This window comes from Nematostella vectensis, chromosome 12, assembly GCF_932526225.1.
Source record: "Nematostella vectensis chromosome 12, jaNemVect1.1, whole genome shotgun sequence".
Classification (NCBI taxonomy): domain Eukaryota; kingdom Metazoa; phylum Cnidaria; class Anthozoa; order Actiniaria; family Edwardsiidae; genus Nematostella; species Nematostella vectensis.
Window position 1 is genome coordinate 1 of NC_064045.1, and position 72,089 is coordinate 72,089.

Genomic DNA, 72,089 nt, shown 5'->3' on the forward strand with positions numbered 1-72,089 from the left:
GTAGTATAATCAGCCCTTTTTGTTCCCAAATTTTATTTATGCTTATATAAGTTTACTGATTGAAATTAGTTTTTTTTTCTTCTGGGTTAAATGGTAATGGTAATTAATATATATTTACATTAGTATAAAAGTTGTACAACCGGTTCAAAATGGCGGCCAAATCAATATTCATTATTAAATCAGAAATTAAAGCCGAATTGAGTTTGGCTCTATATCCTATCTTGTAAAAATGGGAACTTTAGCAAAAAATGCGCAATTCAAGGTAAAAACTGCACATATCCGCCGGACTAATAGTTAGGTACATTTTTTCTTTCTATCCAAATTTTCTCACGGGCGGTGTCGCGCCCGTGGAGCACCCTCGCGTAAAAGCCATTACATTACAACTGACAAAAACGCGCATTTTCTAGAATAGCGCGCGCTATGGATAAAAAGAATTTACACATCTCTACGTGGGTTCCTACTACAAAAAAAGTCATCACTATTAATACCCCGCGGGTAGATAGACTTAAGCCGATAAGCCCACTGGCCTTCCCTTTCCCTAAGCTGAGCCTCAGAGTTACACTTATCTATAAGTTGTACCATAACATTATTAAGACCTAAATGATTGTCGCAATGAAAATGTTGATAGATCAGGTCATCCTTAACTCTTTCACTAACCGGTAAACTAGGGTGCTTATTTAACCTACTTTTATGATTATTAAAACGCTTCCTAAAACTATTGATAGTAGACCCTACGTATTGCTTGCTACACATAGAGCAAGTAATTAGATAAACAACAAAATCTGAGTTACAGTCCAAGTCAAAATTAATGACATATTTCTTATTAGTAACTGTACTGTGAAACTCCCGCCCTGTCTTAAGAAAGTTACACACCCTACACCTTTTACCGCCACACTTACCACAACCTCTAACCTGAGTACTATCCTCTTTAAGAGAGGAGTGCACCAACATATCCTTTAAACTCCTAGGTTTCCTATAAGCCACCATAGGTACCCTACCAATAGCACCCCTACATCTACTAGAAGATTCTAGAACTGGCTGTAAATTACGAAGAATACCAGGTAAATTAGGTAAAGCTGGATGAAAAGTGACTACAAAAGGTACACGATCATTCTTACCTTTACGCCTGTCTTTCAATGTGTCGTCCCTAGGAATACGTCTAACCCGGTCAACTTCCCTCCCCACAAACCTGCTGTCATAACAGGGGAGGGAAGTTGACCGGGTTAGACGGATAGCATTGAGGGTGTGGTCAACAACAATTCTTACCCCTAAGGACTTGTAACACCTGCACACGATTCCTTAAACCATCACGATAATCAGTTATGTGGATCCAACTTCTTTATTAGTGGAAATATTTCCCTTACATGTTTCTCCCACCTTGAATTATCATTTCTCCCCAAATGGAAGTATCATACAGATAATACGCTACGGAGAAAAGGAGGAACTAGAAAAATCAAGAACATCACCATTGACAATCCTAAGCCAATTGGGGGTAATTGAGGGATACTTTCTACTTCATTGATAAGGCAGAGAGAGGAGCTGCTCTCCACAAAGACCCAAAAAGCAGGGGCGTACGCAGGATTTTAACAAGTTGCAGTCAAAGCATTCAGAAGCTAAATAAAGGCGTGGCCCCTTATCCCGCATCCCCGTGAAGAATTCATAACTCCCGCTTTTGGGTTTAAAATTGGCGTCAATGCGTCAGACTTTTCAGAATATTACACGATCCTCTGTCAACCTCGATCTGAAATAGGACTTCATTCGTCGCGTGGCACTGAACGACATAACAATATGTTTGGAAATCATCTGTAGATTAACATGATTAAGAAAATTATAGTTTTTATCCTCATCATATATATAAAACTACGTGCATAAAAATGAATGAGTAAGCATTTGATTTTTTGCCCTCTTAATGCAAATAAGATAGCCAAATTCTTTTGCAGTCCAGTAACTGCAGGCCTATAGGCTGCGTACGCCCCATATCTCATAGCCAAAAGCACCATTCAGAATTTCTATGTTTTCAAACAAGTCTCATTTAGTTTTCTGGCGAGGTGTTGCCAGGGTAGCACTTTGAGAACTTTCTTTTGGCGTCTTTCACGAGTACAGAACCGGGGTTCGAGCTCGGGCCGCAGTGTCGAGGGGCCAGTGTGATAGCCACCAGCCCACCTGTGCTTCACGATGGTTTGAGTAGTGTCCGTGCGAAACAAAGCCACATCTATTCCGATGACTGCAATCTGTACTCATTGCTTAAAGGATGTCCATCTGACACTCCTTTGTTTTGTTTTGCGTTAAAAATGCATGGTCTATTTGCAAGATAAATAACCATTCACAATTGAATAATTATACTTTGACGACAATTTTTTATTGAAAGGACTTCAGTTTATACTTGCTTGAATTAGCCGATGGAAATGGATGCTTTGTGTCACTCGGTATTGAGCGGGGGTGTAAACTGACGGCGTGATTGGCCTTCTTAAAGGTCGTTACTTCGATTCGTTTATGTCTTTCCGTTCATTAATACCGCGGAAACAGCAGTTAAACAGGTTTATTCACCGGCGAAATGAGAGATGAAACGCGCGCATCGAGTCCTACCACCAAATACCCCGATCAAATTGCTCTCAAAGACAACTGTGCTCTTTCAAAACAAAACAAATCAGTTTGGTTGCCAATAAGGCCTTTCAGTTACATGTTTCTTTAGAAATTGAGGTGTGAAGTCCATTTGTCCGCACATCCTACCTTAGACTCTGGGCATATATTAAGAAACTTGAAGTCTGGGCTAACGTTTCATAACAACAGCAACAAAAAACACGATATAAAAAAAAATCAACATTCAAAATATATTACAGCTTGCTCAAGTAGTATGTGGACCGCGTAGAGAATTCTACGATTGGCTACTAACTTTAAATTTTCTCCACACCCTCTACTGCGGGATGTGTGGAATTAACATGGAGCTTAAAGAAAGAGCAACACATATCGATGGTTATCAGTGGTAAGTAATGATAATTTGGTAAGTAATGATAATTTTGCATGATATATCTTCTTTAAGGACGTAGTAGGCGAAATCTCATAACTTCTATTTGTTCTCTTAGGAAATGTCCGCGTTGCCTTATTCGTAGGAGCCTAAGAACCAACAGCTTTTTCGAATTGTTTCCCAAGACGCCCCTTTCGAAGCTCGTTGTTCTCATATATTTCTGGTCGGTGGAAGTTTTACAAGTGCAGGCAAGCACAATGTTAGGTATGACACCTCAAATGGTTGGAAAAGTCTGCAGGGCCTTAAGACTATTGTGCTCGCGGGATGTCGTCGATCGCCCAGTCTATCCGTTCGGCGGCCCGAACCATGTTTGCAAGTGCGACGAAACCGTTATTTCGTTCAAGCGAAAGGTGGGTGAAAAAACTATTCTGTAACTGCTACAAAACGGTATGGTTGGAATTATATGTCTTGTTATTTTTACTTGGCCACACAAGGTGGATTTCATTCTAAGGTGATTCTACATGACGGAAAAACATGACGTGAGGCTTCAAATAAGCCCACTTCACATCGAATAAGGCGGAGAATTTCTCTGAGTACTTAGTAACTTATAGCAAACAAAATAGCAAGTGCGACTTTTTTTTAATTGATGCGATCTTTTGTAAAGTGTCATTGGAATTTGAGCTTTTCGTTCCTGAACTGATACACAGGGCAATTATGATCAAGGAAAAATTATCTTAAAAAGCCAAAATCTGGTTATGTGCACCTCTGCCTCATCTTATTTGTGTTTTGAAAATCAGTCCGTAATATAAGGAACCTATAGCCATTGTAAGAAATTGTGTCTTTTCTCTCTATCTGGAATTGCGCGTTTTCCAGGTTTTTCCGTCATGTCAGGTGATTCACATGTGATAGAAAAACTAACTATAGAACAATTTGCTTTATTATGTTTATAGTATGGCAGAGGAAGGATATCCCGACAAAGATGGGTGTTTGGTCTGGTGACTACGGCCTTCCAGCCTTGCCGAGGGTATTACACTGTTGTAAACAAGCGAACGAGAGAAGTCTTGGCGCCGATTATTCAGGAAGTCCTTCAGCCAGGAAGTGTTCTCCATTCGGATGACTGGGGGGCATACAGGAACATTACTGCTCATGCTCCCAACGTTTCCAGTCACCGGGTGGTGGTCCATAAAGACTATTTCGTCGACCCGGTGACTGGAGTCAACACTCAAGAGATAGAGTCTACGTGGGCAAGAGTGAAAAGAATGGTAAAAAGCAAAAAAGGGATCCCTACAGCTGATCTGCAAAGCCACCTAGACGAAGTGATGTGGAGACAATGGCGAGGAGAAAAATGCCTCTTCGACAACATGGTACTTTTGATTAGTCGGTACTACCGGAATACCACAATTTAAAGCCGATCCCAATATTGAAATACTCCGCCTATAATAACACATTGGGTTAGGCATAGGTTTCAGATAACTACGATCTCTTTTGAATCAATGGCCCTTTGTCAGTATTATATAGTATTCTGATCACGGATTTTTCATTTTGTTTGTAAATTACTAAGTTATTTGGTCTAAAATTCACCGGAAGTGTTGATTTCACATGCCTTTGTAATTGCTCTATTGTAAAAGGTGAACCCTTTATGGGTCGACATCTATCATTTTTTTTCTTTTTCGCTTCGTACTGATCTAGTATTGTCATTTTACTTATCCGATATTTTTAGCCTAAACTTAAATTTTCTGAATTAAAAAAGACCTTCCACATTTATTTAGAACAGCCAAGCGATGGGTTTGAGTTTAAAATCACATGCAACAGATTACATGCTTGGCACACCGGTAACGAAGCGTAAGTTTATGAGAAATCAACAGTTCCGGTGAATATGAGCGGCGAAGATATCCACCCTTATAAAAGTCAGGTATATTTTCCCATTGGAGTAAATAAAAAACTAGATTCTAAATCTGTATCCGGAGAAAATGAATCGCGCATTCTTATCGACATCAACCAACATACATTTAAGTGTCTCAGGCATTTTCACCTCCCCACTACGTCGGCTTCTTTACATAACGGCTCTAAAGACTCGCGCACCCAGAAGTAGAACAGAATCATTTTCTCTCTAGCTGCATAGCTTACCTGGGTATAATCGAGAAACTATCCTTTGCATAGATAATAACTATTTCTTTAGCGCGCCCGCTTCTTAATTGCCGTTTGTTCCTTATTCGGCTCGCGCGCGATTCGCCGGCCATTGTTCACTACTCTATTGTAAATACAACCCCTCAACCGGCTTTGTTGTGCATTACTTTCAAGAAGAACTCATATTCCATTGTATTACATTAGAGTTCTAATTTTATTTTGAATGAAATAAACGGTCATTTTACCATTACACCATTGCAGTAAAATAATTAAATCACATGAGCGGCGGATCAATACATATATTCCCCTAGGACGTTAACTCAGACGTTATAAAATACAAATGGAAATAGAGATGGAGTACCATCTAACAACGCCATACATTATAGCAAATCGATATACCCATTGTATTTAATTTGCCAAGTAAAATAAAACAAACGTTTCCCAACCGCATTTCTAGGAAAAAAAAAAAAAAAAACGAGCGGGCAATCCTCGAGAAGCAAGGCGACGCGGGCAGCGTTATGAGACGCGAAAGAGCGAGGCGGCGCGGCGGAACGGCGAGGAGAAAGTGGGGCGGGTAGCTTTTATTTGTATTTCCTGTATTTCCTGTACCATTATTATTGATCTATCCACAATGGACCTCCAAAAGGATTTTTTTGACTGGCTCCATATCATAACGCCAACAAAAGCAAATACGAATGGAGTTTTTCACTGACGAAGGCTAAGGGAACGTCTAAAATCGCGAAAAAAGGTTAATTATAGGAGTTTGAAAATTAGCAAATGTTGAAATTTTGAATCGGCCCTAAAAAAAATGACGCCGGCGAGGACGAATATTTGTATTTGTTAACTTGGCCTAGTCGAGTCCATTTGTTAAAAAAACTCGCTAGTAGTTCTTGCTTTGTAATAATAAAAGAATCCAGGCTTCCCGTGAGGAACTCAAGATCACGTGTGCTAGGCTAGGCATGTTGCTGCTCGTGAGTGGTGATAGACGGCTGCGCAGGAGACTAGAGAGGTGACCACGCCAGCACACTCCTAAATTTCCGCTAGGTTTGTCTTGATCTGAAACTGGAACGGAAGTCGGTGATCCCTCATATATAGTTTGTATAGAGTCTACTTCCCTAGTCAGCGTTGTTACAGCATTGGGTAAAAAAAGATCTCAACAAAGCGTTTGGATAGAATATAGTATAGTATTGCATACGACTTCTATCTGTGATATTCTCTATTCAGCACGTAGCAATTAAAATGCAAGAAAACGTTGGAGCGACTAATGCCAGTGTGTTCGGCTCAAAAAACAGGCTCAGAAACTAGGAAAATCTTTTCTTATCAGAGTGAATCGTTCTAAGATGCAGAATTTATTGTGTCTATAATACTTAATTGGTATTATGCTTCACCCATATATACACATTGTGTTTTTTAAGGCTCTGCCACAACTGAAAATAGATTTAAAGGTGAAGAGTGCACGGCGGTTGTCGGTTGTGCGGGCAACAATGACGCACATAAAAATTATACCTGTATCCTTGTTTTATTTTTAAAGGGGAAGCCCTGCTGAGGAGTCATGTTCTGACTGCATGGAGATTGTGGGAAGCCTAAAAGACCACAAGGCAATATGCTGTGGAAGGATGGTGGAATGCCCTTTTCCACCCCCTGGATCCAAGGCCAGCCACAAAGTGAAATTGTGAGTCACTAAGTACTGTAAAACCTAATAGTAGAACTCCGCATTTTTGAACGCGTGCTCTATCCTTTTTTTCCTTGGGATACTACGTGACCATATTTTACCTGATATATCAATATATCAATAAAATAATTTGAATCATGTTTTCAGAAGTTTCGGCAAATGCTACCTTTATCTTTTTTTCAACTGTTTATGTTGGTAATTATCTACTGCTAAAGGTAGAAACAAAGATTGTGCATTATAAATTAAAGGAATCGTAGATGCTTTTATTTTACAGTTTATCTTTGTGGAAGATTAATATAATTACTTGATGTTATCTTATGTATTTTCAAATTTTACAGAATAGATGTGAGCAGACATATGAAGATTTGCCCGTCAAGAGCAATTGAATGTCCCATTGCCGGGTGTCGGTTTATCGGAAATGAGAGCGAGATGGCGGAGCATAATTTTACAGCGGCTGATAGCCACCTCAAACTTCTGCAAAAAGAATGCAGAACGCTCCGAAAAGCAGCGTTAGTAAAGGTTTGTAAGAATTGTAGTTTCCCAGCTGCTATGGCAGTAGTGTAGTCCTTCGCGTAAGGCTCACGCGTGCCCGACACAAAGGACAGCTGCGCAGGAGACTAATAGCAGTATAAAACCGGTCTCCCGACTAAGAAAATTGAAAAAAAGAAAGAAAGCACAAGAGTCAGCTTTTTGGCTGGTTTTCGAAAGTGATTATTTTCTCAGCTTGCCAATTTGGAAAAGGGGGTTTTAGAAGTAGTAATTGTGGTTTAGGAAATAGTTGCTACCATAATTTACTGTTCTTACTTTACTACTTTAGTTTGAGGAGCTAGACAAAAACTACAAGAAAGTAGAGGAAGAGAGGTGGTCTCTGGAATGGACAATAAAAAAGGAGCGTTTGGCGGCAGATAACCCCATATTTTTCAGCCCCGCCATAGAAAGAGAAAACAGCCAAGTGTGGAGGGCTTTCCTGACTGTGAAGGGTGCTATTGGCCTTCAGCTGGTCAAAGCCCCATCTCCGGTTGTCGCTAAACTTGCGTAAGTAACGATTGATATTATAATAGCATGCGAAATAATTCCCAAGTTATGTCTGAAATTTTAAAATATACGAGTATAACCATTGAATGTACAACAACCACCTCGCATTGTGTGTTACACTTTTACATGCTTGTTGTCTTTACACGATATTCCCACAGTTTGCCGGGGAATGCATTTTTGTAGAGGTGGCTTATAAGTGGAAGCGCATCATTGTGGTCCTGTTTATATCACCGGGGAGGGGGGTCTCCAAATGGCTACATTACTTTATCAAAATGCTGCTATTTCACTAATGCAATCTATCAATCCCGCAGGATACGGAATGGGGACATAAACATGAACATCGAGGAGGAGTTCGTAGCGCCTGGCACCCTACTTGGCGTGAGGGCTGAAGCCTTTGAGAAATTAAATTTCAGTTCTGGAAGAGTTATGTTTACGTTTGGAATTATTACTTATGACTTCATTAGTAACTAACGTTTTTTTTGAAAATTAATAACTTGTCGCATATGTGTTATAGTGTTATAAAAATAAATATCAAAATTTTAAACCTGTTTTGTTTCTTCTGCGTAGGCTCTATTTCCACCCGTCGCTAAGTCTCGTTTTGTCTGCGGGTCCACAGAAATGAAAGCTAGAACCTACTTGCACTACCCCTAGCCTGCGTAGCGGTTCAAGGGAGAGAGACGGGGGGAGGGGGGCTTAGAGAAGAAAAAGCGAGCGCCTCTACCTCTCCCCTTCCCTTGAGCCGCCACTACCTAACTACCCCGGGTTGAAAATCTAAAATTAATTAAAAAAGGTGGTGATCGTCGGCAAAATATATTTTAACACTTAGGAAAAGCACTACTAGCCTGCATGCAGCCGGAAATAGTTCTATTATTACCGTAATAACGGAACTATTTCCGGCTGGACGCAGGCTAAAGCACTACTAGCATCAACATGTTTTGCAGCTTAATTTTAAGTACAAAAGCGCCGATCGAGTCGATGGAATAGGAAGGTGTCTTAGGCTGCTAGCATGGCTCTCGTCTGACCACGGAACGCCTAGTGTGTCCGAAATCAGTATTTAGAACTACAACCGGGCTATGGGATTACAAGACGCCCCCCCTCGGGCTATCGACATTCCTTTCAATCTTCATACAAAGAAGTACCGAATTTCCCCTTCCTACATAACGCCCTTGGTTCCCGAATATGCTTCCTACGCCTAGCCTGCGTGCATCCGGGTTCGAAGTTTTTACTCTGTAACAGAGTAAAAACTATGATACCGGATGCACGCAAGCTACGCCGGCTTATTGGTCCTGTTGACCGAGTCTCATATTACACGTCACATGTTATGTCCGCTTAAGCACGGTTCGGAAGGTTCTTGATCAGTGTGCGAGTTTTTACGTGGAAGACGAAGCTATGAGAAAAGCAAAGTGTACCTCACTGAGAACGATCTTTTTGTCCGAAAAAGACCTAAATTTTAATTGCGTGCCCAGAGGGAGCAGGCTGAAACAGGCGGAGCGAGAGGGGAGAGTCCAAACCTTAGACCTGGCCACCAATCACTCCAGCGAGGATGTCCTAAGCATCCTAAAATCAAAATTTCCGACGCTACGTAATGAACTGGAGTTGCCAAAGAGGTAAGTGTCTTTGCAAGTACACGTATTGCCTTTCTTATCCCAGTATTGATGTCATATAATTCGCCCCTGGCCTAAGTTACAATCCGTTACAATGCGGTGAAGCCATTTCAAGGGACAAGTTATTTGTTGCGTAACGAATTCCTCTTTGTCGTTTTCACCGGGTAAACTCCAAGTGTAAGAAACAAAACTTTATTTCTGTGAATTAGAAGTTTCGTGTACCAAATAGTTAACGACGGAAAATTTAAACCATATTAAAATGGTTATATTTCAAATGCGCTTCTTGTGGTAAAATGATAGCCAGAACATGTATTACACATGTCACCGGATTTCCGGTGCTATTAAGCCCACTCTATTACAGTAAAAACCCATTTATATAAGACCAGGGAACTATTCCCTGATAAGGCCAAGCTCACTCCCGCGTAATTTTTGCGACAGCAGCTTTAAAAACATATATATTTTTAACTAAAAGCCCTTTTCACATTCTATAGACATCTGCTTTCTATAAGTGAAGAAACACTCGCTTTCTATTCGACGAAAAAAGATGGTCAAAGGGCGCCTATTGGGTGGGGTCGCTTATTTGAACGCGTGCGCGTATACGAATCATCGAAAGTGGCGATTAATTTGGGACCACTGATTGGAAAGCTGGTTTATAGATGTATATTGCTTTTGAACGCTTTTGTCATTCATTCCAGACTTCAGTTCCTTCAGCCAGGGGCACAAGGCAACAACGGCTGGAATGTTGCCTTTTACGGGGTCCCTACTGGCCAGGAAATTTACAATGCGTTCAATCGAACGAAAAGGATGTATTTCTGTCTAAGGACAAAAGGTAAGAGAAGAGCTTAAAAAACTAAGTGCTAAAAAACTTTATTGCATAAGTAAGTCTACATGATTCATTGCAGCATTTAGAAAACAAATCAAATTTCATGTATCAATTTGTATCATTTTGCGAGCAGATTTAAGCAGCAGCACCACCCCAACACCAGGTAAGGCCCCCTTTGTCAGTTATCTAAACTTATTTTCTCTAAACTCAATAAGTGCTATCATTAATAAAGAATATAATTGAATAACAGGGGCGACCAAGAAGTCATCCCCAAGGTCATGTGAGTACAGTTGAACCTCTATTATGCAATTAAGCAAACGTGTGTGGTCACCAAATGATTGCATTGTATTTTACCTCTATTAAACCCAGGGGGGGGACTCAACTTATTTTGGGGCAGGGCTGTGCACCCGAGGTCTCCAAAATCTGACCCTATCAGAGACCAAAAATCCTCAAATTTGTATTCCCTACCAGAGACCTGAAATTACATACCCTACCACAGATCTACTGTATAGATGCTAGGATTGACATGCAAAGGACACCGACAAGCCTGATACTGATAACAAAGTGTGACTGGTATAAACACTTGTTAAACCACTGTAGGTTATGTTTACACCATATGATAATTGACTCTCCAGTGCTATTGTTTACAAAGGTGGTCCAATAAGTCTAATAAAAAATCACTGTCAATCAAATGGTGTTTAAATAAATTGTCTTTTTTGCTTAATGTGGCAATGTGTGTATTGGGCAGCCATACTGACAACTTTGCCCACTCTACCAGAGACCGACAAGCGAAAAAAAGATACCCTATCATAGAGCCCAAAAACCCTACCCTAAACTTGTAAAATACAACATCTTAAACTGTATTTTTTTTAAATGAACAGCAAAAAAAGGGAAGATGATATTCAAAGATATTGCAAATGGCAAAGCTGCATTTCCGGGTAAGATTATTTGAGATGAATTTATTAAAATTGTATCCAAGATGCTTTTTTGAAAAAATTAATAGATCCTGGGGATTTGATCTTGCTAAGAAATCGGAGAGGCAGATTTTCTCTCTTATTTTCTACCCAACTCTACTGCCCCTTGCATAGGCTTTCTGCTTAGTCCCCCCTCCCCCCCTCACACACATATGGCGCCGCACCGAAACATACAGTACTGTACCTGAATATTTTTTTTCACTCTCTTTCATGAAATAGTGTGACAACGACCGTAAATTTTCATAAACAAATTTGATGGACTGAGCTTTTTTTGTTCTGGGGGAGGGCCATAATTTTTAGACCCCATTTTTGGGGAGGGTAGAGATTTTTGAACCCCAAAAAATTCAACTTAGAAGCCCTCCACACCTCCCACCCCCCAAATAAATATTGACCCTTCCCTAAGAAACAAAGAATAGAAGGGGGGTGCTGCTGGAGTCTATAATTCTATTATTATTCACTTTTCAAACTGTTTTATGTAGCCACCAGTGATGAAGGTGACGACAGCGATGAATATAATCAACGTGAGTTTGCATTATTTAATCGGGCAACCACATTTTGAACATGAAAATAAAAAAAATGAATTTCTTATTCTCTATTTTTTCAATCTTTGACACTTTCACCTATATATATAACAGCTCCTGTAAAGTTGAGCACTATTTCGGCTCCCAGTGAAAGACTTCAACTGGAGTATATATATATATATATATATATATATATATACCATCATTTAGCTTAAAGCACACATACTTCTTCTATAAAAAAAAACACTAGTTATGGTAAATAAAAAAGTTTTTTTTATGTTCTAGCACTAAGCACTCCAATAAAGAAAACAGATTCCTCTAAAGGTGAATATGATCTACAACAATTTATGATGACAACACAATTTGATTCTTAATCATCTATAAAGTACTAGACTATTACATTTTTCTTTTCAAGTAGTTCCTCTTATAATAAAATTAAAAAAGTTTTTTCTATAGTCCTTAGTATAAACCCTCCTGGAAAAGGCAAGAAACCTGAAAAGCCCTCTAAAGGTGAATATAATAAACATCTTGTTATCTACAAAACCCACCATATTATTCCCTTATTATACATATATAAAGATTTAGCTATTCAATGCTTTTTTTAAATATAATTGTTATTCTTGTTTTTATAGTCCACCTCAGAGGTAGTCCATCTTCATCCCCTTCTAGTGGGGACGACCTTGTACCTGGTAGGACCTGTTATAGCCTATATTTTTCCCCTAATGCTGGTTTCCATTCAAAAATGTTGAATAAGAAAACAAAATCATAACCATTTCTAATTTGCATAGTTCTTGAATACAAGGAAGTCAAAGAGAAGAGCGAGTTGAATGGTAAGCAAGGGCACATTTATTGATTTCTTTCTTTAGTTAATTCCTTTTATCCTAGAATTTCTCTGTATTATAGGAATCCACTACAGTGCAGATACAATGGAGATTTTAATGATGATAAAACAATTTTTTTTTTATCTTCTAGCCCTTAGCAACCCTGGAAAGGGAAAATCAACGGATCCCTCTAAAGGTAAATATGAATATATCTTATTATCTACAAAACCCAAGTAAATTCTAAATTATACATAAAGATTAAGCCATATGTAAGTTTTCTTTTTAATTCTTGTTTGATTGTAGTCCATGACAGAGATCCATCACCCTCCTCCAGCGATGAATATAATCAATGTGAGTTTGCATTATTTAATCGGACAACCACATTTTAAACATGAAAATTAAAAAAATGAATTTTTTCCCTATTTTTTCTATCTTTGACACTTTCTTATATATATATTCTAACAACTTTTGGTCATAGTATTGATTTCTATTGGCTTTTTCACTTTCTACATTTCAATCGACGGCACGAGTTATAATAAATAAAAAAGTTTTTTTCTATGTTCTAGCCCTCAGCACTCCCATAAAGAAAACAGCGTCCTCAAAAGGTGAATATGATTCACAACAATTTATGATGACAACACAATTTGAGTCTTAATCATCTATTGAATACTAGTAGTTCCTATTATATAAAAAAAAATGAATATGTCTTATTATCTACAAAACCCAACAAAATTTCAAATTATACATAGAGATTTAGCCATATGCAAGTTTTCTTTTTAATTATTATTTTTGTTTGATTTGTAGTCCATTAGACAGGGTTCCCATGACAGAGGTCCATGGAATCACCATTATTAATTTGCATCATAAATGTATTACAAATCATGAAATAGTATTTTCATTGCACATCTTTCTCTTTTGTCATCTCACTTTTCCTATAATATCTCTGTATCATAAGAAATTATTTAAGTGCAGATATTCAGTGCAGATACTGGTGGGGTGGTGGTCCTCTTATTGTTATAAAATAAGCGTTATACTGTGGAGATCCTAATTATTATAAAATAACTGTTTCCTATGTTCTTCTTAGCAAGTGGATATGGAGAATGCCCCCATTGACAATTAGTTGTATTTTTTTTTTTCAGGAGAATTCTTAAAGGAAATAAATTTGCACTCAAGTTTTGGAGTTGTTGGTAAGAATTCAAATCAAACGCATGCTAATAAAACCAGGGGAAAATCAATACATGGTTTGCTTTAAGTTTTATTTTGTGCAACTCTCTGAAAAGAGAGTAGTTTTTGCATAGTTTAATTAATCAGCTAATATGAGAGAAACAGAGGAACAGAGGAAAGTAAGGAAAAAGAGCTGCCATATTATTATACAATCATTTTACTATAGAGATCCATTATACTGTATTAATTTTAAATTTAATTGCAATAGTTTAATTGCTTTATGAAGGCCACTTGTGTGTTTGAAATAGTATATCATTTATGTTATAGCTTCAATACAAATTTCTCATTATACATATTGTTGGAATTGTAATAGGCAATGGTTCTTTTTATTTAGTTGGAACAGTAAGGGAGGATGAGTATGAGTTTGGTTTTCTGAACCAAAGCATCACAAAGGGCCAGATGTGGTATCACACACAGGCACTTGGGGACCTGTGTGTGGTACTCGAAAATTACCATCAGGTACAGTAAAATAAATCTGTGTGTGAGAACCTAGATTTTCTCCTTTTGGGCAAAAGAGGTTCTTATATTTTGGGGTACTTTAAATTAAGGCATACCGAGTTGCAACACTAGGATCCATAAACTACAGAAGTATGTATAGATACAAAGCCACCTTGCTATTATAGAGATATCCTACTGTATGTATCTGCAATCTCATCGTTATGGAAGAGCAAAATGTTTAACATATTTATATTTTAAAGCCTCATAATTTCTTTCCTTTTCTCGTGGAGTGACTTACCCTGTTTCCGGAGCATGGAACTTCTCTATTTAGAGACGTTCAAGGCTCTGGAACAAGGGTAGGAGCGACCATCATATAAAGAACCTTTAGAATTTTACAATAAAGTCTATTATTTCTGCCCATATGTTCTTAAACAAAGACCCGCACTTTGAAAGAGCTTAGCTCCGCCCCTTTTCAGCTGAATAAAATTCAGACTTCAAGATGACAACACACTGTGTGGATATTTTTTTGTTGTGTTATCATTAATAATTTGAAGCTCATTTTACAAATGGACTCATTCTTCAAGTTTTGATTGGTCCGGTATCCTGACCACACGAGATCCAATAAAAAACCTCTTGACTTGCTAAAACAAAATTCGCGGGTAAGCTCACGGAACGAAATGGCTGTACGGTCGGTTTTCGCCTGAGTCGTCACATTTAGGGTAATAACTTGCCATATTACTGTTTATGTTAGTTTCATCATCATTTTCTTGCACATATTCTTGTATATAAAACATCTACAGTATTATAGTTTTCCCAAAATTGTGTAACAATGGAATGATGCTTTGTTTAGGCATGTATACAAGCCAAGTACTCTGGCAGATCATTGCTTATCTGCTCAGGGGTTGAACCAGATGAGCCAGCCAACTACATGCTGGCAAGTTTCTTCAGGTAAACACTATAGTCATGGATAAAATGTCAGCAATCAATAAAATTGAGTTAAACCCCAACAATGTTGTTTAGCATTACTACAAATCTTTACTCGGTTTGCTTCTCAGCCTCTTGACCCATGTTGTTCAAAATGTTTTTATTCAAATCTAATACTGTTGGCTATGTTTTATTAGGGATGTCGAAGACTTGGAGGTCAAACCTCTGCTATGTGTGTGTTTCGAAGGCACAGATGATGAGAGGGCAGGTATAGTATTTTTAATGATGCAACTGTATCTTAATGAATATTATTGGGGGGGCTGTTAAAATGTTAAAGGACAAAGCATTTTCTTAACAGTAAAAAAGGCTTCCTTCCTATTGAAATCTAAGCTATGTTTTCAACATGTTTTGGTGCTGGATTGAGTATGGATTATTCTGAGTTTTATGTACTCAAAGTTTGGCAATCGAGTCTCCATGCCTTTCCAAACTTGATTTAGTTTTAACATATAAATTTCCCCATACTGTAACATTTCTTTATTAACCACTGACAGATAGCAGCCCTTACTGCCTGTGCCTAAAGGAGGATGCAGTAAATCTGCATCGCATGTAACAGTAAAAGTCCTACTTAACTGGAAAATGTCTTATACTGTATTATCAAGAATTAGTGTAAATAAAATGCAGCTCTGGAAAGCTCTAGCACCTTTTGCTTTTGCCTCCTCTTTTAAACATTCACAAGAGCCACTATGTTCCAAAACACACTAAGGGTTTAGTCATTCCCTCTTGTAAAATTTTTTTAGTATCCAGAAATCATGGCCATGGGAGGGAACCAATACTGTTGGTGTTGCGTGCTATTGGTTCCAACCTAGGAGTTGTTGCCCGTGCAGAAGGTTGGTACTTAAAAGATTATCATTCAGAGTTGCATTATTGCTGTGCACTATTGGCAGCAAAATTGCTCCCACCCAAGCCTCAAATAATGGCCCCCTTAGTAAGGGGAGATGTAGGGACGATGTTGTTTACTCTGTTTACTGTCCCAAGTTGTTTTGACGTCAATTTGATGTTACTCAAAAATTTTAAGACATATTTGCACTGTAAAATGTACTGTATAACTGAATGGCTTTTGAAAACAAGGTGCACATCACATCCAATAATTCAAATATTTAATTTTCTTCTATTTTATTGATGGCCCATTAACATCACAATTTATTCTTTAATAGATGTCAATCTCAGCACTTTTGATGGAAGGGTCATCCTCAAAGCCCTAAGCATAAAGGAAAAAAAGGAAAAAAAGAAAAAGAGAAGGAATAAAGACAACAAGAAAACTGTTGATCACAAGGTGGGTAGGAGATGGAATTTTATTTTCAATGTGTTTGTAAGCCTATGCTGAAGCTCAACCTCACACACTATGCTGATGATATAATCTTTTTGCAGATGTTGTGCCATTAGCCTATAAATAACAACGAAAAATTAAGGTCGTAAAAAAATTCAGGCAAAAAACTTCACACAATATTGTTAATTGTTCCATTTCCATTTTTGTTACACTTTACTGTAATTTTGGTCCAGCTAAAGAACGGAAATAACTTGTTTCTTCGGACTCTTTTTTATAGAGGTTCAAGGTTCCAACTGAATCATCATTTCTAACTTAGCTTATTTTATTAATAATTGTTTTTGGGCTTATTTTTTGCCTCTCTAGACTGGCTATGATCCTGACATGGATTCTAAATCAGATACGGGCGAAGAGCATGAGGTAAAGTGAATATATGACCAAAAACATTGAATGAAAAAGATTTTTAAGAATAAGGACGTATTTACTTTTGTCTCATGATCTACATTTTACAAATATTTTTTTTTCTATATATGTTTGTACTTTGTTTCTAGATGTTGGTTATTATTATTGTTTTGCCTATTTAATCAATTATGAGGCTTTAAATAATTGTCTACCAACCTCAGTTATTTTTTTAACAAATGGTGAATAGGATCTGGGGGAATACCAGTTTATACTTTTCTAAGTACTAACAGTTTGTTTGTATTGAATAGGTTCACTTCAAAAGTGAATTGTTGCAGACTTTCATAGGGGGCAATGACACCACAATAGGTAAGTCGATAGACAGACCACATATGAAACATGGAAGCAGTTTATTCATTGCACTCATTTTTCAAGAATTTGTTTAAGCCTTAAGGATTATTCTTGCAGTTTACAAGTGCCTGCACTATTCATAGTGGAAAACAATTATCCGTACTACAATATTGGTCTGAGCCCAGGCTATCTTTATAAGTTGAAAACAATTACATCAATTGTATCTGTACATGATATTCAGTTTACTATACAGTACAGCAGATTTGCAAACACACAAACTTGATCGATTACAAGTTTTTGGACAATAGTAATTGTATGGGAAAAACAATATGATTGGATAAACATAAGCTAAAGAAACATTTTCTCTTTTAGAAGAAAACAACAAGCAACTCATGAAAAGAAAAGCTAGGGGCAAAGCAAGCAGAAAAGCAAAGAAGTTCAACAAGGGGAAAGATATTTAGTAGTTGACACCAAAATTGGCAGTAGATCAGTAATTATAAATGAGTAGTTTAGTTAGATACTCAAGACCTCATCATCATTTTAGTTGCACTTGTACCAAAGCTATTGAGTTTTTTTCACAATAGAAAATATAGGACAAAAATGAAAACATGAACATCAAATTATTTCAAAGCGATCTGAACAGGACAGTCCTGCTGGCTGTCTCAGATGCTGGGTTCTTTATATAGGATTAGCCTATATCTGGACAGGGCTTTGGTTTTAGTCCAAATTTCCTATTGATGCCGGTTAATTTTTGCCATAGTCCTGCTGGCTGTCTCAGACGCTGGACTCCTTATATAGGATTAGCCTATATCTGGACAGGGCTTTGGTTTTAGTTCAAATTTTCTATTTTTTTAATTTTTGCCATAGTCCTGCTGGCTGTCTCAGACGCTGGACTCCTTATATAGGATTAGCCTATATCTGGACAGGGCTTTGGTTTTAGTCCAAATTTCCTATTTATGCCGGTTAATTTTTGCCATAGTCCTGCTGGCTGTCTCAGACGCTGGACTCCTTATATAGGATTAGCCTATATCTGGACAGGGCTTTGGTTTTAGTCCAAATTTTCTATTGATGCCGGTTAATTTTTGCCATAGTCCTGCTGGCTGTCTCAGACGCTGGACTCCTTATATAGGATTAGCCTATATCTGGACAGGGCTTTGGTTTTAGTCCAAATTTCCTATTGGGGCCGGTTAATTTTTGCCATAGTCCTGCTGGCTGTCTCAGACGCTGGACTCCTTATATAGGATTAGCCTATATCTGGACAGGGCTTTGGTTTTAGTCCAAATTTCCTATTGATGCCGGTTAATTTTTGCCATAGTCCTGCTGGCTGTCTCAGACGCTGGACTCCTTATATAGGATTAGCCTATATCTGGACAGGGCTTTGGTTTTAGTCCAAATTTCCTATTGGGGCCGGTTAATTTTTGCCATAGTCCTGCTGGCTGTCTCAGACGCTGGACTCCTTATATAGGATTAGCCTATATCTGGACAGGGCTTTGGTTTTAGTCCAAATTTCCTATTTATGCCGGTTAATTTTTGCCATAGTCCTGCTGGCTGTCTCAGACGCTGGACTCCTTATATAGGATTAGCCTATATCTGGACAGGGCTTTGGTTTTAGTTCAAATTTTCTATTTTTTTAATTTTTGCCATAGTCCTGCTGGCTGTCTCAGACGCTGGACTCCTTATATAGGATTAGCCTATATCTGGACAGGGCTTTGGTTTTAGTCCAAATTTCCTATTGATGCCGGTTAATTTTTGCCATAGTCCTGCTGGCTGTCTCAGACGCTGGACTCCTTATATAGGATTAGCCTATATCTGGACAGGGCTTTGGTTTTAGTCCAAATTTCCTATTGGGGCCGGTTAATTTTTGCCATAGTCCTGCTGGCTGTCTCAGACGCTGGACTCCTTATATAGGATTAGCCTATATCTGGACAGGGCTTTGGTTTTAGTCCAAATTTCCTATTTATGCCGGTTAATTTTTGCCATAGTCCTGCTGGCTGTCTCAGACGCTGGACTCCTTATATAGGATTAGCCTATATCTGGACAGGGCTTTGGTTTTAGTTCAAATTTTCTATTTTTTTAATTTTTGCCATAGTCCTGCTGGCTGTCTCAGACGCTGGACTCCTTATATAGGATTAGCCTATATCTGGACAGGGCTTTGGTTTTAGTCCAAATTTCCTATTGGGGCCGGTTAATTTTTGCCATAGTCCTGCTGGCTGTCTCAGACGCTGGACTCCTTATATAGGATTAGCCTATATCTGGACAGGGCTTTGGTTTTAGTCCAAATTTCCTATTTATGCCGGTTAATTTTTGCCATAGTCCTGCTGGCTGTCTCAGACGCTGGACTCCTTATATAGGATTAGCCTATATCTGGACAGGGCTTTGGTTTTAGTTCAAATTTTCTATTTTTTTAATTTTTGCCATAGTCCTGCTGGCTGTCTCAGACGCTGGACTCCTTATATAGGATTAGCCTATATCTGGACAGGGCTTTGGTTTTAGTCCAAATTTCCTATTGATGCCGGTTAATTTTTGCCATAGTCCTGCTGGCTGTCTCAGACGCTGGACTCCTTATATAGGATTAGCCTATATCTGGACAGGGCTTTGGTTTTAGTCCAAATTTCCTATTGAGGCCGGTTAATTTTTGCCATAGTCCTGCTGGCTGTCTCAGACGCTGGACTCCTTATATAGGATTAGCCTATATCTGGACAGGGCTTTGGTTTTAGTCCAAATTTCCTATTTATGCCGGTTAATTTTTGCCATAGTCCTGCTGGCTGTCTCAGACGCTGGACTCCTTATATAGGATTAGCCTATATCTGGACAGGGCTTTGGTTTTAGTTCAAATTTTCTATTTTTTTAATTTTTGCCATAGTACTGCTGGCTGTCTCAGACGCTGGACTCCTTATATAGGATTAGCCTATATCTGGACAGGGCTTTGGTTTTAGTCCAAATTTCCTATTGGGGCCGGTTAATTTTTGCCATAGTCCTGCTGGCTGTCTCAGACGCTGGACTCCTTATATAGGATTAGCCTATATCTGGACAGGGCTTTGGTTTTAGTCCAAATTTCCTATTTATGCCGGTTAATTTTTGCCATAGTCCTGCTGGCTGTCTCAGACGCTGGACTCCTTATATAGGATTAGCCTATATCTGGACAGGGCTTTGGTTTTAGTTCAAATTTTCTATTTTTTTAATTTTTGCCATAGTCCTGCTGGCTGTCTCAGACGCTGGACTCCTTATATAGGATTAGCCTATATCTGGACAGGGCTTTGGTTTTAGTCCAAATTTTCTATTGATGCCGGTTAATTTTTGCCATAGTCCTGCTGGCTGTCTCAGACGCTGGACTCCTTATATAGGATTAGCCTATATCTGGACAGGGCTTTGGTTTTAGTCCAAATTTCCTATTGGGGCCGGTTAATTTTTGCCATAGTCCTGCTGGCTGTCTCAGACGCTGGACTCCTTATATAGGATTAGCCTATATCTGGACAGGGCTTTGGTTTTAGTCCAAATTTCCTATTTATGCCGGTTAATTTTTGCCATAGTCCTGCTGGCTGTCTCAGACGCTGGACTCCTTATATAGGATTAGCCTATATCTGGACAGGGCTTTGGTTTTAGTCCAAATTTCCTATTGGGGCCGGTTAATTTTTGCCATAGTCCTGCTGGCTGTCTCAGACGCTGGACTCCTTATATAGGATTAGCCTATATCTGGACAGGGCTTTGGTTTTAGTCCAAATTTTCTATTGATGCCGGTTAATTTTTGCCATAGTCCTGCTGGCTGTCTCAGACGCTGGACTCCTTATATAGGATTAGCCTATATCTGGACAGGGCTTTGGTTTTAGTCCAAATTTCCTATTGGGGCCGGTTAATTTTTGCCATAGTCCTGCTGGCTGTCTCAGACGCTGGACTCCTTATATAGGATTAGCCTATATCTGGACAGGGCTTTGGTTTTAGTCCAAATTTCCTATTGATGCCGGTTAATTTTTGCCATAGTCCTGCTGGCTGTCTCAGACGCTGGACTCCTTATATAGGATTAGCCTATATCTGGACAGGGCTTTGGTTTTAGTCCAAATTTCCTATTGGGGCCGGTTAATTTTTGCCATAGTCCTGCTGGCTGTCTCAGACGCTGGACTCCTTATATAGGATTAGCCTATATCTGGACAGGGCTTTGGTTTTAGTCCAAATTTCCTATTTATGCCGGTTAATTTTTGCCATAGTCCTGCTGGCTGTCTCAGACGCTGGACTCCTTATATAGGATTAGCCTATATCTGGACAGGGCTTTGGTTTTAGTTCAAATTTTCTATTTTTTTAATTTTTGCCATAGTCCTGCTGGCTGTCTCAGACGCTGGACTCCTTATATAGGATTAGCCTATATCTGGACAGGGCTTTGGTTTTAGTCCAAATTTCCTATTGATGCCGGTTAATTTTTGCCATAGTCCTGCTGGCTGTCTCAGACGCTGGACTCCTTATATAGGATTAGCCTATATCTGGACAGGGCTTTGGTTTTAGTCCAAATTTTCTATTGATGCCGGTTAATTTTTGCCATAGTCCTGCTGGCTGTCTCAGACGCTGGACTCCTTATATAGGATTAGCCTATATCTGGACAGGGCTTTGGTTTTAGTCCAAATTTCCTATTGGGGCCGGTTAATTTTTGCCATAGTCCTGCTGGCTGTCTCAGACGCTGGACTCCTTATATAGGATTAGCCTATATCTGGACAGGGCTTTGGTTTTAGTCCAAATTTCCTATTGATGCCGGTTAATTTTTGCCATAGTCCTGCTGGCTGTCTCAGACGCTGGACTCCTTATATAGGATTAGCCTATATCTGGACAGGGCTTTGGTTTTAGTCCAAATTTCCTATTGGGGCCGGTTAATTTTTGCCATAGTCCTGCTGGCTGTCTCAGACGCTGGACTCCTTATATAGGATTAGCCTATATCTGGACAGGGCTTTGGTTTTAGTCCAAATTTCCTATTGATGCCGGTTAATTTTTGCCATAGTCCTGCTGGCTGTCTCAGACGCTGGACTCCTTATATAGGATTAGCCTATATCTGGACAGGGCTTTGGTTTTAGTTCAAATTTTCTATTTTTTTAATTTTTGCCATAGTCCTGCTGGCTGTCTCAGACGCTGGACTCCTTATATAGGATTAGCCTATATCTGGACAGGGCTTTGGATTTAGTCCAAATTTCCTATTGGGGCCGGTTAATTTTTGCCATAGTCCTGCTGGCTGTCTCAGACGCTGGACTCCTTATATAGGATTAGCCTATATCTGGACAGGGCTTTGGTTTTAGTCCAAATTTCCTATTGGGGCCGGTTAATTTTTGCCATAGTCCTGCTGGCTGTCTCAGACGCTGGACTCCTTATATAGGATTAGCCTATATCTGGACAGGGCTTTGGTTTTAGTCCAAATTTTCTATTGATGCCGGTTAATTTTTGCCATAGTCCTGCTGGCTGTCTCAGACGCTGGACTCCTTATATAGGATTAGCCTATATCTGGACAGGGCTTTGGTTTTAGTCCAAATTTCCTATTGGGGCCGGTTAATTTTTGCCATAGTCCTGCTGGCTGTCTCAGACGCTGGACTCCTTATATAGGATTAGCCTATATCTGGACAGGGCTTTGGTTTTAGTCCAAATTTCCTATTGATGCCGGTTAATTTTTGCCATAGTCCTGCTGGCTGTCTCAGACGCTGGACTCCTTATATAGGATTAGCCTATATCTGGACAGGGCTTTGGTTTTAGTCCAAATTTCCTATTGGGGCCGGTTAATTTTTGCCATAGTCCTGCTGGCTGTCTCAGACGCTGGACTCCTTATATAGGATTAGCCTATATCTGGACAGGGCTTTGGTTTTAGTCCAAATTTCCTATTTATGCCGGTTAATTTTTGCCATAGTCCTGCTGGCTGTCTCAGACGCTGGACTCCTTATATAGGATTAGCCTATATCTGGACAGGGCTTTGGTTTTAGTTCAAATTTTCTATTTTTTTAATTTTTGCCATAGTCCTGCTGGCTGTCTCAGACGCTGGACTCCTTATATAGGATTAGCCTATATCTGGACAGGGCTTTGGTTTTAGTCCAAATTTCCTATTGATGCCGGTTAATTTTTGCCATAGTCCTGCTGGCTGTCTCAGACGCTGGACTCCTTATATAGGATTAGCCTATATCTGGACAGGGCTTTGGTTTTAGTTCAAATTTTCTATTTTTTTAATTTTTGCCATAGTCCTGCTGGCTGTCTCAGACGCTGGACTCCTTATATAGGATTAGCCTATATCTGGACAGGGCTTTGGATTTAGTCCAAATTTCCTATTGGGGCCGGTTAATTTTTGCCATAGTCCTGCTGGCTGTCTCAGACGCTGGACTCCTTATATAGGATTAGCCTATATCTGGACAGGGCTTTGGTTTTAGTCCAAATTTCCTATTGATGCCGGTTAATTTTTGCCATAGTCCTGCTGGCTGTCTCAGACGCTGGACTCCTTATATAGGATTAGCCTATATCTGGACAGGGCTTTGGTTTTAGTCCAAATTTCCTATTGGGGCCGGTTAATTTTTGCCATAGTCCTGCTGGCTGTCTCAGACGCTGGACTCCTTATATAGGATTAGCCTATATCTGGACAGGGCTTTGGTTTTAGTCCAAATTTCCTATTTATGCCGGTTAATTTTTGCCATAGTCCTGCTGGCTGTCTCAGACGCTGGACTCCTTATATAGGATTAGCCTATATCTGGACAGGGCTTTGGTTTTAGTTCAAATTTTCTATTTTTTTAATTTTTGCCATAGTCCTGCTGGCTGTCTCAGACGCTGGACTCCTTATATAGGATTAGCCTATATCTGGACAGGGCTTTGGATTTAGTCCAAATTTCCTATTGGGGCCGGTTAATTTTTGCCATAGTCCTGCTGGCTGTCTCAGACGCTGGACTCCTTATATAGGATTAGCCTATATCTGGACAGGGCTTTGGTTTTAGTCCAAATTTCCTATTTATGCCGGTTAATTTTTGCCATAGTCCTGCTGGCTGTCTCAGACGCTGGACTCCTTATATAGGATTAGCCTATATCTGGACAGGGCTTTGGTTTTAGTTCAAATTTTCTATTTTTTTAATTTTTGCCATAGTCCTGCTGGCTGTCTCAGACGCTGGACTCCTTATATAGGATTAGCCTATATCTGGACAGGGCTTTGGTTTTAGTCCAAATTTCCTATTGATGCCGGTTAATTTTTGCCATAGTCCTGCTGGCTGTCTCAGACGCTGGACTCCTTATATAGGATTAGCCTATATCTGGACAGGGCTTTGGTTTTAGTCCAAATTTCCTATTGGGGCCGGTTAATTTTTGCCATAGTCCTGCTGGCTGTCTCAGACGCTGGACTCCTTATATAGGATTAGCCTATATCTGGACAGGGCTTTGGTTTTAGTCCAAATTTCCTATTTATGCCGGTTAATTTTTGCCATAGTCCTGCTGGCTGTCTCAGACGCTGGACTCCTTATATAGGATTAGCCTATATCTGGACAGGGCTTTGGTTTTAGTTCAAATTTTCTATTTTTTTAATTTTTGCCATAGTCCTGCTGGCTGTCTCAGACGCTGGACTCCTTATATAGGATTAGCCTATATCTGGACAGGGCTTTGGTTTTAGTCCAAATTTCCTATTGGGGCCGGTTAATTTTTGCCATAGTCCTGCTGGCTGTCTCAGACGCTGGACTCCTTATATAGGATTAGCCTATATCTGGACAGGGCTTTGGTTTTAGTCCAAATTTCCTATTTATGCCGGTTAATTTTTGCCATAGTCCTGCTGGCTGTCTCAGACGCTGGACTCCTTATATAGGATTAGCCTATATCTGGACAGGGCTTTGGTTTTAGTTCAAATTTTCTATTTTTTTAATTTTTGCCATAGTACTGCTGGCTGTCTCAGACGCTGGACTCCTTATATAGGATTAGCCTATATCTGGACAGGGCTTTGGTTTTAGTCCAAATTTCCTATTGGGGCCGGTTAATTTTTGCCATAGTCCTGCTGGCTGTCTCAGACGCTGGACTCCTTATATAGGATTAGCCTATATCTGGACAGGGCTTTGGTTTTAGTCCAAATTTCCTATTTATGCCGGTTAATTTTTGCCATAGTCCTGCTGGCTGTCTCAGACGCTGGACTCCTTATATAGGATTAGCCTATATCTGGACAGGGCTTTGGTTTTAGTTCAAATTTTCTATTTTTTTAATTTTTGCCATAGTCCTGCTGGCTGTCTCAGACGCTGGACTCCTTATATAGGATTAGCCTATATCTGGACAGGGCTTTGGTTTTAGTCCAAATTTTCTATTGATGCCGGTTAATTTTTGCCATAGTCCTGCTGGCTGTCTCAGACGCTGGACTCCTTATATAGGATTAGCCTATATCTGGACAGGGCTTTGGTTTTAGTCCAAATTTCCTATTGGGGCCGGTTAATTTTTGCCATAGTCCTGCTGGCTGTCTCAGACGCTGGACTCCTTATATAGGATTAGCCTATATCTGGACAGGGCTTTGGTTTTAGTCCAAATTTCCTATTTATGCCGGTTAATTTTTGCCATAGTCCTGCTGGCTGTCTCAGACGCTGGACTCCTTATATAGGATTAGCCTATATCTGGACAGGGCTTTGGTTTTAGTCCAAATTTCCTATTGGGGCCGGTTAATTTTTGCCATAGTCCTGCTGGCTGTCTCAGACGCTGGACTCCTTATATAGGATTAGCCTATATCTGGACAGGGCTTTGGTTTTAGTCCAAATTTTCTATTGATGCCGGTTAATTTTTGCCATAGTCCTGCTGGCTGTCTCAGACGCTGGACTCCTTATATAGGATTAGCCTATATCTGGACAGGGCTTTGGTTTTAGTCCAAATTTCCTATTGGGGCCGGTTAATTTTTGCCATAGTCCTGCTGGCTGTCTCAGACGCTGGACTCCTTATATAGGATTAGCCTATATCTGGACAGGGCTTTGGTTTTAGTCCAAATTTCCTATTGATGCCGGTTAATTTTTGCCATAGTCCTGCTGGCTGTCTCAGACGCTGGACTCCTTATATAGGATTAGCCTATATCTGGACAGGGCTTTGGTTTTAGTCCAAATTTCCTATTGGGGCCGGTTAATTTTTGCCATAGTCCTGCTGGCTGTCTCAGACGCTGGACTCCTTATATAGGATTAGCCTATATCTGGACAGGGCTTTGGTTTTAGTCCAAATTTCCTATTTATGCCGGTTAATTTTTGCCATAGTCCTGCTGGCTGTCTCAGACGCTGGACTCCTTATATAGGATTAGCCTATATCTGGACAGGGCTTTGGTTTTAGTTCAAATTTTCTATTTTTTTAATTTTTGCCATAGTCCTGCTGGCTGTCTCAGACGCTGGACTCCTTATATAGGATTAGCCTATATCTGGACAGGGCTTTGGTTTTAGTCCAAATTTTCTATTGATGCCGGTTAATTTTTGCCATAGTCCTGCTGGCTGTCTCAGACGCTGGACTCCTTATATAGGATTAGCCTATATCTGGACAGGGCTTTGGTTTTAGTCCAAATTTCCTATTGGGGCCGGTTAATTTTTGCCATAGTCCTGCTGGCTGTCTCAGACGCTGGACTCCTTATATAGGATTAGCCTATATCTGGACAGGGCTTTGGTTTTAGTCCAAATTTCCTATTTATGCCGGTTAATTTTTGCCATAGTCCTGCTGGCTGTCTCAGACGCTGGACTCCTTATATAGGATTAGCCTATATCTGGACAGGGCTTTGGTTTTAGTCCAAATTTCCTATTGGGGCCGGTTAATTTTTGCCATAGTCCTGCTGGCTGTCTCAGACGCTGGACTCCTTATATAGGATTAGCCTATATCTGGACAGGGCTTTGGTTTTAGTCCAAATTTTCTATTGATGCCGGTTAATTTTTGCCATAGTCCTGCTGGCTGTCTCAGACGCTGGACTCCTTATATAGGATTAGCCTATATCTGGACAGGGCTTTGGTTTTAGTCCAAATTTCCTATTGGGGCCGGTTAATTTTTGCCATAGTCCTGCTGGCTGTCTCAGACGCTGGACTCCTTATATAGGATTAGCCTATATCTGGACAGGGCTTTGGTTTTAGTCCAAATTTCCTATTTATGCCGGTTAATTTTTGCCATAGTCCTGCTGGCTGTCTCAGACGCTGGACTCCTTATATAGGATTAGCCTATATCTGGACAGGGCTTTGGTTTTAGTCCAAATTTCCTATTGGGGCCGGTTAATTTTTGCCATAGTCCTGCTGGCTGTCTCAGACGCTGGACTCCTTATATAGGATTAGCCTATATCTGGACAGGGCTTTGGTTTTAGTCCAAATTTCCTATTTATGCCGGTTAATTTTTGCCATAGTCCTGCTGGCTGTCTCAGACGCTGGACTCCTTATATAGGATTAGCCTATATCTGGACAGGGCTTTGGTTTTAGTTCAAATTTTCTATTTTTTTAATTTTTGCCATAGTCCTGCTGGCTGTCTCAGACGCTGGACTCCTTATATAGGATTAGCCTATATCTGGACAGGGCTTTGGTTTTAGTCCAAATTTCCTATTGATGCCGGTTAATTTTTGCCATAGTCCTGCTGGCTGTCTCAGACGCTGGACTCCTTATATAGGATTAGCCTATATCTGGACAGGGCTTTGGTTTTAGTCCAAATTTTCTATTGATGCCGGTTAATTTTTGCCATAGTCCTGCTGGCTGTCTCAGACGCTGGACTCCTTATATAGGATTAGCCTATATCTGGACAGGGCTTTGGTTTTAGTCCAAATTTCCTATTGGGGCCGGTTAATTTTTGCCATAGTCCTGCTGGCTGTCTCAGACGCTGGACTCCTTATATAGGATTAGCCTATATCTGGACAGGGCTTTGGTTTTAGTCCAAATTTCCTATTGATGCCGGTTAATTTTTGCCATAGTCCTGCTGGCTGTCTCAGACGCTGGACTCCTTATATAGGATTAGCCTATATCTGGACAGGGCTTTGGTTTTAGTCCAAATTTCCTATTGGGGCCGGTTAATTTTTGCCATAGTCCTGCTGGCTGTCTCAGACGCTGGACTCCTTATATAGGATTAGCCTATATCTGGACAGGGCTTTGGTTTTAGTCCAAATTTCCTATTTATGCCGGTTAATTTTTGCCATAGTCCTGCTGGCTGTCTCAGACGCTGGACTCCTTATATAGGATTAGCCTATATCTGGACAGGGCTTTGGTTTTAGTTCAAATTTTCTATTTTTTTAATTTTTGCCATAGTCCTGCTGGCTGTCTCAGACGCTGGACTCCTTATATAGGATTAGCCTATATCTGGACAGGGCTTTGGATTTAGTCCAAATTTCCTATTGGGGCCGGTTAATTTTTGCCATAGTCCTGCTGGCTGTCTCAGACGCTGGACTCCTTATATAGGATTAGCCTATATCTGGACAGGGCTTTGGTTTTAGTCCAAATTTCCTATTTATGCCGGTTAATTTTTGCCATAGTCCTGCTGGCTGTCTCAGACGCTGGACTCCTTATATAGGATTAGCCTATATCTGGACAGGGCTTTGGTTTTAGTTCAAATTTTCTATTTTTTTAATTTTTGCCATAGTCCTGCTGGCTGTCTCAGACGCTGGACTCCTTATATAGGATTAGCCTATATCTGGACAGGGCTTTGGTTTTAGTCCAAATTTCCTATTGATGCCGGTTAATTTTTGCCATAGTCCTGCTGGCTGTCTCAGACGCTGGACTCCTTATATAGGATTAGCCTATATCTGGACAGGGCTTTGGTTTTAGTCCAAACTTCCTATTGATGCCGGTTAATTTTTGCCATAGTCCTGCTGGCTGTCTCAGACGCTGGACTCCTTATATAGGATTAGCCTATATCTGGACAGGGCTTTGGTTTTAGTCCAAATTTCCTATTGATGCCGGTTAATTTTTGCCATAGTCCTGCTGGCTGTCTCAGACGCTGGACTCCTTATATAGGATTAGCCTATATCTGGACAGGGCTTTGGTTTTAGTCCAAATTTCCTATTGGGGCCGGTTAATTTCTACCATAGTCCTGCTGGCTGTCTCAGACGCTGGACTCCTTATATAGGATTAGCCTATATCTGGACAGGGCTTTGGTTTTAGTCCAAATTTCCTATTGATGCCGGTTAATTTTTGCCATAGTCCTGCTGGCTGTCTCAGACGCTGGACTCCTTATATAGGATTAGCCTATATCTGGACAGGGCTTTGGTTTTAGTTCAAATTTTCTATAGATGCAAGTTAATTTCTACCATAGTCCTGCTGGCTGTCTCAGACGCTGGACTCCTTATATAGGATTAGCCTATATCTGGACAGGGCTTTGGTTTTAGTCCAAATTTCCTATTGATGCAGGTTAATTTTTGCCATAGTCCTGCTGGCTGTCTCAGACGCTGGACTCCTTATATAGGATTAGCCTATATCTGGACAGGGCTTTGGTTTTAGTCCAAATTTCCTATTGATGCCGGTTAATTTTTGCCATAGTCCTGCTGGCTGTCTCAGACGCTGGACTCCTTATATAGGATTAGCCTATATCTGGACAGGGCTTTGGTTTTAGTTCAAATTTTCTATAGATGCAAGTTAATTTCTACCATAGTCCTGCTGGCTGTCTCAGACGCTGGACTCCTTATATAGGATTAGCCTATATCTGGACAGACAGTTCAAATTTCCTGTTGACACTGCATTGCACTATTTATTCATTCATTATTTGCTTACCTAGCATTCTCACGTGAGACTCAGTTGCCATTGACACATGTGGTCCTAACATGTTAAGTTTTCCCACTGACTTTGCTTGCAATGACTTCGAGCAAGAAATCTTGGGCGCCATTATCACAAAGACAAAAAAGTGAAAACATGTGTTCAAGATATGTAATAAGCTTATCTGGGAACTCTACTAAAAGATTCAAGGCAAAGGCTATCGAGCTCCAGGGAGACTGCTTGATAGTCCAGCTGCGAAACAACGTTTGTTTGTTTGTATGCAAAAAAGGAATTGAATTGTGATTTCAGTTTGCTTTCCTGGTACGAAAAATCATCCAAATGCATGAATGAATGAAACTTGAATTGCTTACCTATCATTTTCACTTCGGACTCAGCTGCTTAGTTGCGATCAGATGCAAACTCTTGTGAAAAGTTGTATTAGTTTGAGCCTGCTGACATGACGGAAAAACCTGGAACACGGGCAATTCCAGATAAAGAGAGAAGACACGATTACTTACAATGGCTATAGGGACAGTGCTGAATAACGCATGCGCGTGCTCTGGCGAAAACAAGCACAATCGTAGTGTTAAAACATTCGAGAAAAGGTACGAAAGGTTGTCGCTGATTTAACTAACTGTACAGCATTAAAACCATACTGTTCAAAAGATGACAGATTTTTTTGATAATGAGGAAGTCATAAAGAAAATTATAGCCTTAGGTTTGGTATAGTTTTCTTAGTATTCGCCAAAATGTGACAGTTCGCAGGTAAAAAGCTGCCATTTCAAAACAAAAAGGATGGTTTAACCGCGCGGTACTGGAACTAGTCTTGCGTTTTTCAGCACTGGCGGCTATAGGTTCCTTGTTCTACGAACTGATTTTCAAAACACAAATGACGTGAGGCCGAAGTGCACATAAGCAGATTTTGGCTTTTTAAGATAATTTTTCCCTGTGCATCAGTTCAGGGACGAAAAGCTCAAATTTCAATGACACTACAAAAAGTCGCATCAATTTAAAAAAAAGTCGCACTTGATATTTTGTTTGCTATAAGTTACTAAGTACTCAGAGAAATTCTCCGCCTTACTCGATGTGAAATGGGCTTATTTGAAGCGTCACGTCATGTTTTTCCGTCATGTCGAGCCTGCTGCATATACCGCTGTGCAGCCAATGGCCACTGCCTGTGGTCAGTTCGGGCACGTAACATAGGGGTGTAGATGTCCGCTAAGCAACTAAGAAGCACCTATCATTCAGTGTTGCTTTTAGGACTGATCGATTTAGGCGGTGTCATTCCAGTTGAACAAGTGTGTTTTTTTTTGACACGTTAGTACAGCCCCCTGTGACTTAGTGTGATCAGTGTTCAAGGTTATAGATGATATTTGAGAAAACGTGTTAATGCTTTATGGAAATATATTCACTGAAACTCTAAATGCAAATATTGGCACTGTTCAGTCCGGTCACTATCCACCATTAATTGTGGATGGTGACCGGCCTTTTCGAAATTTGTCTTTTTCAGATCTCAGAGCCGAAGAGAGGACCTCGTCGACTCACTCGATTGCCTCGGAAGGCAGACCTCAATCACGAGACAATACGTCATAATAAGGATCTGATTTTTAAAGATTATTTTATTATGTATACTTATTTGATAATAAAACAGTGTTAGTGTGACAGCCTTTTTCTTTTGGCCTTCTATTTTATGGGGTGCGTGTAGCTTATTGGATACTGTACGCTAATGTGATTTACGGTGTTTTTAGATTAGTTCTTCTTCTCGCGATGTTATGGAAATAAAAATGGAGCTCGCACGTAATTGTTTCGGATCCCGACCTTATGTTCACAGTCTTAGTAAAATACTACGAAAAGCAACATCTCTCCTTTTTTCAATAAATTGTGAAGTACTTTTGTGTAGAAGTATTGATAAACAAACCCGCGCACAACATTATTAATAATCTATTGTACTGATTACGTTTTTACAAAATTTAAGACTGAGGCATCTGTTAAAGAACTTATAGCGTTCTGTTCTTACACATATTTATGGTCCCTCTTTTTACTCAAACTCCTATTTATTTTTTGATTTCGTGTGTGGGAGGGCGAAAAGAGATCGCCGATGTCTAAACGGGATTAATAGCAGGCACGTTCCCAGGATTGGCAGAGAGGGGTTGCGTAGTCATAGGCATCGTATAGAAAAGCGTATTATTTGAAGTTTCACGCGATCATAAATTCAACATTTTCTTCTTTTTTTCCCCTTTTTCAATCGTGAAGGATTTACAAAATCGTGGAGGACTTTCAAAATAGTGAACGATTTCAAAAATCGTGAAGGATTTTCAAAATCGTGAAGGATTTTAAAAATCGTGAAGGATTTTTAAAATCGTGAACGATTTTGAAATCGTTAAGGATTTCCAAAATCGTGAAGGATTTTGAAAATCGTGAACGATTTCGAAATCGTGAAGGATTTTTGGAATCGTTCACGATGGCCCAGGACGGTGAACTGATCCCGAGCTCCGCACATTGTGCGGAAGCCCGTCTCTACGCTGCGGTCGTTTGATGGCTTTAGCCGTCGTGGCGTTACACGTAGCACGTCATGTGAACACCAACGGCACTGACACGCGGTGTCAACACGAGGTAGCAGTCGCGGACTCACCAGATTGCCAGTCTGCAATCCCAGTCCCCAATCCCACTTCTTCAGCAACCAAATAGTCGCATCTGTTTATCGTCACACCTGAGGTGGGTCAGATCGACATACTGCTGAGGTTTGTCTTCGCTGTCTTCGAAAGACGTTAAGAGGCGCTCTAACCAGCTCGTTAACTTGGCGTTCAGCGCGCGCCATGGGTATAAGTCTCCTACACCCCTAGCAAGGCGGACATGAAAGCAATCCTGCATAACTACGGCGCGGAGCTCTCAGAAGAGAGGATGAAAGAGTACATGAAGGCCCTCAAGACGAAAAAGTTCTCGAAGTTAGAATTTTGCTTGCGTCACCCTTATACTCGCTCTAGTTGAACGGTAAGCGCAATAAACCACCGCCCACGAAAACGCATTGATCACACTTGACGACGCACGTGTACCATGATGAGCGACGAATCCTTTGAGTCTTCTTGAGGGGGGCGCCGCAGATATCGAGTCATTGGAATGCTTGACGCAGTCAGCTACCGGAGGTAAGCAAACTGAGATAGCAGACGCGAGGGAGAAACTCGCGATTCTCGTAGCCTCGGGGAAGTCGAGAGAATGGTAGGCAAGGCCGTGACTCACGACGACGTCAAACAACGCATGAGCGCCGAGGAGGTGAGAAAGTACGAGAAGCGATACGAGACCGCTCTAGCCAGCCTGACAACATAAGCCCTGGCAGATAGACGCTGCCGATAGACAGTGTGATCGATCTTCACAATTACCTCGTGTCTGACTACATCATCACCAACGAGCTCCGCACATTGTGCGGAAGCCTGTCTCTACGCTGCGGTCGTTTGATGGCTAGCCGTCGTGGCGTTACACGTAGCACGTCATGTGAACACCAACGGCACTGACACGCGGTGTCAACACGAGGTAGCAGTCGCGGACTCTCCAGTTTGCAATCCCAGTCCCCAATCCCATTTCTTAAGTAACCAAATAGTCGCATCTGTTTATCGTCACACCTGAGATGGGTCAGATCGACATACTGCTGAGGTTTGTCTTCGCTGTCTTCGAAAAACGTTAAGAGGCGCTCTAACCAGCTCGTTAACTTGGCGTTCAGCGCGCGCCATGGGTATAAGTCTCCTACACCCCTAGCAAGGCGGACATGAAAGCAATCCTGCATAACTACGGCGCGGAGCTCTCAGAAGAGAGGATGAAAGAGTACATGAAGGCCCTCAAGACGAAAAAGTTCTCGAAGTTAGAATTTTGCTTGCGTCACCCTTATACTCGCTCTAGTTGAACGGTAAGCGCAATAAACCACCGCCCACGAAAACGCATTGATCACACTTGACGACGCACGTGTACCATGATGAGCGACGAATCCTTTGAGTCTTCTTGAGGGGGGCGCCGCAGATATCGAGTCATTGGAATTCTTGACGCAGTCAGCTACCGGAGGTAAGCAAACTGAGATAGCAGACGCGAGGGAGAAACTCGCGATTCTCATAGCCTCGGGGAAGTCGAGAGAATGGTAGGCAAGGCCGTGACTCACGACGACGTCAAACAACGCATGAGCGCCGAGGAGGTGAGAAAGTACGAGAAGCGATACGAGACCGCTCTAGCCAGGCTGACTACATAAGCCCTGGAAGATAGACGCTGCCGATAGACAGTGTGATCGATCTTCACAATTACCTCGTGTCTGACTACATCATCACCAACGAGCTCCGCACATTGTGCGGAAGCCTGTCTCTACGCTGCGGTCGTTTGATGGCTAGCCGTCGTGGCGTTACACGTAGCACGTCATGTGAACACCAACGGCACTGACACGCGGTGTCAACACGAGGTAGCAGTCGCGGACTCTCCAGTCTGCAATCCCAGTCCCCAATCCCATTTCTTAAGTAACCAAATAGTCGCATCTGTTTATCGTCACACCTGAGGTGGGTCAGATCGACATACTGCTGAGGTTTGTCTTCGCTGTCTTCAAAAGACGTTAACAGGCGCTCTAACCAGCTCGTTAACTTGGCGTTCAGCGCGCGCCATGGGTATAAGTCTCCTACACCCCTTAGCAAGGCGGACATGAAAGCAATCCTGCATAACTACGGCGCGGAGCTCTCAGAAGAGAGGATGAAAGAGTACATGAAGGCCCTCAAGACGAAAAAGTTCTCGAAGTTAGAATTTTGCTTGCGTCACCCTTATACTCGCTCTAGTTGAACGGTAAGCGCAATAAACCACCGCCCACGAAAACGCATTGATAACACTTGACGACGCACGTGTACCATGATGAGCGACGAATCCTTTGAGTCTTCTTGAGGGGGGCGCCGCAGATATCGAGTCATTGGAATGTTTGACGCAGTCAGCTACCGGAGGTAAGCAAACTGAGATAGCAGACGCGAGGGAGAAACTCGCGATTCTCGTAGCCTCGGGGAAGTCGAGAGAATGGTAGGCAAGGCCGTGACTCACGACGACGTCAAACAACGCATGAGCGCCGAAGAGGTGAGAAAGTACGAGATGCGATACGAGACCGCTCTAGCCAGTCTGACTACATAAGCCCTGGCAGATAGACGCTGCCGATAGACAGTGTGATTGATTTTCACAATTACCTCGTGTCTGACTACATCATCACCAACGAGCTCCGCAAATTGTGCGGAAGCCTGTCTCTACGCTGCGGTCGTTTGATGGCTAGCCGTCGTGGCGTTACACGTAGCACGTCATGTGAACACCAACGGCACTGACACGCGGTGTTAACACGAGGTAGCAGTCGTGGACTCACCAGATTGCAAGTCTGCAATCCCAGTCCCCAATCCCACTTCATCAGCAACCCAATAGTCGCATCACAAATGGGAACCTCATGGAATTATAAGTGCACAGCATCTCGCGCAACCTGACTAACAAACTGCTTATTAACCTGCACGTACGCTTTCGGGGTTAGTTGAGAGAATCACGAGCACCGAACCACCCGCGACCCGACATATACACAAGTCGATGCTGGAAGGCGCTTGGCAAAGTGGAACCGAACGAAGGACGGAGGTGGAAGGTTTTAGGGGATGGTTCAAACAGGTACAGGGATTCAAGAGCTAGGTACTATACATTATAATAATTAATAATTTTAAAGAAAAATAATTAATAATCATTCAAATATATATGTATATGTATATATGTATACTGGGAAGCAAGTGGTATATGGCACCAGCGCTAACGTCGCTATTTGCCATGTTTGTTATGTCGGAACTAGGTCAGCTCTAATACGAGGCGAACAGGCTTGCCCTTAAACTCTATCCGTCTACCGCAGTCATCCCTGATCCATCTTTGGATACTGGAGACATACTCAGAGGAAGATGCTGCGACACAAACGGGGATGTCGGGTCCATAGACGACTTTCTCGTGCGGTCTCTCGCGGGTTTCTAGGCGAGCGACAACGTTTGAAGGCTTGCCTAAGGAGAGGCATTGCGTGCGATCTACGATATCGCAGCAATAGTCACGTGACTCCGTACTACTAGGAATGTCAGTCATCGATAAACTTGACCCCCAACGAATATTGAGAACTCCTCTCAACCCGTCGACGGCTTCTTCCGGCGAGACGCTATATGTGGCGATCCTAAAGCTATCGGAAGGCGTCACGCTCGTGCCTGGCTCCTTGATGGTCGGTTTCGATCTCTCCATCTCAGGCCAAGCAAATAATACAGTCGTGAACAACGTCGGCCGAAATCTCGTGAGCCACCTGAAAATCACGTTTGCAGGAGAAACGCTCCAGGACACCAACCGCTACGATGTCTTCAAGACTTATGAGGAGCTTTACCTGTCCAAGATCGATTGGAGCAGGGCATAAAGTCAGAAAACATGCGCAAGCGTCGCTCCAGGGCTGGCGATAAAGCGACTAGAAACGCCAAGGAGAAAGCTCTAAACGCCGCCCACGGGAGTAGTACACCATTTCGCTAGACCATTCTCCGCTGACGACGGCGTTGTACCCAAGGGCGCTCTGCGAGGACGACAACCTCGTCTGCAGCTGCCGCCTACCAAAACGGCACAACGTTCTTCAAATAGCAAGTGAACCTCCACAAGAACTTCGTGATTAACAAAGGGACAGACAGCATAATCAACGAGAGTGACAACCTGCCGCGAAGGTCTATGAGTGGTCTGCTGCTCCTCTTTGTGAAGCCATACACGGCAGGGGCTCGCGACTCTTAGAAGTTCTTGTACCCCGCCATCAAGAACGTTTGCGTCACAAACGACTACGCCCAACGGATTTTTTGAGGGAGGCGAAGAGGAGGTCCGTCAGTGGCAGCGGAGCGCCTAGTTTCAGGCACGGGTACCGTAAACTGTCACGTGTTTGTGGTGGCCGACGCCCAAATGAAGCTTATGAACGTACAGCTAGAGTCCATACAATACTGAGCATCCCATTTAACGCTCTCATCGTGTGCCCAACGTCATACAGGAAGACTAGATTCATTGTGGACCGGCTACGCGGCACTTTCGGAGGCAAGTTTGACTACATCGTACGCCCTACCTTTGTCTACAACAAAACTCTCTACGCTGCGGTCGTTTGATGGCTTTAGCCGTCGTGGCGTTTTACGTAGCACGTCATGTGACGCGGTGTCAACACGAGGTAGCAGTCGCGGACTCACCAGATTGCGAGTCTGCAATCCAAGTCCCCAATCCCACTTCTTCAGCAACCAAATAGTTGCATCATAAATGGTGGAACCTCATGGAATTATTAGTGCACAGCATCTCGTGCAACCTGACTAACAAACTGCTTATTAACCTGCACGTACGCTTCCGGCGTTAGTTGAGAGAATCACTAGCCACGGACCACCCGCGACCCGACCTATACACCCTGGACAAGTCGAAGTTGGAAGGCGCTTGTAAAAGTGGAACCGAACACAGAAAAAAGCTGTGCAACACGTTGAGTCGACGGTCGCTAGCGAGTCGCAGGGACGCGAGAGCTATCATGCTCCCTGCGACTCGCTAGCGACCGGCGACTCAACGCACACCAGTCCCGGAAAGCAACTCTGCTTTGTCGGCCAGCTCGGTTATCGGGGTCGCTGGTCTTCTAGTGTCCTTGATCGGCCTAGACACACACGTAGGCGGGAGCTAGCTGCCGCTACCGAATGTACCGACGACGTGACTCACGTGACTCGCCCACGAATGCACAGCAACCAACCCGGACAATAAAACCACGATTGTTAGCCATGGGATAAGCAGACATTTAAACACGAGAGCCCACTCCATATCCGTACGTTGGTGCATCGCAATGACGCAGCAAAGCAAGATTACACAGACCATCACCAATCACCGGTATTGGCTGGGTTGGGCGCAAAATTTGGCGCGAAGACTTCACCAAAGACACCTCCGCGAACGCCATGAACTACGCAAAAATGTTGTCAGCCATTGCGGATGCTTTGCATCCGCCTTTGCGTCGCTTTGAAGTTCCTGCCGAACGATGAGAGCCACGAAAAGGCACTCGAAAAATACCAACAAGACTATATGGACGCTACCAACAGCGGCGACAAAAATCCTCGATTGGCAAGCGCAAAGTACGGCAAGATGGCATACAGCCGCGCGCTGTGATTTAGATCTGGCGGCCCTTTTCCATACTGCGCGTATTGCAGACCGGTTGTGGACTGCTATGCACGAGGTAGCAGTCGCTGCCATCTCTTGCCGTACTTTGCGCTTGCCAATCGAGGATTTTTGTCGCCGCTGTTGGTAGCGTCCATAATGGGTGAATGACACCGAAGGTGTCGTTGGCTTTGGTGACATTGCTAACCGAAGCCTCGAGTTGTGGCACGCAGACAGCGAGTGCGTTAAGAGATTCGTAATGTCGTTTTCCGAGGGCCTACCGACGTCAGAAAGAGCGCCTCGGCACTACCTGAGCAAACGGCAACCGCCTGTTGGAGACTGGATCTGGCTCAGCCCGTTAGACCACCCCGTGGTCTGTTAGGAGCTTTGTCATCAACCATGCTCTTGTCATCAACCAGCACGTCATCAACAATGAGGACTTTAGGCCATGTGAGTTCTTCGTCGGACATTATGTGTCGGCAATGTATTGCAACAGGACGTGAGTCTGACATTCCACTTGTACATTCCTGACTGTCGTCCAGCCGGTCGATACTGAAGCATTGGCTCTTGGTGTATCCCCCTGAAACAGAAGCTGAGTGCCACAGGCCGTGCACTTCTTTATCGCGTCAGCAATCATGCCGACTACGTGGTCTACCGTTAGAATAGTGCGAACCCGTATACTTTGTGCGACCCTTCTCTTGTATTCTATAGCGGAACGATTGATTCGCGCTATGATGAGCTCTTCACTGGGAGTAGGGTTAGGTGTATACAGCATTCGTATGCAGCACTCTAAGCTGTGGTCTATGATAAGACGTCTCGCAGTTTGGGTAGTTGAGCCTGGAGGGCAGGCTGTCGCATGTACTGTACGGCTTTCCGCAGTGTCTTCACATAGGCAGCGGTAGTCGGACTCGAACCAGCGGATGTTCCCACTCCTCGAGCATACCGTGAGGCCCCTCTATATCTCCCCAGGGCAGGACCTGCCACGGCAGCGTGGCCAGATACTCTAGGATTGCACGTAGCACTTTATTCTGTACCTTACAGCACTCGTCAATGATGATTACTTTTGCGAGACAGTCGAGTTTGTGTTCCAGGTCTGAGGGTCTGCATTCCTCTATCCGCTTCTCCGCGGGTATGCAGAGGAATTAGTGGTAGGTGTTTGAGCCTTCACCGCGAGGCATTAAGAGCAGTGCTTGTTCCCGGACTTCTTCGAATTTCAAGCCGCTCGGATTTCGCTCCACTGGGCACCGCCTATAAGTTTGTGGCATCTGTGCACACACCCGGAGGACGTCTTCGCGAGCAATCCGCCCCAGGCGGATTGGCCTTGATATGGTACCATTGTGAGCGTCGGACACCGTCTTTAGGTCAGATGAGCCTCGTCGGCATGCTCAAAGTTAATAAGTGGTACGTGCCCACAAGGAGGTTTGTCAGATACGCAGCTTCTTCACGGTCGCGAACTACGATAGAGGACTCGTCGCCATGGCGAGCGCACTTTCCTACGAAACGGACAGCAAGATCTCGACCCTCAGGATGCTCAGTGGTACACAGGCTTCCCTTCTCAAACAAGAGAGCCGGGGTTCGAATCCAGGTCAGATCAACTTGGGATTTTTTCAGGGGTGTAAAGGGACGTAAGGGGACGTTAAGTTAAGTGGTTTGTAAGTGAGTTGACAAGTGAACAGGGTAACAAGAGTTGGTCAAAGGGGTTTCAAGAAATGGTAATAAGGGTCAATGATATCAAGAACTAGGTCATAGGGGTGCAAGTTATGAATGAGTGGGTACAACCAAGCGCTTACCAACTTGCACCCCTGTGATTCTGCCGTTCATATCTTGTACACCTGTGCACCCACCCCCTAATACCATCGTCCTTACCTTTAACACCCCTGAAAAAGTCTCTAGTTTATCTTACCTGGATTCGAACCCTGGCCCGTTTGCTTGAGAAGCGAGACCCGTACCACTGAGCCATAGCGCCACCCTCGAGATATCAAGGAAAAACTACTCTATACCTTATAAGGCTGGGTAAACAAGGCTATACGGTAGTCACTTCTAGTTTTCAAGAGAGTGGCGCGATAGCTCAGTGGTACGGCTTTGCTTCTCAAACAAGAGGCCCGTGGTTCGAATCCAGGTAAGATCAACTTGAGATTTTTTCAGGGGTGTAAAGACAAGGACGTTAAGGGGACGTTGAGATAAGTGAGTTTGTGGGTGATTTGACATGTGTACAGGGTAACAAGAGTTGGTCAAAGGGGTACTAGGTTTCAATAAATGGTTATAAGGGTCAATAATATCAAGAACTAGGTCATAGGGGTGCAAGTTATGAATGAGTGGGTACACAGGGGTACAGGGTATCAATGGCTTGGTCTAGGAGGTGCAGGGTTTTTAGGGATGGTTGAAACGGTTGCAGGGTTTCAAGAGCTAGGTAATATGGGTACATTATAATAATTAATAATAATAATTAATAATAACAATTAATAATAATAATTAATAATAAAGATTAATAATTGGTAATTTATATATAAAAATAATTGATAATTAATAATTAATTATAATTAAACATTAATTAATAGTAATAATTGATAATAATTGATAATAATAATAAAAATAATAATAATAATAATAATAATAATAATTAATAATAATTAATAATAATAATAAACATAAATAAGAATTTATAATAATAATAATAAATAATAATTAAAAATTAGTTATAATAATAATAATAATAATAACAATAATAATAGTAATTAATAATAATACTAATAATATAATAATAATTAATAATAATACTAATTAAAAATGAACTAATAATAATTAATTAATAAAAATCATTTATAATAATTATAATAATCAATAATAATTAATCAATAGTAATAATTAATTAATAATAATCATTAATCAATACTAATAATCAATAATAATAATTAATAATAATAATGAATAGTAATAATAAATAATAGTAATAAAAAATAATAACAATAATAATAATTTATATAAATAATAAATAATATTAATAATAAATAATAACAATAAATAATAATAAGACTTAATTATAATAATATTAAATAAGAATAATAAAAAATAGTAATAATAATCAATAATAATAATAAACAATAATAATAATTAATAGTAATAACAATTAATAAAACTAATAATAAACAATAATATTTAATAATAATAATCAATAATAATTAATAATCATAATTAATCATAATAATGAATAATCATAATAAATAATAATAATTAATAATCAAGATTAATAATTAGTAATTAATAATTAATAATAATAAATAATTAATAATGATTAATAGTTATTAAAAAATAATAATTTAAAATGATTGATAATAATTAATAATTAAACATTAATAAATAATAAGAATAATAATAATTAAACATTAAGTACTGGTAATAATTAATTAATAATTATTAAACATTTGTTATTAATAAATAGTAATTTAAAAAAAATTGATAATAATTAATAATTAATAAAAACAATAATAATAATAATTAATAATTAAACATGAATAAATAATAATAATAATAATTAAACATTAATTACTGGTAATAATTAATTAATAATTAAACATTTGCTATTAGTAATAATTAATAATAATTGATAATACTAACAATAATTAATAATAATAATAATAATTAATAATAATAAACAATAGGAAGAATTCAAAATAATAATAATAATAAATAATAATAAAAAATTAATTATAAGTAATAATTAATTAATAATGATGATTAATTAATAATTGTAATAATTAAAAATAATTAATAATAAAAAATAATGATAAAAATTATTAACAATATCAATAATTAATAAAAATAATAATAATTAATAATTAATAATAATAATTTACAATAATAAAATAATAACAATTAAAAATAATAATAACAATTTCTAATAATAATCATTAATAATAATTAAAAATTAATTAATAATTATAATAATTAAAAATAATAAATAATAAAAAAAATGGTAATAATTATTAGTAATAACAATAATTAATAATAATAATAATTTCTAATAATAATAATTTCTAATAATAATAATTTAAAATAATAATTAATAATTAATAGTTATAATAATAATAATAATAATAACAAAAATTAATAATAATAATAATTAACAATAAAGATTAAAAATTAGTAATTAATAATAATTAATAATAAATTAATATTAAGTAAGGATAATTAATAAAAATTAATATATAATAATTGATAATTAATAATAAAGAATAATTAATAATGATTAATAGTTATCAATAATTAATAGTTTAAAATAATTAATGATAATTAATAATTAATAATAAAAAATTTACAATAATTAATCATTAATAATTAAAAATAATTAATAATTATTCATCAATAACAATTAAAAATAATTAAAAAGTAATAATTAAACATTAATAATAATAATTAATAATATTAATTAATAATTAAACATTAATAATAATAATAATAATAATAATAATAATAATAATAATAATAATAATGAAACATTTTTTATTAGTAATAGTTAATTAATAATACTAACAATAATTAATAATACTAACTATAATTCATAACAATAACTATAATTCATAACAATAACTATAATTCATAACAATAACTATAATTCATAACAATAACTATAATTCATAACAATAACTATAATTCATAACAATAACTATAATTAACAACAATAACTATAATTAATAACAATAACTATAATTAATAACAATAACTATAATTAATAACAATATCTATAATTAATAACAATAGCAATAGCAATAGCAATAGCAATAGCAATAGCAATAGCAATAGCAATAGCAATAGCAATAGCAATAGCAATAACAATAACAATAACAATAACAATAACAATAACAATAACAATAACAATAACAATAATAAAAATAATAATATAAATAATAATAATAATAATAATAATAATAATAATAATAATAATAATAATAATAATAATAATTGATAATAATAATTAATAATAATATTAATTAATAACAATAATAATAATTTATAATAATAATAAATAATAATTAATAATAATCATTAATTAATAATTATAATAATTAATAATAAAAAATAATGATAATAATTATTAATAATAACAATAAATAATAATAATAAGAATAAGGATAATAAGATACAAAATTAATTAATAATAATAATAAATAATAACTAATAATCATAATTAATAATAATAATAATAATAATAATAATAATAATAATAATAATAATAATAATAATAATAATAATAATGATAATAACCCTGATTGCCCACCAGGTCAGATCAACTTTTTTCAGAGGGGTAAAGACAAGGACGTTAAGGGGACGTTAAGATAAGTGAGTTTGTGGATGAGTTGACAGGTGAACAGGGTAACAAGAGTTGGTCAAAGGGGTACTAGGTTTCAAGAAATGGTAATAAGGGTCAATGATATCAAGAACTAGGTCATAGGGGTGCAAGTTATGAATGAGTGGGTACACAGGGGTAGAGGGTATCAATGGCTTGGTCTTGGAGGTGCAGGGTTTTAGGGGATGGTTCAACCAGTCACAGGGTTTCAAGAGCTAGGAAATTTGACTTAATAACAACAACACTTAATAACAACCACACTTAATAAAAACCACACTTAATAAAAACCACACTTAATAACAACCACACTTCATAACAACCACACTTCATAACAACCACACTTCATAACAACCACACTTCATAACAACCACACTTCATAACAACCACACTTCATAACAACCACACTTCATAACAACCACACTTCATAACAACCACACTTCATAACAACAGCTACCCTATATCCCTGAGTATCCACGCCTAACTAAGCTACACCCCTACGACCTAGCACTAACTACGCTATACTCCTGAATACCTACCCCTAACTGAGCCTCACCCCTATGACCTAGCACTAGTTTGTGGGTGATTTGACATGTGTACAGGCTAACAAGAGTTTGTCAAAGGGGTACTAGGTTTCAAGAAATGGTAATAAGGGTCAATGATATCAAGAACTAGGTCATAGGGGTACAAGTTATGAATGAGTTGTTACACAGGGGTAGAGGGTATCAATGGCTTGGTATTTGAAGGTGCAGGGTTTTAGGGGATGGTTTAACCAGTCGAAGGGTTTCAAGAGCTAGGTAATATGGGTAGATTATTATAATTAAAAATAATAATTAATAATAATAATTAATAATAATTTATAATAATAGCTACCCTATATCCCTGAGTATCCACGCCTAACTAAGCTACACCCCTACGACCTAGCACTAACTACGCTATACTCTTGAATACCTACCCCTAACTGAGTATCACCCCTATGACCTATCAATAACTACACTTTACCCCTGAGTACCCAACCCTTGCTAAGCTACACCCCTGTGACGTAGCAATAACTACCCTACACCCCTTAAAACCATACCCTAACTAAACTACACCCCTATACCCCTGTGTACCTACTCCTAACTAAACTACACCCCTATTACCTAGCACAAACTAACCTATACCCCTAATTACCCACACCTAGCTAAGCTATACCCCTACGACCTAGCACTAACTGGCATTTACCCCTGAATAGCCACCCCTAACTACGCTACACCCTTTATGACTTGGCTGTAACTACCCTATTCCCCTGAGTACCCACCCCTAACTAAGCTAAACCCCTACGACCTAGAACTAGCTACCCTATACCCATGAGTATCCACCGCTAACTAAGTTACACCCTATAACTTAGCACTTACTACCCTATACCCCTGAGTACCAACCCCTAACAAAGCTACACCCCTATGATCCAGCACTTACTACCCTATACCCTGCCTACCCATCCCTAACTGACCTACACCCCTATGACACCTAATCAAATAACTACCCTTTACCCATGTATGACCAAGCGTTTACCAACTTGCACCCCTGTGACCCTGCCGTTCATATAATGTACCCCTGTGCACTCACCCCCTAATGCCATCGTCCTTACCTTAACACCCCTGAAAAAGTCTCTAGTTTATCTTACCTGGATTCGAACCCTGGCCCGTTTGCTTGAGAAGTGAAGCCCGTACCACTGAGCCATAGCGCCACTCTCGGGATATCAAGGAAAAACTACTCTATACCTTTTAAGGCTGGGTAAACAAGGCTATACGGTAGTTACTTGTAGTTTTCAAGAGAGTAGCGCGATAGCTCAGTGGTACGGGCTTCGCTTCTCAAGCAAGAGGACCGGGGTTCGAATCCATGTAAGATCAACTTGAGAGTTTTTTAGGGGTGTAAAGACAAGGACGTTAAGGGGACGTTAAGATAAGTGAGTTTGTCGGTGATTTGACATGTGTACAGGGTAACAAGAGTTGGTCAAAGGGGTACTAGGTTTCAAGAAATGGTAATAAGGGTCAATAATATCAAAGAACTAGGTCATAAGGGTACAAGTTATGAATGAGTGGGTACACAGGGGTAGAGGGTATCAACGGCTTGGTCTTGGAGGTGCAGGGTTTTAGGGGATGGTTCAAACAAGCACAGCGTTTTAAGAGCTATGTAATATGGGTACATAATAATATTTAATAATAATAATAATTAATAAACATAGCTACCCTATATCCCTGAGTATCAACGCCTAACTAAGCTACACCCCTACGACCTAGCACTAACTACCCTATACCCCTGAATACCCACCCCTAACTAAGCTACACCCTTATGACTTGGCTGTAACTACCCTTTACCCCTTAGTACCCACCCCTAACTAAGCTACACCCCTACGACCTAGCACTAGCTACCCTATACCCATGAGTACCCACCGCTAACTAAGTTACACCCTATGACTTAGCACTCACTACCCTATACCCCTGAGTACCAACCCCTAAAAAAGCTACACCCCTATGAACTAGCACTTACTACCCTATACCCCTGCCTACCCATCCCTAACTGACCTACACCCCTATGACACCTAATCACATAACTACCCTTTACCCATATATGACCAAGCGCTTACCAACTTGCACCCCTGTGACCCTGCCGTTCATATCCTGTACCCTGTGCACTCACCCCCTAATGCCATCGTTCTTACCTTAACACCCCTGAAAAAGTCTCTAGTTTATCTTACCTGGATTCGAACCCTGGCCCGTTTGCTTGAGAAGCGAAGCCCGTACCACTGAGCCATAGCGCCACTCTCGAGATATCAAGAAAAAACTACTCTCTACCTTATAAGGCTGGGTAAACAAGGCTATAAGGTAGTTACTTCTAGTTTTCAAGAGAGTGGCGCGATAGCTCAGTGGTACGGGCTTCGCTTCTCAAACAAGAGGCCCGTGGTTCGAATCCAGGTAAGATCAACTTAAGATTTTTTTAGGGGTGTAAAGACAAGGACGTTAAGGGGACGTTAAGATAAGTGAGTTTGTGGGTGATTTGACCTGTGTACAGGCTAACAAGAGTTAGTCAAAGGGGTACTAGGTTTCAAGAAATGGTAATAAGGGTCAATGATATCAAAGAACTAGGTCATAAGGGTACAAGTTATGAATGAGTGGGTACACAGGGGTAGAGGGTATCAACGGCTTGGTCTTGGAGGTGCAGGGTTTTAGTGGATGGTTCAAACAAGCACAGCGTTTTAAGAGCTAGGTAATATGGGTACATAATAATAATTAATAATAATAATAATTAATAAACATAGCTACCCTATATCCCTGAGTATCAACGCCTAACTAAGCTACACCCCTACGACCTAGCACTAACTACCCTATACCCCTGAATACCCACCCCTAACTAAGCTACACCCTTATGACTTGGCTGTAACTACCCTTTACCCCTTAGTACCCACCCCTAACTAAGCTACACCCCTACGACCTAGCACTAGCTACCCTATACCCATGAGTACCCACCGCTAACTAAGTTACACCCTATGACTTAGCACTCACTACCCTATACCCCTGAGTACCAACCCCTAAAAAAGCTACACCCCTATGAACTAGCACTTACTACCCTATACCCCTGCCTACCCATCCCTAACTGACCTACACCCCTATGACACCTAATCACATAACTACCCTTTACCCATATATGACCAAGCGCTTACCAACTTGCACCCCTGTTACCCTGCCGTTCATATCCTGTACCCCTAATGCCATCGTTCTTACCTTAACACCCCTGAAAAAGTCTCTAGTTTATCTTACCTGGATTCGAACCCTGGCCCGTTTGCTTGAGAAGCGAAGCCCGTACCACTGAGCCATAGCGCCACTCTCGAGATATCAAGGAAAAACTACTCTCTACCTTATAAGGCTGGGTAAACAAGGCTATAAGGTAGTTACTTCTAGTTTTCAAGAGAGTGGCGCGATAGCTCAGTGGTACGGGCTTCGCTTCTCAAACAAGAGGCCCGTGGTTCGAATCCAGGTAAGATCAACTTAAGATTTTTTTAGGGGTGTAAAGACAAGGACGTTAAGGGGACGTTAAGATAAGTGAGTTTGTGGGTGATTTGACCTGTGTACAGGCTAACAAGAGTTAGTCAAAGGGGTACTAGGTTTCAAGAAATGGTAATAAGGGTCAATGATATCAAAGAACTAGGTCATAAGGGTACAAGTTATGAATGAGTGGGTACACAGGGGTAGAGGGTATCAACGGCTTGGTCTTGGAGGTGCAGGGTTTTAGGGGATGGTTCAAACAAGCACAGCGTTTTAAGAGCTAGGTAATATGGGTACATAATAATAATTAATAATAATAATAATTAATAAACATAGCTACCCTATATCCCTGAGTATCAACGCCTAACTAAGCTACACCCCTACGACCTAGCACTAACTACCCTATACCCCTGAATACCCACCCCTAACTAAGCTACACCCTTATGACTTGGCTGTAACTACCCTATACCCCTTAGTACCCACCCCTAACTAAGCTACACCCCTACGACCTAGCACTAGCTACCCTATACCCATGAGTACCCCACCGCTAACTAAGTTACACCCTATGACTTAGCACTTACTACCCTATACCCCTGAGTACCAACCCCTAAAAAAGCTACACCCCTATGAACTAGCACTTACTACCCTATACCCCTGCCTACCCATCCCTAACTGACCTACACCCCTATGACACCTAATCACATAACTACCCTTTACCCATATATGACCAAGCGCTCACCAACTTGCACCCCTGTTACCCTGCCGTTCATATCCTGTACCCCTGTGCACTCACCCCCTAATGCCATCGTTCTTACCTTAACACCCCTGAAAAAGTCTCTAGTTTATCTTACCTGGATTCGAACCCTGGCCCGTTTGCTTGAGAAGCGAAGCCCGTACCACTGAGCCATAGCGCCACTCTCGAGATATCAAGGAAAAACTACTCTCTACCTTATAAGGCTGGGTAAACAAGGCTATAAGGTAGTTACTTCTAGTTTTCAAGAGAGTGGCGCGATAGCTCAGTGGTACGGGCTTCGCTTCTCAAACAAGAGGCCCGTGGTTCGAATCCAGGTAAGATCAACTTAAGATTTTTTTAGGGGTGTAAAGACAAGGACGTTAAGGGGACGTTAAGATAAGTGAGTTTGTGGGTGATTTGACCTGTGTACAGGCTAACAAGAGTTAGTCAAAGGGGTACTAGGTTTCAAGAAATGGTAATAAGGGTCAATGATATCAAAGAACTAGGTCATAAGGGTACAAGTTATGAATGAGTGGGTACACAGGGGTAGAGGGTATCAACGGCTTGGTCTTGGAGGTGCAGGGTTTTAGGGGATGGTTCAAACAAGCACAGCGTTTTAAGAGCTAGGTAATATGGGTACATAATAATAATTAATAATAATAATAATTAATAAACATAGCTACCCTATATCCCTGAGTATCAACGCCTAACTAAGCTACACCCCTACGACCTAGCACTAACTACCCTATACCCCTGAATACCCACCCCTAACTAAGCTACACCCTTATGACTTGGCTGTAACTACCCTATACCCCTTAGTACCCACCCCTAACTAAGCTACACCCCTACGACCTAGCACTAGCTACCCTATACCCATGAGTACCCACCGCTAACTAAGTTACACCCTATGACTTAGCACTTACTACCCTATACCCCTGAGTACCAACCCCTAAAAAAGCTACACCCCTATGAACTAGCACTTACTACCCTATACCCCTGCCTACCCATCCCTAACTGACCTACACCCCTATGACACCTAATCACATAACTACCCTTTACCCATATATGACCAAGCGCTTACCAACTTGCACCCCTGTTACCCTGCCGTTCATATCCTGTACCCCTGTGCACTCACCCCCTAATGCCATCGTTCTTACCTTAACACCCCTGAAAAAGTCTCTAGTTTATCTTACCTGGATTCGAACCCTGGCCCGTTTGCTTGAGAAGCGAAGCCCGTACCACTGAGCCATAGCGCCACTCTCGAGATATCAAGGAAAAACTACTCTCTACCTTATAAGGCTGGGTAAACAAGGCTATAAGGTAGTTACTTCTAGTTTTAAAGAGAGTGGCGCGATAGCTCAGTGGTACGGGCTTCGCTTCTCTAACAAGAGGCCCGTGGTTCGAATCCAGGTAAGATCAACTTAAGATTTTTTTAGGGGTGTAAAGACAAGGACGTTAAGGGGACGTTAAGATAAGTGAGTTTGTGGGTGATTTGACCTGTGTACAGGCTAACAAGAGTTGGTCAAACGGGTACTAGGTCTCAAGAAATGGTAATAAGGGTCAATGATATCAAGAACAAGGTCATAGGGGTTCAAGTTAGGAATGAGTGGGTACACAGGGGTAGAGGGTATCAATGGCTTGGTCTTGGAGGTGCAGGGTTTTAGGGGATGGTTCAAACAGGCATAGGGTTTCAAGAGCTAGGTAATATGGGTACATTATAATAATAATTCATAATAATAGCTACCCTACATCCCTGAGTATCCACGCCTAACTAAGCTACACCCCTACGACCTTGCACTAACTACGCTATACTCCTGAATACCTACCCCTAACTGAGCCTCACCCCTATGGCCTAGCAATATCTACATTTTACCCCCTGAGTACCCAACACTTGCTAAGCTACACCCCTGTGACGTAGCACTAACTACCCTATACCCCTCAAAACCATACCCTAACTAAACTACACCCCTATAACCCTGTGTACCCACTCCTAACTAAACTACACCCCTATGTCCTAGCACAAACTAGCCTATACCCCTGAGTACCCACACCTAGCTAAGCTACACCCCTACGACCTAGCACTAACTGGCCTATACCCCTGAATAGCCACCCCTAACTAAGCTACACCCTTATGACTTGGCTGTAACTACCCTATACCCCTGAGTACCCACCACTAACTAAGCTAAACCCCTACGACCCAGCACTAGCTACCCTATACCCATGAGTACCCACCGCTAACTAAGTTACACCCTATGACTTAGCACTTACTACCCTATACCCCTGAGTACCAACCCCTAAAAAAGCTACACCCCTATGAACTAGCACTTACTACCCTATACCCCTGCCTACCCATCCCTAACTGACCTACACCCCTATGACACCTAATCACATAACTACCCTTTACCCATATATGACCAAGCGCTCACCAACTTGCACCCCTGTTACCCTGCCGTTCATATCCTGTACCCCTGTGCACTCACCCCCTAATGCCATCGTTCTTACCTTAACACCCCTGAAAAAGTCTCTAGTTTATCTTACCTGGATTCGAACCCTGGCCCGTTTGCAAGAGAAGCGAAGCCCGTACCACTGAGCCATAGCGCCACTCTCGAGATATCAAGGAAAAACTACTCTCTACCTTATAAGGCTGGGTAAACAAGGCTATAAGGTAGTTACTTCTAGTTTTCAAGAGAGTGGCGCGATAGCTCAGTGGTACGGGCTTCGCTTCTCAAACAAGAGGCCCGTGGTTCGAATCCAGGTAAGATCAACTTAAGATTTTTTTAGGGGTGTAAAGACAAGGACGTTAAGGGGACGTTAAGATAAGTGAGTTTGTGGGTGATTTGACCTGTGTACAGGCTAACAAGAGTTAGTCAAAGGGGTACTAGGTTTCAAGAAATGGTAATAAGGGTCAATGATATCAAAGAACTAGGTCATAAGGGTACAAGTTATGAATGAGTGGGTACACAGGGGTAGAGGGTATCAACGGCTTGGTCTTGGAGGTGCAGGGTTTTAGTGGATGGTTCAAACAAGCACAGCGTTTTAAGAGCTAGGTAATATGGGTACATAATAATAATTAATAATAATAATAATTAATAAACATAGCTACCCTATATCCCTGAGTATCAACGCCTAACTAAGCTACACCCCTACGACCTAGCACTAACTACCCTATACCCCTGAATACCCACCCCTAACTAAGCTACACCCTTATGACTTGGCTGTAACTACCCTTTACCCCTTAGTACCCACCCCTAACTAAGCTACACCCCTACGACCTAGCACTAGCTACCCTATACCCATGAGTACCCACCGCTAACTAAGTTACACCCTATGACTTAGCACTCACTACCCTATACCCCTGAGTACCAACCCCTAAAAAAGCTACACCCCTATGAACTAGCACTTACTACCCTATACCCCTGCCTACCCATCCCTAACTGACCTACACCCCTATGACACCTAATCACATAACTACCCTTTACCCATATATGACCAAGCGCTTACCAACTTGCACCCCTGTTACCCTGCCGTTCATATCCTGTACCCCTAATGCCATCGTTCTTACCTTAACACCCCTGAAAAAGTCTCTAGTTTATCTTACCTGGATTCGAACCCTGGCCCGTTTGCTTGAGAAGCGAAGCCCGTACCACTGAGCCATAGCGCCACTCTCGAGATATCAAGGAAAAACTACTCTCTACCTTATAAGGCTGGGTAAACAAGGCTATAAGGTAGTTACTTCTAGTTTTCAAGAGAGTGGCGCGATAGCTCAGTGGTACGGGCTTCGCTTCTCAAACAAGAGGCCCGTGGTTCGAATCCAGGTAAGATCAACTTAAGATTTTTTTAGGGGTGTAAAGACAAGGACGTTAAGGGGACGTTAAGATAAGTGAGTTTGTGGGTGATTTGACCTGTGTACAGGCTAACAAGAGTTAGTCAAAGGGGTACTAGGTTTCAAGAAATGGTAATAAGGGTCAATGATATCAAAGAACTAGGTCATAAGGGTACAAGTTATGAATGAGTGGGTACACAGGGGTAGAGGGTATCAACGGCTTGGTCTTGGAGGTGCAGGGTTTTAGGGGATGGTTCAAACAAGCACAGCGTTTTAAGAGCTAGGTAATATGGGTACATAATAATAATTAATAATAATAATAATTAATAAACATAGCTACCCTATATCCCTGAGTATCAACGCCTAACTAAGCTACACCCCTACGACCTAGCACTAACTACCCTATACCCCTGAATACCCACCCCTAACTAAGCTACACCCTTATGACTTGGCTGTAACTACCCTATACCCCTTAGTACCCACCCCTAACTAAGCTACACCCCTACGACCTAGCACTAGCTACCCTATACCCATGAGTACCCCACCGCTAACTAAGTTACACCCTATGACTTAGCACTTACTACCCTATACCCCTGAGTACCAACCCCTAAAAAAGCTACACCCCTATGAACTAGCACTTACTACCCTATACCCCTGCCTACCCATCCCTAACTGACCTACACCCCTATGACACCTAATCACATAACTACCCTTTACCCATATATGACCAAGCGCTCACCAACTTGCACCCCTGTTACCCTGCCGTTCATATCCTGTACCCCTGTGCACTCACCCCCTAATGCCATCGTTCTTACCTTAACACCCCTGAAAAAGTCTCTAGTTTATCTTACCTGGATTCGAACCCTGGCCCGTTTGCTTGAGAAGCGAAGCCCGTACCACTGAGCCATAGCGCCACTCTCGAGATATCAAGGAAAAACTACTCTCTACCTTATAAGGCTGGGTAAACAAGGCTATAAGGTAGTTACTTCTAGTTTTCAAGAGAGTGGCGCGATAGCTCAGTGGTACGGGCTTCGCTTCTCAAACAAGAGGCCCGTGGTTTGAATCCAGGTAAGATCAACTTAAGATTTTTTTAGGGGTGTAAAGACAAGGACGTTAAGGGGACGTTAAGATAAGTGAGTTTGTGGGTGATTTGACCTGTGTACAGGCTAACAAGAGTTAGTCAAAGGGGTACTAGGTTTCAAGAAATGGTAATAAGGGTCAATGATATCAAAGAACTAGGTCATAAGGGTACAAGTTATGAATGAGTGGGTACACAGGGGTAGAGGGTATCAACGGCTTGGTCTTGGAGGTGCAGGGTTTTAGGGGATGGTTCAAACAAGCACAGCGTTTTAAGAGCTAGGTAATATGGGTACATAATAATAATTAATAATAATAATAATTAATAAACATAGCTACCCTATATCCCTGAGTATCAACGCCTAACTAAGCTACACCCCTACGACCTAGCACTAACTACCCTATACCCCTGAATACCCACCCCTAACTAAGCTACACCCTTATGACTTGGCTGTAACTACCCTATACCCCTTAGTACCCACCCCTAACTAAGCTACACCCCTACGACCTAGCACTAGCTACCCTATACCCATGAGTACCCACCGCTAACTAAGTTACACCCTATGACTTAGCACTTACTACCCTATACCCCTGAGTACCAACCCCTAAAAAAGCTACACCCCTATGAACTAGCACTTACTACCCTATACCCCTGCCTACCCATCCCTAACTGACCTACACCCCTATGACACCTAATCACATAACTACCCTTTACCCATATATGACCAAGCGCTTACCAACTTGCACCCCTGTTACCCTGCCGTTCATATCCTGTACCCCTGTGCACTCACCCCCTAATGCCATCGTTCTTACCTTAACACCCCTGAAAAAGTCTCTAGTTTATCTTACCTGGATTCGAACCCTGGCCCGTTTGCTTGAGAAGCGAAGCCCGTACCACTGAGCCATAGCGCCACTCTCGAGATATCAAGGAAAAACTACTCTCTACCTTATAAGGCTGGGTAAACAAGGCTATAAGGTAGTTACTTCTAGTTTTAAAGAGAGTGGCGCGATAGCTCAGTGGTACGGGCTTCGCTTCTCTAACAAGAGGCCCGTGGTTCGAATCCAGGTAAGATCAACTTAAGATTTTTTTAGGGGTGTAAAGACAAGGACGTTAAGGGGACGTTAAGATAAGTGAGTTTGTGGGTGATTTGACCTGTGTACAGGCTAACAAGAGTTGGTCAAACGGGTACTAGGTCTCAAGAAATGGTAATAAGGGTCAATGATATCAAGAACAAGGTCATAGGGGTTCAAGTTAGGAATGAGTGGGTACACAGGGGTAGAGGGTATCAATGGCTTGGTCTTGGAGGTGCAGGGTTTTAGGGGATGGTTCAAACAGGCATAGGGTTTCAAGAGCTAGGTAATATGGGTACATTATAATAATAATTCATAATAATAGCTACCCTACATCCCTGAGTATCCACGCCTAACTAAGCTACACCCCTACGACCTTGCACTAACTACGCTATACTCCTGAATACCTACCCCTAACTGAGCCTCACCCCTATGGCCTAGCAATATCTACATTTTACCCCCTGAGTACCCAACACTTGCTAAGCTACACCCCTGTGACGTAGCACTAACTACCCTATACCCCTCAAAACCATACCCTAACTAAACTACACCCCTATAACCCTGTGTACCCACTCCTAACTAAACTACACCCCTATGTCCTAGCACAAACTAGCCTATACCCCTGAGTACCCACACCTAGCTAAGCTACACCCCTACGACCTAGCACTAACTGGCCTATACCCCTGAATAGCCACCCCTAACTAAGCTACACCCTTATGACTTGGCTGTAACTACCCTATACCCCTGAGTACCCACCACTAACTAAGCTAAACCCCTACGACCCAGCACTAGCTACCCTATACCCATGAGTACCCACCGCTAACTAAGTTACACCCTATGACTTAGCACTTACTACCCTATACCCCTGAGTACCAACCCCTAAAAAAGCTACACCCCTATGAACTAGCACTTACTACCCTATACCCCTGCCTACCCATCCCTAACTGACCTACACCCCTATGACACCTAATCACATAACTACCCTTTACCCATATATGACCAAGCGCTCACCAACTTGCACCCCTGTTACCCTGCCGTTCATATCCTGTACCCCTGTGCACTCACCCCCTAATGCCATCGTTCTTACCTTAACACCCCTGAAAAAGTCTCTAGTTTATCTTACCTGGATTCGAACCCTGGCCCGTTTGCAAGAGAAGCGAAGCCCGTACCACTGAGCCATAGCGCCACTCTCGAGATATCAAGGAAAAACTACTCTCTACCTTATAAGGCTGGGTAAACAAGGCTATAAGGTAGTTACTTCTAGTTTTCAAGAGAGTGGCGCGATAGCTCAGTGGTACGGGCTTCGCTTCTCAAACAAGAGGCCCGTGGTTCGAATCCAGGTAAGATCAACTTAAGATTTTTTTAGGGGTGTAAAGACAAGGACGTTAAGGGGACGTTAAGATAAGTGAGTTTGTGGGTGATTTGACCTGTGTACAGGCTAACAAGAGTTAGTCAAAGGGGTACTAGGTTTTAAGAAATGGTAATAAGGGTCAATAATATCAAGAACTAGGTCATAAGGGTGCAAGTTATGAATGAGTGGGTACACAGGGGTAGAGGGTATCAATGGCTTGGTCTTGGAGGTGCAGGGTTTTAGGGGATGGTTCAAACAGGCATAGGGTTTCAAGAGCTAGGTAATATGGGTACATTATAATAATAATTCATAATAATAGCTACCCTATATCCCTGAGTATCCACGCCTAACTAAGCTACACCCCTACGACCTTGCACTAACTACGCTATACTCCTGAATACCTACCCCTAACTGAGCCTCACCCCTATGGCCTAGCAATATCTACATTTTACCCCCTGAGTACCCAACCCTTGCTAAGCTACACCCCTGTGACGTAGCACTAACTACCCTATACCCCTCAAAACCATACCCTAACTAAACTACACCCCTATAACCCTGTGTACCCACTCCTAACTAAACTACACCCCTATGTCCTAGCAAAAACTAGCCTATACCCCTGAGTACCCACACCTAGCTAAGCTACACCCCTACGACCTAGCACTAACTGGCCTATACCCCTGAATAGCCACCCCTAACTACGCTACACCCTTTATGACTTGTCTGTAACTACCCTATTCTCCTGAGTACCCACCCCTAACTAAGCTAAACCCCTACGACCTAGAACTAGCTACCCTATACCCATGAGTACCCACCGCTAACTAAGTTACACCCTATGACTTAGCACTTACTACCCTATACCCCTGAGTACCAACCCCTAACAAAGCTACACCCCTATGATCCAGCACTTACTACCCTATACCCTGCCTACCCATCCCTAACTGACCTACACCCCTATGACACCTAATCAAATAACTACCCTTTACCCATGTATGACCAAGCCTTTACCAACTTGCACCCCTGTGACCCTGCCGTTCATATAATGTACCCCTGTGAACTCACCCCCTAATGCCATCGTCCTTACCTTAACACCCCTGAAAAAGTCTCTAGTTTATCTTACCTGGATTCGAACCCTGGCCCGTTTGCTTGAAAGCGAAGCCCGTACCACTGAGCCATAGCACCACTCTCGAGATAACAAGGAAAAACTACTCTATACCTTTTAAGGCTGGGTAAACAAGGCTATACGGTAGTTACTTGTAGTTTTCAAGAGAGTAGCGCGATAGCTCAGTGGTACGGGCTTCGCTTCTCAAGCAAGAGGACCGGGGTTCGAATCCATGTAAGATCAACTTGAGATTTTTTTAGGGGTGTAAAGGCAAGGACGTTAAGGAGACGTTAAGATAAGTGAGTTTGTCGGTGATTTGACATGTGTACAGGCTAACAAGAGTTGCTCAAAGGGGTACTAGGTTTCAAGAAATGGTAATAAGGGTCAATGATATCAAGAACTAGGTCATAGGGGTGCAAGTTATGAATGAGTGGGTACCCAGGGGTAGAGGGTATCAATGTCTTGGTCTTGGAGGTGCAGGGTTTTAGGGGATGGTTTAACCAGTCACAGGGTTTCAAGAGCTAGGTAATATGGGTAGATTATTATAATTAAAAATAATAATTAATAATAATAATTAATAATAATAATAATTAATAATAATAGCTACCCTATATCACTGAGTATCCATGCCTAACTAAGCTACACCCCTACGACCTAGCACTAACTACGCTATACTCTTGAATACCTACTCCTAACTGAGTATCACCCCTATGACCTATCAATAACTACACTTTACCCCTGAGTACCCAACCCTTGCTAAGCTACACCCCTGTGACGTAGCAATAACTACCCTACACCCCTTAAAACCATACCCTAACTAAACTACACCCCTATACCCCTGTGTACCTACTCCTAACTAAACTACACCCCTATTACCTAGCACAAACTAACCTATACCCCTAATTACCCACACCTAGCTAAGCTACACCCCTACGACCTAGCACTAAATTGCCTATACCCCTGAATACCCAACCCTAACTAAACTACACCTCTACTACCTAGCACTAACTACCCTATACCCCTGAATACCCACCCCTAACTAAGCTACACCCTTATGACTTGGCTGTAACTACCCTATACCCCTGAGTACCCACCACTAACTAAGCTAAACCCCTACGACCCAGCACTTACTACCCTATACCCATGAGTACCCACCGCTAACTAAGTTACACCCCTATGACTTAGCACTTGCTACCCTATACCCCTGCCTACCCATCCCTAACAAAGCTACACCCCTATGAACTAGCACTTACTACCCTATACCCCTGCCTACCCATCCCTAACTGACCTACACCCCTATGACACCTAATCACATAACTACCCTTTACCCATGTATGACCAAGCGCTTACCAACTTGCACCCCTGTGACCCTGCCGTTCATATCCTGTACCCCTGTGCACTCACCCCCTAATGCCATCGTCGTTACCTTAACATTCCTGAAAAAGTCTCTAGTTTATCTTACCTGGATTCGAACCCTGGCCCGTTTGCTTGAGAAGTGAATCCCGTACCACTGAGCCATAGCGCCACTCTCGAGATATCAAGGAAAAACTACTCTATACCTTATAAGGCTGGGTAAACAAGGCTATACGGTAGTTACTTCTAGTTTTTAAGAGAGTGGCGCGATAGCTCAGTGGTACGGGCTTCGCTTCTCAAGCAAGAGGACCGGGGTTCGAATCCAGGTAAGATCAACTTGAGATTTTTTTAGGGGTGTAAAGACAAGGACGTTAAGTAGACGTTAAGATAAGTGAGTTTGTGGGTGATTTGACATGTGTACAGTCTAACAAAAGTTTGTCAAAGGGGTACTAGGTTTCAAGAAATGGTAATAAGGGTCAATGATATCAATAACTAGGTCATAGGGTGCAAGTTATGAATGAGTTGTTACACAGGGGTAGAGGGTATCAATGGCTTGGTATTGGAGGTGCAGGGTTTTAGGGGATGGTTTAACCAGTCGAAGGGTTTCAAGAGCTAGGTAATATGGGTAGATTATTATAATTAAAAATAATAATTAATAATAATAATAATTAATAATAATAGCTACCCTATATCCCTGAGTATCCACGCCTAACTAAGCTACACCCCTACGACCTAGCACTAACTACGCTATACTCTTGAATACCTACCCCTAACTGAGTATCACCCCTATGACCTAGCAATAACTACACTTTACCCCTGAGTACCCAACCCTTGCTAAGCTACACCCCTGTGACGTAGCACTAACTACCCTACACCCCTTAAAACCATACCCTAACTAAACTACACCCCTATACCCCTTTGTACCTACTCCTAACTAAACTACACCCCTATTACCTAGTACAAACTAACCTATACCCCTAATTACCCACACCTAGCTAATCTACACCCCTACGACCTAGCACTAACTTGCCTATACCCCTGAATACCCAACCCTAACTAAACTACACCTCTACTACCTAGCACTAACTACCCTATACCCCTGAATACCCACCCCTAACTAAGCTACACCCTTATAACTTGGCTGTAACTACCCTATACCCCTGAGTACCTACCTCTATTTAAGCTGAACCCCTACGACCTAGCACTAACTACCCTTTACCCATTAGTACCCACCGCTAACTAAGTTACAACCCTATGACTCAGCACTTACTACCCTATACCCCTGCCTACCCATCCCTAACTGACCTACACCCCTATGACACCTAATCACATAACTACCCTTTACCCATGTATGACCAAGAGCTTACCAACTTGCACCCCTGTGACCCTGCCGTTCATATCCTGTACCCTGTGCACTCACCCCCTAATGCCATCGTTCTTACCTTAACACCCCTGAAAAAGTCTCTAGTTTATCTTACCTGGATTCGAACCCTGACCCGTTTGCTTGAGAAGCGAAGCCCGTACCACTGAGCCATAGCGCCACTCTCGAGATATCAAGGAAAAACTACTCTCTACCTTATAAGGCTGGGTAAACAAGGCTATAAGGTAGTTACTTCTAGTTTTCAAGAGAGTGGCGCGATAGCTCAGTGGTACGGGCTTCGCTTCTCAAGCAAGAGGACCGGGGTTCGAATCCAGGTAAGATCAACTTGAGATTTTTTTAGTGTTGTAAAGACAATAACTTAAGGGGACGTTAAGATAAGTGAGTTTGTGGGTGATTTGACATGTGTACAGGCTAACAAGAGTTGCTCAAAGGGGTACTAGGTTTCAAGAAATGGTAATAAGGGTCAATGATATCAAGAACTAGGTCATAGGGGTGCAAGTTATGAATGAGTGGGTACCCAGGGGTAGAGGGTATCAATGTCTTGGTCTTGGAGGTGCAGGGTTTTAGGGGATGGTTTAACCAGTCACAGGGTTTCAAGAGCTAGGTAATATGGGTACATTATAATAATTAAAAATAATAATAATTAATAATAATAATTAATAATAGTAATAATTAATAATAATAGCTACCCTATATCACTGAGTATCCATGCCTAACTAAGCTACACCCCTACGACCTACTACTAACTACGCTATACTCCTGAATACCTACCCCTAACTAAGCCTCACCCCTATGACCTATCAATAACAACACTTTAAACCTGAGTACCCAACCCTTGCTAAGCTACACCCCTGTGACGTAGCACTAACTACCTTATACCCCTGAATACCCAACCGAAACTAAACTACACCCCTATGTCCTAGCACTAACTAGCCTATACCCCTAAGTACATACACCTAGCTAAGCTACACCCCTGTGACGTAGCACTAACTAGCCTATACCCCTTAAAATCATACCCTAACTAAACTACACCCCTATAACCCTGTGTACCCACTCCTAACTAAACTAGACCCCTATGTCCTAGCACAAACTTACCTATACCCCTGAGTACCCACACCTAGCTAAGCTACACCCCTACGACCTAGCACTAAATTGCCTATACCCCTGAATACCCAACCCTAACTAAACTACACCTCTACTACCTAGCACTAACTACCCTATACCCCTGAAAACCCACCCCTAACTAAGCTACACCCTTATGACTTGGCTGTAACTACCCTATACCCCTGAGTACCCACCACTAACTAAGCTAAACCCCTACGACCCAGCACTTACTACCCTATACCCATGAGTACCCACCGCTAACTAAGTTACACCCCTATGACTTAGCACGTGCTACCCTATACCCCTGCCTACCCATCCCTAACAAAGCTACACCCCTATGAACTAGCACTTACTACCCTATACCCCTGCCTACCCATCCCTAACTGACCTACACCCCTATGACACCTAATCACATAACTACCCTTTACCCATGTATGACCAAGCGCTTACCAACTTGCACCCCTGTGACCCTACCGTTCATATCCTGTACCCCTGTGCACTCACCCCCTAATGCCATCGTCGTTACCTTAACATTCCTGAAAAAGTCTCTAGTTTATCTTACCTGGATTCGAACCCTGGCCTGTTTGCTTGAGAAGTGAAGCCCGTACCACTGAGCCATAGCGCCACTCTCGAGATATCAAGGAAAAACTACTCTATACCTTATAAGGCTGGGTAAACAAGGCTATACGGTAGTTACTTCTAGTTTTCAAGAGAGTGGCGCGATAGCTCAGTGGTACGGGCTTCGCTTCTCAAGCAAGAGGACCGGGGTTCGAATCCAGGTAAGATCAACTTGAGATTTTTTTAGTGTTGTAAAGACAATAACTTAAGGGGACGTTAAGATAAGTGAGTTTGTGGGTGATTTGACATGTGTACAGGCTAACAAGAGTTGCTCAAAGGGGTACTAGGTTTCAAGAAATGGTAATAAGGGTCAATGATATCAAGAACTAGGTCATAGGGGTGCAAGTTATGAATGAGTGGGTACCCAGGGGTAGAGGGTATCAATGTCTTGGTCTTGGAGGTGCAGGGTTTTAGGGGATGGTTTAACCAGTCACAGGGTTTCAAGAGCTAGGTAATATGGGTACATTATAATAATTAAAAATAATAATAATTAATAATAATAATTAATAATAGTAATAATTAATAATAATAGCTACCCTATATCACTGAGTATCCATGCCTAACTAAGCTACACACCTACGACCTACTACTAACTACGCTATACTCCTGAATACCTACCCCTAACTAAGCCTCACCCCTATGACCTATCAATAACAACACTTTAAACCTGAGTACCCAACCCTTGCTAAGCTACACCCCTGTGACGTAGCACTAACTACCTTATACCCCTGAATACCCAACCGAAACTAAACTACACCCCTATGTCCTAGCACTAACTAGCCTATACCCCTTAAAATCATACCCTAACTAAACTACACCCCTATAACCCTGTGTACCCACTCCTAACTAAACTAGACCCCTATGTCCTAGCACAAACTTACCTATACCCCTGAGTAAACCACACCTAGCTAAGCTACACCCCTACGACCTAGCACTAAATTGCCTATACCCCTGAATACCCAACCCTAACTAAACTACACCTCTACTACCTAGCACTAACTACCCTATACCCCTGAAAACCCACCCCTAACTAAGCTACACCCTTATGACTTGGCTGTAACTACCCTATACCCCTGAGTACCCACCACTAACTAAGCTAAACCCCTACGACCCAGCACTTACTACCCTATACCCATGAGTACCCACCGCTAACTAAGTTACACCCCTATGACTTAGCACTTGCTACCCTATACCCCTGCCTACCCATCCCTAACAAAGCTACACCCCTATGAACTAGCACTTACTACCCTATACCCCTGCCTACCCATCCCTTACTGACCTACACCCCTATGACACCTAATCACATAACTACCCTTTACCCATGTATGACCAAGCGCTTACCAACTTGCACCCCTGTGACCCTACCGTTCATATCCTGTACCCCTGTGCACTCACCCCCTAATGCCATCGTCGTTACCTTAACATTCCTGAAAAAGTCTCTAGTTTATCTTACCTGGATTCGAACCCTGGCCCGTTTGCTTGAGAAGTGAAGCCCGTACCACTGAGCCATAGCGCCACTCTCGAGATATCAAGGAAAAACTACTCTATACCTTATAAGGCTGGGTAAACAAGGCTATACGGTAGTTACTTCTAGTTTTCAAGAGAGTGGCGCGATAGCTCAGTGGTACGGGCTTCGCTTCTCAAGCAAGAAGACCGGGGTTCGAATCCAGGTAAGATCAACTTGAGATTTTTTTAGTGTTGTAAAGACAATAACTTAAGGGGACGTTAAGATAAGTGAGTTTGTGGGTGATTTGACATGTGTACAGGCTAACAAGAGTTGCTCAAAGGGGTACTAGGTTTCAAGAAATGGTAATAAGGGTCAATGATATCAAGAACTAGGTCATAGGGGTGCAAGTTATGAATGAGTGGGTACCCAGGGGTAGAGGGTATCAATGTCTTGGTCTTGGAGGTGCAGGGTTTTAGGGGATGGTTTAACCAGTCACAGGGTTTCAAGAGCTAAGTAATATGGGTACATTATAATAATTAAAAATAATAATAATTAATAATAATAATCAATAATAGTAATAATTAATAATAATAGCTACCCTATATCACTGAGTATCCATGCCTAACTAAGCTACACACCTACGACCTACTACTAACTACGCTATACTCCTGAATACCTACCCCTAACTAAGCCTCACCCCTATGACCTATCAATAACAACACTTTAAACCTGAGTACCCAACCCTTGCTGAGCTACACCCCTGTGACATAGCACTAACTACCTTATACCCCTGAATACCCAACCGAAACTAAACTACACCCCTATGTCCTAGCACTAACTAGCCTATACCCCTAAGTACATACACCTAGCTAAGCTACACCCCTGTGACGTAGCACTAACTAGCCTATACCCCTTAAAACCATACCCTAACTAAACTACACCCCTATAACCCTGTGTACCCACTCCTAACTAAACTAGACCCCTATGTCCTAGCACAAACTTACCTATACCCCTGAGTACCCACACCTAGCTAAGCTACACCCCTACGACCTAGCACTAAATTGCCTATACCCCTGAATACACAACCCTAACTAAACTACACCTCTACTACCTAGCACTAACTACCCTATACCCCTGAAAACCCACCCCTAACTAAGCTACACCCTTATGACTTGGCTGTAACTACCCTATACCCCTGAGTACCCACCACTAACTAAGCTAAACCCCTACGACCCAGCACTTCAACCCTATACCCATGAGTACCCACCGCTAACTAAGTTACACCCCTATGACTTAGCACTTGCTACCCTATACCCCTGCCTACCCATCCCTAACAAAGCTACACCCCTATGAACTAGCACTTACTACCCTATACCCCTGCCTACCCATCCCTAACTGACCTACACCCCTATGACACCTAATCACATAACTACCCTTTACCCATGTATGACCAAGCGCTTACCAACTTGCACCCCTGTGACCCTACCGTTCATATCCTGTACCCCTGTGCACTCACCCCCTAATGCCATCGTCGTTACCTTAACATTCCTGAAAAAGTCTCTAGTTTATCTTACCTGGATTCGAATCCTGGCCCGTTTGCTTGAGAAGTGAAGCCCGTACCACTGAGCCATAGCGCCACTCTCGAGATATCAAGGAAAAACTACTCTATACCTTATAAGGCTGGGTAAACAAGGCTATACGGTAGTTACTTCTAGTTTTCAAGAGAGTGGCGCGATAGCTCAGTGGTACGGGCTTCGCTTCTCAAGCAAGAGGACCGGGGTTCGAATCCAGGTAAGATCAACTTGAGATTTTTTTAGGGGTGTAAAGACAAGGACGTTAAGTAGACGTTAAGATAAGTGAGTTTGTGGGTGATTTCACATGTGTACAGGCAAACAAGAATTTGTCAAAGGGGTACTAAGTTTCAAGAAATGGTAATAAGGGTCAATGATATCAAGAACTAGGTCATAGGGGTACAAGTTATGAATGAGGTGTTACACAGGGGTAGAGAGGGTATCAATGGCTTGGTATTGGAGGTGCAGGGTTTTAGGGGATGGTTTAACCAGTCGAAGGGTTTCAAGAGCTAGGTAATATGGGTAGATTATTATAATTAAAAATAATAATTAATAATAATAATTAATAATAATAATAATTAATAATAATAGCTACCCTATATCCCTGAGTATCCACGCCTAACTAAGCTACACCCCTACGACCTAGCACTAACTACGCTATACTCTTGAATACCTACTCCTAACTGAGTATCACCCCTATGACCTATCAATAACTACACTTTACCCCTGAGTACCCAACCCTTGCTAAGCTACACCCCTGTGACGTAGCAATAACTACCCTACACCCCTTAAAACCATACCCTAACTAAACTACACCCCTATACCCCTGTGTACCTACTCCTAACTAAACTACACCCCTATTACCTAGCACAAACTAACCTATACCCCTAATTACCCACACCTAGCTAAGCTACACCCCTACGACCTAGCACTAAATTGCCTATACCCCTGAATACCCAACCCTAACTAAACTACACCTCTACTACCTAGCACTAACTACCCTATACCCCTGAAAACCCACCCCTAACTAAGCTACACCCTTATGACTTGGCTGTAACTACCCTATACCCCTGAGTACCCACCACTAACTACGCTAAACCCCTACGACCCAGCACTTACTGCCCTATACCCATGAGTACCCACCGCTAACTAAGTTACACCCCTATGACTTAGCACTTGCTACCCTATACCCCTGCCTACCCATCCCTAACAAAGCTACACCCCTATGAACTAGCACTTACTACCCTATACCCCTGCCTACCCATCCCTAACTGACCTACACCCCTATGACACCTAATCACATAACTACCCTTTACCCATGTATGACCAAGCGCTTACCAACTTGCACCCCTGTGACCCTGCCGTTCATATCCTGTACCCCTGTGCACTCACCCCCTAATGCCATCGTCGTTACCTTAACATTCCTGAAAAAGTCTCTAGTTTATCTTACCTGGATTCGAACCCTGGCCCGTTTGCTTGAGAAGTGAATCCCGTACCACTGAGCCATAGCGCCACTCTCGAGATATCAAGGAAAAACTACTCTATACCTTATAAGGCTGGGTAAACAAGGCTATACGGTAGTTACTTCTAGTTTTCAAGAGAGTGGCGCGATAGCTCAGTGGTACGGGCTTCGCTTCTCAAGCAAGAGGACCGGGGTTCGAATCCAGGTAAGATCAACTTGAGATTTTTTTAGGGGTGTAAAGACAAGGACGTTAAGTAGACGTTAAGATAAGTGAGTTTGTGGGTGATTTGACATGTGTACAGGCTAACAAGAGTTTGTCAAAGGGGTACTAGGTTTCAAGAAATGGTAATAAGGGTCAATGATATCAATAACTAGGTCATAGGGGTGCAAGTTATGAATGAGTTGTTACACAGGGGTAGAGGGTATCAATGGCTTGGTATTGGAGGTGCAGGGTTTTAGGGGATGGTTTAACCAGTCGAAGGGTTTCAAGAGCTAGGTAATATGGGTAGATTATTATAATTAAAAATAATAATTAATAATAATAATAATTAATAATAATAGCTACCCTATATCCCTGAGTATCCACGCCTAACTAAGCTACACCCCTACGACCTAGCACTAACTACGCTATACTCTTGAATACCTACCCCTAACTGAGTATCACCCCTATGACCTAGCAATAACTACACTTTACCCCTGAGTACCCAACCCTTGCTAAGCTACACCCCTGTGACGTAGCACTAACTACCCTACACCCCTTAAAACCATACCCTAACTAAACTACACCCCTATACCCCTTTGTACCTACTCCTAACTAAACTACACCCCTATTACCTAGCACAAACTAACCTATACCCCTAATTACCCACACCTAGCTAATCTACACCCCTACGACCTAGCACTAACTTGCCTATACCCCTGAATACCCAACCCTAACTAAACTACACCTCTACTACCTAGCACTAACTACCCTATACCCCTGAATACCCACCCCTAACTAAGCTACACCCTTATAACTTGGCTGTAACTACCCTATACCCCTGAGTACCTACCTCTATTTAAGCTGAACCCCTACGACCTAGCACTAACTACCCTTTACCCATGAGTACCCACCGCTAACTAAGTTACACCCCTATGACTCAGCACTTACTACCCTATACCCCTGCCTACCCATTCCTTTACTGACCTACACCCCTATGACACCTAATCACATAACTACCCTTTACCCATGTATGACCAAGCGCTTACCAACTTGCACCCCTGTGACCCTGCCGTTCATATCCTGTACCCTGTGCACTCACCCCCTAATGCCATCGTTCTTACCTTAACACCCCTGAAAAAGTCTCTAGTTTATCTTACCTGGATTCGAACCCTGGCCCGTTTGCTTGAGAAGCGAAGCCCGTACCACTGAGCCATAGCGCCACTCTCGAGATATCAAGGAAAAACTACTCTCTACCTTATAAGGCTGGGTAAACAAGGCTATAAGGTAGTTACTTCTAGTTTTCAAGAGAGTGGCGCGATAGCTCAGTGGTACGGGCTTCGCTTCTCAAGCAAGAGGACCGGGGTTCGAATCCAGGTAAGATCAACTTGAGATTTTTTTAGTGTTGTAAAGACAATAACTTAAGGGGACGTTAAGATAAGTGAGTTTGTGGGTGATTTGACATGTGTACAGGCTAACAAGAGTTGCTCAAAGGGGTACTAGGTTTCAAGAAATGGTAATAAGGGTCAATGATATCAAGAACTAGGTCATAGGGGTGCAAGTTATGAATGAGTGGGTACCCAGGGGTAGAGGGTATCAATGTCTTGGTCTTGGAGGTGCAGGGTTTTAGGGGATGGTATAACCAGTCACAGGGTTTCAAGAGCTAAGTAATATGGGTACATTATAATAATTAAAAATAATAATAATTAATAATAATAATCAATAATAGTAATAATTAATAATAATAGCTACCCTATATCACTGAGTATCCATGCCTAACTAAGCTACACCTCTACGACCTACTACTAACTACGCTATACTCCTGAATACCTACCCCTAACTAAGCCTCACCCCTATGACCTATCAATAACAACACTTTAAACCTGAGTACCCAACCCTTGCTAAGCTACACCCCTGTGACGTAGCACTGACTACCTTATACCCCTGAATACCCAACCGAAACTAAACTACACCCCTATGTCCTAGCACTAACTAGCCTATACCCCTAAGTACATACACCTAGCTAAGCTACACCCCTGTGACGTAGCACTAACTAGCCTATACCCCTTAAAACCATACCCTAACTAAACTACACCCCTATAACCCTGTGTACCCACTCCTAACTAAACTAGACCCCTATGTCCTAGCACAAACTTACCTATACCCCTGAGTACCCACACCTAGCTAAGCTACACCCCTACGACCTAGCACTAAATTGCCTATACCCCTGAATACCCAACCCTAACTAAACTACACCTCTACTACCTAGCACTAACTACCCTATACCCCTGAAAACCAACCCCTAACTAAGCTACACCCTTATGACTTGGCTGTAACTACCCTATACCCCTGAGTACCCACCACTAACTAAGCTAAACCCCTACGACCCAGCACTTACTACCCTATACCCATGAGTACCCACCGCTAACTAAGTTACACCCCTATGACTTAGCACTTGCTACCCTATACCCCTGCCTACCCATCCCTAACAAAGCTACACCCCTATGAACTAGCACTTACTACCCTATACCCCTGCCTACCCATCCCTAACTGACCTACACCCCTATGACACCTAATCACATAACTACCCTTTACCCATGTATGACCAAGCGCTTACCAACTTGCACCCCTGTGACCCTACCGTTCATATCCTGTACCCCTGTGCACTCACCCCCTAATGCCATCGTCGTTACCTTAACATTCCTGAAAAAGTCTCTAGTTTATCTTACCTGGATTCGAACCCTGGCCCGTTTGCTTGAGAAGTGAAGCCCGTACCACTGAGCCATAGCGCCACTCTCGAGATATCAAGGAAAAACTACTCTATACCTTATAAGGCTGGGTAAACAAGGCTATACGGTAGTTACTTCTAGTTTTCAAGAGAGTGGCGCGATAGCTCAGTGGTACGGGCTTCGCTTCTCAAGCAAGAGGACCGGGGTTCGAATCCAGGTAAGATCAACTTGAGATTTTTTTAAGGGTGTAAAGACAAGGACGTTAAGTAGACGTTAAGATAAGTGAGTTTGTGGGTGATTTCACATGTGTACAGGCTAACAAGAATTTGTCAAAGGGGTACTAAGTTTCAAGAAATGGTAATAAGGGTCAATGATATCAAGAACTAGGTCATAGGGGTACAAGTTATGAATGAGTTGTTACACAGGGGTAGAGGGTATCAATGGCTTGGTATTGGAGGTGCAGGGTTTTAGGGGATGGTTTAACCAGTCGAAGGGTTTCAAGAGCTAGGTAATATGGGTAGATTATTTTAATTAAAAATAATAATTAATAATAATAATTAATAATAATAATAATTAATAATAATAGCTACCCTATATCCCTGAGTATCCACGCCTAACTAAGCTACACCCCTACGACCTAGCACTAACTACGCTATACTCTTGAATACCTACTCCTAACTGAGTATCACCCCTATGACCTATCAATAACTACACTTTACCCCTGAGTACCCAACCCTTGCTAAGCTACACCCCTGTGACGTAGCAATAACTACCCTACACCCCTTAAAACCATACCCTAACTAAACTACACCCCTATACCCCTTTGTACCTACTCCTAACTAAACTACACCCCTATTACCTAGCACAAACTAACCTATACCCCTAATTACCCACACCTAGCTAATCTACACCCCTACGACCTAGCACTAACTTGCCTATACCCCTGAATACCCAACCCTAACTAAACTACACCTCTACTACCTTGCACTAACTACCCTATACCCCTGAATACCCACCCCTAACTAAGCTACACCCTTATAACTTGGCTGTAACTACCCTATACCCCTGAGTACCTACCTCTATTTAAGCTGAACCCCTACGACCTAGCACTAACTACCCTTTACCCATGAGTACCCACCGCTAACTAAGTTACACCCGTATGACTCAGCACTTACTACCCTATACCCCTGCCTACCCATCCCTAACTGACCTACACCCCTATGACACCTAATCACATAACTACCCTTTACCCATGTATGACCAAGCGCTTACCAACTTGCACCCCTGTGACCCTGCCGTTCATATCCTGTACCCTGTGCACTCACCCCCTAATGCCATCGTTCTTACCTTAACACCCCTGAAAAAGTCTCTAGTTTATCTTACCTGGATTCGAACCCTGGCCCGTTTGCTTGAGAAGCGAAGCCCGTACCACTGAGCCATAGCGCCACTCTCGAGATATCAAGGAAAAACTACTCTCTACCTTATAAGGCTGGGTAAACAAGGCTATAAGGTAGTTATTTCTAGTTCTAGTTTTCAAGAGAGTGGCGCGATAGCTCAGTGGTACGGGCTTCGCTTCTCAAACAAGAGGCCCGTGGTTCGAATCCAGGTAAGATCAACTTAAGATTTTTTTAGGGGTGTAAAGACAAGGACGTTAAGGGGACGTTAAGATAAGTGAGTTTGTGGGTGATTTGACCTGTGTACAGGCTAACAAGAGTTAGTCAAAGGGGTACTAGGTTTTAAGAAATGGTAATAAGGGTCAATAATATCAAGAACTAGGTCATAAGGGTGCAACTTATGAATGAGTGGGTACACAGGGGTAGAGGGTATCAATGGCTTGGTCTTGGAGGTGCAGGGTTTTAGGGGATGCTTCAAACAGGCATAGGGTTTCTTGAGCTAGGTAATATGGGTACATTATAATAATAATTCATAATAATAGCTACCCTATATCCCTGAGTATCCACGCCTAACTAAGCTACACCCCTACGACCTTGCACTAACTACGCTATACTCCTGAATACCTACCCCTAACTGAGCCTCACCCCTATGGCCTAGCAATATCTACATTTTACCCCCTGAGTACCCAACACTTGCTAAGCTACACCCCTGTGACGTAGCACTAACTACCCTATACCCCTCAAAACCATACCCTAACTAAACTACACCCCTATAACCCTGTGTACCCACTCCTAACTAAACTACACCCCTATGTCCTAGCACAAACTAGCCTATACCCCTGAGTACCCACACCTAGCTAAGCTACACCCCTGCGACCTAGCACTAACTGGCCTATACCCCTGAATAGCCACCCCTAACTACGCTACACCCTTTATGACTTGGCTGTAACTACCCTATTCCCCTGAGTACCCACCCCTAACTAAGCTAAACCCCTACGACCTAGAACTAGCTACCCTATACCCATGAGTACCCACCGCTAACTAAAATACACCCTATGACTTAGCACGTACTACCCTATACCCCTGAGTACCAACCCCTAACAAAGCTACACCCCTATGATCCAGCACTTACTACCCTATACCCTGCCTACCCATCCCTAACTGACCTACACCCCTATGACACCTAATCAAATAACTACCCTTTACCCATGTATGACCAAGCGTTTACCAACTTGCACCCCTGTGACCCTGCCGTTCATATAATGTACCCCTGTGCACTCACCCCGTAATGCCATCGTCCTTACCTTAACACCCCTGAAAAAGTCTCTAGTTTATCTTACCTGGATTCGAACCCTGGCCCGTTTGCTTGAAAAGCGCAGCCCGTACCACTGAGCCATAGCGCCACTCTCGAGATATCAAGGAAAAACTACTCTATACCTTTTAAGGCTGGGTAAACAAGGCTATACGGTAGTTACTTGTAGTTTTCAAGAGAGTAGCGCGATAGCTCAGTGGTACGGGCTTCGCTTCTCAAGCAAGAGGACCGGGGTTCGAATCCATGTAAGATCAACTTGAGAGTTTTTTAGGGGTGTAAAGACAAGGACGTTAAGGGGACGTTAAGATAAGTGAGTTTGTCGGTGATTTGACATGTGTACAGGGTAACAAGAGTTGGTCAAAGGGGTACTAGGTTTCAAGAAATGGTAATAAGGGTCAATAATATCAAAGAACTAGGTCATAAGGGTACAAGTTATGAATGAGTGGGTACACAGGGGTAGAGGGTATCAACGGCTTGGTCTTTGAGGTGCAGGGTTTTAGGGGATGGTTCAAACAAGCACAGCGTTTTAAGAGCTAGGTAATATGGGTACATAATAATAATTAATAATAATAATAATTAATAAACATAGCTACCCTATATCCCTGAGTATCAACGCCTAACTAAGCTACACCCCTACGACCTAGCACTAACTACCCTATACCCCTGAATACCCACCCCTAACTAAGCTACACCCTTATGACTTGGCTGTAACTACCCTATACCCCTTAGTACCCACCCCTAACTAAGCTACACCCCTACGACCTAGCACTAGCTACCCTATACCCATGAGTACCCACCGCTAACTAAGTTACACCCTTTACACCCTATGACTTAGCACTTACTACCCTATACCCCTGAGTACCAACCCCTAAAAAAGCTACACCCCTATGAACTAGCACTTACTACCCTATACCCCTGCCTACCCATCCCTAACTGACCTACACCCCTATGACACCTAATCACATAACTACCCTTTACCCATATATGACCAAGCGCTTACCAACTTGCACCCCT

The 72,089-nt window shown here is 41.8% G+C and overlaps 2 protein-coding genes and 1 long non-coding RNA gene across 9 annotated transcripts; 2 read left to right on the top strand and 1 right to left on the bottom strand.

Moving 5' to 3' along the window:
- Nucleotides 1–4,637: 4,637 nt before the first annotated feature.
- On the bottom strand, nt 4,638–30,480 carry LOC125557112. The gene is made up of 2 exons (XR_007305174.1): nt 29,859–30,480; nt 4,638–6,154 (listed from the first exon to the last, which is right to left on the bottom strand). It is a non-coding gene; the product is annotated as an uncharacterized LOC125557112 (long non-coding RNA).
- LOC5504516 lies at nt 6,221–8,343 on the top strand. 2 transcript variants are annotated; one of them, XM_048719413.1, is made up of 5 exons: nt 6,221–6,384; nt 6,624–6,764; nt 7,103–7,283; nt 7,582–7,799; nt 8,111–8,343. In XM_048719413.1, exons 1-5 carry the CDS (start codon nt 6,332–6,334, stop codon nt 8,268–8,270), a joined length of 753 nt encoding a protein of 250 aa, XP_048575370.1. In that variant the 5' UTR covers nt 6,221–6,331; the 3' UTR covers nt 8,271–8,343. The 2 variants fall into 2 exon arrangements, with proteins under 2 accessions (XP_048575370.1, XP_048575371.1); XM_048719414.1 differs by lacking the exon at nt 6,221–6,384 and adding an exon at nt 6,394–6,537.
- Nucleotides 8,690–31,507, top strand: LOC116604486. 6 transcript variants are annotated; one of them, XM_048719409.1, is made up of 22 exons: nt 8,690–9,406; nt 10,099–10,232; nt 10,360–10,389; nt 10,477–10,506; nt 11,108–11,164; nt 11,680–11,721; nt 12,007–12,045; nt 12,178–12,231; nt 12,354–12,410; nt 12,510–12,551; nt 12,694–12,738; nt 12,846–12,893; nt 13,109–13,147; nt 13,682–13,729; nt 14,101–14,225; nt 15,055–15,152; nt 15,326–15,396; nt 15,926–16,015; nt 16,343–16,461; nt 16,819–16,872; nt 17,163–17,220; nt 31,351–31,507. In XM_048719409.1, the coding sequence occupies exons 1-22, from the start codon at nt 9,189–9,191 to the stop codon at nt 31,431–31,433; spliced, it is 1,581 nt and encodes a 526-aa protein (XP_048575366.1). In that variant the 5' UTR covers nt 8,690–9,188; the 3' UTR covers nt 31,434–31,507. The 6 variants fall into 6 exon arrangements, with proteins under 6 accessions (XP_048575366.1, XP_048575365.1, XP_048575364.1 ...); XM_048719408.1 differs by lacking the exon at nt 31,351–31,507 and adding an exon at nt 17,578–17,809 and having other exon boundaries at nt 8,695–9,406; XM_048719407.1 differs by lacking the exon at nt 31,351–31,507 and adding an exon at nt 17,575–17,809 and having other exon boundaries at nt 8,716–9,406.
- Nucleotides 31,508–72,089: the final 40,582 nt, after the last annotated feature.

Excerpts from the sequence above, each read along its gene's own strand:
- LOC116604486 (XM_048719407.1), top strand. The coding sequence starts at position 9,189 with ATGAGAAAAGCAAAGTGTACCTCACTGAGAACGATCTTTTTGTCCGAA. Across the intron at positions 14,226-15,054 it reads TACTCGAAAATTACCATCAG|GCATGTATACAAGCCAAGTA; the intron begins GTACAGTAAAAT and ends TGCTTTGTTTAG. Across the intron at positions 16,016-16,342 it reads AGTTGTTGCCCGTGCAGAAG|ATGTCAATCTCAGCACTTTT; the intron begins GTTGGTACTTAA and ends ATTCTTTAATAG.
- LOC5504516 (XM_048719413.1), top strand. The coding sequence starts at position 6,332 with ATGCAAGAAAACGTTGGAGCGACTAATGCCAGTGTGTTCGGCTCAAAA. Across the intron at positions 7,284-7,581 it reads GAAAAGCAGCGTTAGTAAAG|TTTGAGGAGCTAGACAAAAA; the intron begins GTTTGTAAGAAT and ends TTACTACTTTAG. Across the intron at positions 7,800-8,110 it reads CCGGTTGTCGCTAAACTTGC|GATACGGAATGGGGACATAA; the intron begins GTAAGTAACGAT and ends TCAATCCCGCAG.